This window comes from Suncus etruscus, chromosome 5, assembly GCF_024139225.1.
Source record: "Suncus etruscus isolate mSunEtr1 chromosome 5, mSunEtr1.pri.cur, whole genome shotgun sequence".
In the NCBI taxonomy this organism is placed as follows: Eukaryota; Metazoa; Chordata; class Mammalia; order Eulipotyphla; family Soricidae; genus Suncus; species Suncus etruscus.
Genome location: NC_064852.1, coordinates 149,174,950 through 149,231,331, shown reverse-complemented (window position 1 = coordinate 149,231,331; position 56,382 = coordinate 149,174,950). Strand labels below are relative to the sequence as shown.

The 56,382-nt window shown below is 42.7% G+C and overlaps 1 protein-coding gene and 2 non-coding genes across 3 annotated transcripts; 1 reads left to right on the top strand and 2 right to left on the bottom strand.

Annotated features, from left to right (window-relative positions):
• Positions 1-27,940: 27,940 nt before the first annotated feature.
• Positions 27,941-55,043, top strand: FZD6 (frizzled class receptor 6). Its single transcript, XM_049773879.1, has 6 exons — positions 27,941-28,112; positions 42,184-42,380; positions 45,234-46,254; positions 50,639-50,787; positions 51,930-52,364; positions 54,474-55,043. The coding sequence occupies exons 1-6, from the start codon at positions 28,032-28,034 to the stop codon at positions 54,628-54,630; spliced, it is 2,040 nt and encodes a 679-aa protein (XP_049629836.1). The 5' UTR covers positions 27,941-28,031; the 3' UTR covers positions 54,631-55,043.
• Positions 37,088-37,194, bottom strand: LOC126010489 (U6 spliceosomal RNA). The gene has a single exon (XR_007496516.1). It is a non-coding gene; the product is annotated as a U6 spliceosomal RNA (small nuclear RNA).
• On the bottom strand, positions 49,985-50,091 carry LOC126009697 (U6 spliceosomal RNA). Its single transcript, XR_007495915.1, has one exon. It is a non-coding gene; the product is annotated as a U6 spliceosomal RNA (small nuclear RNA).
• Positions 55,044-56,382: the final 1,339 nt, after the last annotated feature.

Here is a 56,382-nt window from a genome sequence, read left to right as displayed (position 1 = left end):
GAAGGAAAACCAGAAATTTCCTGTGAGTACAATGGCCTGTGTAGGCAAGATGTCCCAACTTTGGTGAAACACTTTTTGAGTGAAACACATTAAGGGACCAGCTGTTGAAAAGCATGACAGGGGCCTGCGACATGGTACTAGAGGTAAGGTGTCTGCTTGCAAGCGCTAGCCAAGGAAGGACCTCGGTTCGATCCCCCCGGCGTCCCGTATGGTCCCCCCAAGCCAGGGGCAATTTCTGAGCACATAGCCAGGAGTAACCCCTGAGCATCAAATGGAAGGAAGGGAGGGAGGGAGGGAGGGAGGGAGGGAGGGAGGGAGGGAGGAAGGAAGGAGAGATGGATCTGGAGCCGGAAATATTCCACACATAGTTAAGAGTATAAAACAGGTTCAGGGGCCTGAGCGGTGGCACAAGTGGTAGAGCATTTGCCTTGCATACACTAACCTAGGACGAGCCACAGTTAGATCCCCTGGTGTCCCATATGGTCCCCCAAGCCAGGAGCGATTTCTGAGCATATAACCAGGAGTAACCCCTGAGCGTCACTGGGTGTGGCACCCCCCCCCCCAAAAAAAAATAGCTCAGTGATGGAAAACCGAAACTATAAGCTGTTTTTCCCTAAGACCTGGGATCTTTATTAGAAAGAGCTTTATAGGGCTTTCTTAAACTTTATTAGGACTCTTGCTTGGCACATGGCTGCCTCAAGTTCAATCTTCAGCATTTCATATGTTCCCCTGGAAACTTCCAGGGTTAATTCCTGAGCTCAGAACCAGGAGCAAAGCATGAGCACCAACAACTGTGGCACACCAAAACATATAAAAGATAATAATCATTAAAAAGCTTTTATGAATTGTGAAATGAGTGATAAAATGTTTTAGAGTTAGTGGTGGTGTTTGTGCAATAGTCTACTAAAACTCCTCCCTCCACCTCATCTGTATTTGAGACAGGCATTCTACTTCTCTCACTCTTTGTGATGTCTCAGACCTTAGTGTGAATGAATTTTCAGACACTCGAGAAAGGGCAAGAAATCAAACACCGGGCTGGAGAGATAGCATGGAGGTATGGCGTTTGCCTTTCATGCAAGAGGTCATCGGTTTGAATCCCAGCGTCCCATATGGTCCCCCGTGCCTGCCAGGAGCAATTTCTGAGCATGGAGCCAGGAGTAACCCCTGAGCACTGCCGGGTGTGACCCAAAAACCACAAAAAAAAAAAAAAAAAAAAAAAAAGAAATCAAACACCAGCTTTTCTTAGCTCATAACACTGTTTAGCTGAGGGTGAGGGAGGCATTTCCAATCTGGAACTCTCTGTTCAAGTAACTGTGTGCTTCTAAATAAGCATCTATATTTATAAATAATTTCTTGTCATTTTCTAAGCGAGGCTAATAGTCATTGTCATTTACATGCACGGGTGTCTTGTTATGATTTATGAAACTGGATGCCTGAGTCGGTCAAATGAAAAAAAAACAAAAAACAGCCCAGAGGTCCAGGAGGCAGGGGGTGAGGGAGTAAAGGAGAATGAGGATGTCTTCAGTTATGAAATAAAACTTGTCTGGTCCACATCATCACTGCCAGGATCAAAGGAGGCTGCATCTCTTTAAGTGCTATGTAGCTGCTCTGCAACCATATAAATGAAAGGAATCATTCCTGTTCGATGAGTCCAAAAACCAAATCCTTTGTGATGAGTTGACCGTTGAGACTGTTCAGTTCTCAAATGCAGAGTCACGCCCACATTTCCCATAGAAATGTCTGGGTTTTGATAGATTTTCATATTTACATAGATATAATTCAATTGTTCAAGCAATAACTGTCACAGAGGATTTTCTGATTCAGACTAAATGGCAAAGCACCAAAACTCCAAAGGAGAGCGTAAAACCTCAACACACAGACAGAGCTTGAGAAGAAACTGAAAGTTAAGACGGGGCTAGAAAAGCATTTTGTTCATGGGGAAAATGCCAACTCACTGCCAGCTCTTGTTATCAACTGAGCCTAGGAAATTTGATTCATTTGTATTTTGTCATATTAAAATGTCTGTGAGAAAATATCCACCAGTTTCTAGTTAAGTCTTGGGACAGAATTTATTGGTGCCATCTGCTGGAAGTTTCTGAAAAATTGATGCCCATAAGATGAACATGATGACAACAGAGTGTTGTCTGTAGTGTATTTGAAGCACATATATTCTTCCTTGTTAAAATTAACATTGGATGATTGAAACTCAGTAACAAAAAAGAAATTAAAAATAATAAACCTGGCGGGGATAGTTTTTTGTTGATTGGTTTGGTTTTGGGGGGAGGGCATACTCTATGGTAGCTCAAGGCTCAGGGCTTACTCTTGGCTCTATGCCCAAAGATCACAGCAGGGCTGGGACCAGAGGAGTCTGTTTTGCTGGGGATTGAACCAGGTTAGCTGCCTGCAAGGCAAGTGCTCTACTCACTGTGCTATGACTCTGGCCCTCTGGATACAGTTAATGACATGCATTTTTTATACAAAAATTTACTATGGAAAACACTGGAGGGCCAGGAACATAGTCAAGTGAGATGCAAGTCAAGCACATGCCTTACATATGCAAGACCCTGAGCTTGATTCCTGGTTCTGCACACCACTGGCTGGGCACTACAAAGTGTAGACTCATAGTATTAAAAATGGTGGGGGGGGGGTCAGAGAGATAGAACAGAGGGTAAATGCTTTCCTTGCACACCCCTAACTCTATCTCCATCCTTGACAACACGGATGATTATTCAAGCATCTCCAGGAAAAATCCCCGAGTACCAAGTCAGAAGTAAGTCCTGAGGATCTCTGTATGTGACTCCCACACAATACATAAATGGGGGTGGCATTCCAAGAGGGCAGTCTCCTGCAGTCTCAAGCAGGCTGGACTATTCAAAGCCTGGGTCTGAGGATGTGATGCTGTTCAGCCTGTAGGTGGTGACAAGGATCATAAGGGCCCCTCTGGTGGTATTCAGGGGTCTCCAAGTCTATAGATAGTAGTGGCTAGGGACGGTCAGGGCATCTGGTGGTGCTTGGGGGCAGGTGTCATGCTTTCCTAAGGCTCAGATGCAGGTTGCCTGCACCCCTAACTATTAATCTACCTCCTGTGCCTTTGATTGCTACCAGTTATGTGAATTTATTTAATTAAGTACAGTGTTCATTTATTCCTTCATTCACTAGTGAGAGATGAGCAACTATAGGAACATCATCTTCTCTGACTAGAGAAAGAGTAAAGAACAGAAGGAAGTGACAGCACCAGCCTACCAGGCCCCACCCCACACAGCCTGTCTATTCAATGTGGAGACCAACAGAGCTTTTTGCAGTGCTGAAAATATTCTCCAATTGTACAGTCAGATATGAGAGCCACAGAAATATGGGGGTTCCCAAGCCCTTGAAATATGGCTACTCTGACCAGACAAAAAATATCATCTTCTACAATATTTTAAATATATTCAACTTAAAAATCATGCAAGGCTAGAGGTTTCCATTGTAGACAGCAGAGACCTTCCTTGTACTCATGATCTAAAGCAGATCATGAATGGGCTAGAGGGGAACAGAGGGCAAATTGACTCATGACTGACCAGCAGCAAGGCACGCTCTGTTCTCATCTTGGACTAGTACTCACTGGATGTGGGACCCTGGACAAATCACCCCATCTCTAGACACCATCAATAAAAGCGACCATGCTAGTAACTCCTTCCTTCTAGGACCATAGAGCTAATGGCAGAACAAACAGGATGATGCAAGCTTCCAACAAAGTCTGAGTCATGGTAGCACCCAATAACATGCATTATAGTTATCACCCAAAACAAGTATTTCCAAACCATCTATTGTGGGAAAAGAATGAAATGCAAGAAGCTTGTGGAGAGATTGATGAGCCCAACTTATCTCCAAAGCAGCTGTGCGCTGCACTCTATGGACTCTCTGTCTTTCTCTTTCTTTCTCCCTCTCTATCTCTCCCCATAGCACAATCATGTTAATTTATATGATTGAGCTATTCAGTGATGAAATTCACCTGTTCTGCTGTGTCCAGAGTGACATCTCTTTTAAAATTTTTTTTAATTTTAGACACGTGGGGATAGGATTTTATGCATCAATCTCTTTCCCCTCTCTCCACCACTGCCCCAGTGTTCCTCCTTTCCTAATCCCCTTACCCACCCATACACATGGGGAGTTTCCTACTGAAGACCAGTTCTCAGTTCCTGTCACCTCTGAGAATTCATTATTCCCCTACTATGTTTCTATATATCCCATGTAAGAGAGAGATCATTCTATATTTGTCGCTCTATTTCTGACTAAATTCATTCAGCAAAATACTGCTCAGTTTCATCCACAAAGTAGCAAATTGCATGATTACATCTTTTCTCTTTTTTTCTCCCCCAAACCCATGACTTCATCTTTTCTTATAGCTGCATACTATTCTATTGTGTAGATAAACCATAGTTTCTTTAGCTATTCATCTGCTCTTAGACACTTGGGTTGTTTCACGATTAGGGCTATAGTGAATAGTGCTGCGTTGAACACGGCAGTGCAAATGTCTTTTCTGAATAGATTTTAGGGGCCCTTGGGCAAAAGGGACATTTCTGGTAGCACTCTGACATGCTAAAAGCTTTAAGCCATAACATACTGTCCTGTGTGTGGATGTCTGACTTTACCTTCTCATGCTCTTAGAGATAAAATTTTAGTTGTTAGAGGGCCAGAGAAAGAACAGCAGTAGGGTGTTTGCCTTGCACCGAGAAGGACCAGGATTTGATTTCCAGCATCTAATTTGGTCCTCCGAGCCTGTCAGGAGTAATTTCTGAGCACAGAACAAAGAGTAACCCCTAAACGCTGCCAGGTGTGGCCCCAAAACATAAATAAATAAATAAATAAATAAATGTTTAAAAAAATTAGCTGTGGGCCCGGAGAGATAGCACAACGGTGTTTGCCTTGTAAGCAGCCAATCCAGGACCTAAGGTGGTTGGTTCAAATCCCGGTGTCCCATATGGTCCCCCGTGCCTGCCAGGAGCTATTTCTGAGCAGACGGCCAAGAGTAACCCCTGAGCATCACTGGGTGTGGCCCAAAAACCAAAAATAAATAAATAAATAAAAATTTAGCCGTTAGAAAAAAATGAAGTAATAAAATTTCCTTCTATATGGATGGACATGGAGATTATGCTGAATGATATGAGTCAGAAGGAGAGGAATAGAAATAGAATAATCTCATCTATTTGTGAATATATATATATAAAGAAAACATGATAATAGTATCCAAAGACAATAGAGATGAAGGTCAGGAGGATCAGTTCATGGTAGGAATCTTGCTACAAAAAGCATGAGTGCAGTTAGGGAAGAGAAAGGACTACCTTGACAATGATTACTCTGGACAAGAACTAGGTGCTAAAAGGAGTTAAAGTGATATGCATGATACCTCTTCATTAATAATAATGCAAAACACAGTGTAAAAAAAATGAGGAGTCACAGTGATAGTACACTAGGTAGAGCATTTGCATTGTACACTACCAACCCAGGTTTAATCCCTGGCATTCTATATAGCCTTCGAGGAGTAATTTCTGAGTCAGAGCCAGGAATAATCCCTGAACTGCCAGATGTGGCCAAAACCCCAGAAACCAAAAAATGGAAAAGAAAAAAAGAAAAAGGTGGGGGGTGGAGAGAGAGAGAGAGAGAGAGAGAGAGAGAGAGAGAGAGAGAGAGAGAGAGAGAGAGAGAGAGAGAGAGAGAGAGAGAGAGAAGAAAAAGATCTTCCTCGGAGGCAGGCAGAGGGGTAGAAGGGGAAAGAAACTGGGGACACTGGTGGCATGAAATGTGTATTGGTGAAGGACATTGTATGACTGAAACTCAACTATGAACAGTTTTGTAACTGCAGTGTTTAAATTAATTATAAAATGAACCCAAAAATTTAAAATGTTTGTGTCTTATAATGGTTTTCATGTAGGTCTTCCTGTATTTCCTTTGGACTTACACAGTTTCTTTTGCTCCCTAAATATCTGTTCATTCAGGGACTTAGGAGAACTGATTAGTATGTGGAAATTAAGTTTTTCACGGAATCACTTTGTGTGAGAATGTCTATATAGCCTTTATATTGCTGCTGTTTCAGGGACCACATTCTAGTCACAAATCACAGGTCTGACCATCCTAGTAATGTCATCTTGTAATGATATCAAGGAATGTCTTGGGTGAGAGAGAGAGAGAGAGAGAGAGAGAGAGAGAGAGAGAGAGAGAGAGTATGAGAGAGAGAGTTAAGGTGCTTGTCATGCATGTGGCAAAACTCATTTCCATCCATAACACCGAGTCTCCAAGCACCATCAAGAGCGATTCCTGAGCACAGCTTGGTGTGGTCCCCAAACTAAATCGGTGAACAACCATTTTATCTTGGTTCAAGTTAGAAACAGCAGTAGGAAGATATGCTTGGGAGTGAAAGGATGCTATTGAAAATAGAAGTTTTGCTGGTGGTGATTTCAAATAGCCATAGTACATGCTTTGCATGTGGGAGCCCCAGGTTCAGTCCCTCACATGGCATGGCTCCCCTGAGCCCTGAGAGAAGTGACCTCCCCTTATTAAAAAGAAAAAAAAAAAGAGGCTGGTGAGGTGGCGCTAGAGGTAAGGTGTCTGCCTTGCAAGCGCTAGCCAAGGACTGTGGTTCGATCCCCCGGCGTCCCGTATGGTTCCCCCAAGCCAGGGGCGATTTCTGAGCACTTAGCCAGGAGTAACCCCTGAGCATCAAACGGGTGTGCCCCCCCAAAAAAAAAGAGGGGCCAGAGAGATAGCATGTAGGTAGGGCGTTTGCCTTGCATACAGAAGGATGGTGGTTCGAATCCTGGCATCCCATATGGTCTCCCGAGCCTGCCAGGAGCGATTTTTGAGTGTAGAACCAGGAGTAACCCTTGAGCACTGCTGGATGTGATCCAAAAGCAAACAAACAAAAAAATCATATTTTTTCGTGGCTCAACCACATTGCTAAACATGAAGAATATACATGAACTCATGAACATAGAGACATATAGAAGCATGTAGAATATCTATTAATGCATATTTCTTTTTTTTTTTTTTTTTTTTTTTTTTGGTTTTTGGGCCACACCCGGCGGTGCTCAGAGGTTTCTCCTGGCTGTCTGCTCAGAAATAGCTCCTGGCAGGCACGGGGGACCATATGGGACACCGGGATTTGAACCAACCACCTTTGGTCCTGGATCGGCTGCTTGCAAGGCAAACGCCGCTGTGCTATCTCTCCGGGCCCTAATGCATATTTCTTAGGTAGCTTTTGAGGGAACTTACTGAGGAAAGGGTGAACATGTAAGAAATGATGACTCTCAGCCATCATTAAAGCATTAGCCTGCAGGCAAGGCAGCAGTTGCTGAGAAGAATCCATGCCAGGGTGTTCAAAGGTTTCTATTAACTAGCCAAAGTGGAGCTCTATGGTAGGGGAAAACTGACAATAGGTAAGAAGTACCTTGAGACTACACAAGGAACCATGCTAAAGTAGCGCAAAACCTGACCATGCCTTGTGGGTGAAGACTGCAGTCCTGCAGACCCAATCATCATTAATCCCCTATATAAACTCTCTGAAATGTAGAAATGCTTAAGATGTTCAATGAATTCAGAGAAACAATGACACATGCTGCCAATAAAATACAGAAGGATATGAGAGCAGAAATGAGAAAACTATGAACAGAAATGCCAGTACTGAAAAACTTGGTAGGCAAAATGAAAAATTTACTGAAAGGCCTCAGCAGCAAAGTAGCAGCTGTTGAAGATAGAATAAGTGAGCTTAAAGATCAAATGTAGAAAACCTCCAGACAATAATAGAAAATTTTATTATTTATTTATTTATTTATTGCTGGGGGTTGGGCCACACCTGGCGACACTCAGAGGTTACTGCTGGCTCTGCACTTAGAAATTGCCCCTGGAAGGTTCAGGGGACCATATGGAATACTGGGATCAAACCCAGGTTTATCCCAGATTGAGTGCATGTAAGGCAAACACACTGCTCTTGTGTTATTGCTCTGGCCCCAACAACAGAAGATTTTAAAAAATTTAAAAATAAATGAATAGAAAACGAGAAAGTCCTCAAAATAAATAAACAGATGGCAATAGAACTTGGGCACTGATTCAACAGAAAAACAAACAAACACAACCAAAACAAACAAACACAAAAAATAATGGGGGTCCCCTAGAGCCAGGAAAAAAATCCCTATGAAGAAGCAACAGTCAAAGACATCATTGCTGAGAAGTTCCCAGAGCTGAAGAGCTCATGCTTCCACATACTGGATGCCAGAAGAGTACCTGTGAATATGCTGGTTACACTAATGGGAGTTCTTTACATTAAGTTAAAAAATTTCCCCAGCCCCCAGTTGTTCTGCTGAGCTCCTCCTGACCCAGACACTGGGTCAGCTTGTCTGGGACAGATCCCTGAAAGCCATCAGCAGTCGAGGCTTTGGCACATGTTCCTTTCTCAGCATTTGAAGTTATGGAACTTGGAAGGAAATCATCAGCTCCTATCTTCCTGTATACCTCTGAACCACACAGAAGGCAGTGACTGGAAATTAACTTCTGATCATGAACTCAAGCTGTCTTCACTTTAAGTTACTTCTGCAATGGAAGCATCTACGAGGTTGTAACTTGGGTGGAGATGGAATCACAAGAAAGTACATGAGACCTGAGCCTAAAAGGACAATCTGTTCTCTCAGCTTGCTTCCTGGACAAAATTTGTTTTCTTAAAAATTATTTAAAGAACTGTGATTTACAAAGTTGTTTTTAAATCTTTAAACTCCGTGATTACAAACATGACTGTAGATGGGTTTTAGTCACAAAAAGAACACCCCCCTTCACCACTGCAACATTCCCACCACCAATGTTTCCCATACCTTCCACCCACAACCCCTGCCTGTATTCAAGACAGGCATTCTACTTCTCTCACTCATTAGCATTGTCATTGTAGTTGTTAGTGTTCTAACTGCATTCTCCTCTCCTTGAAGTGAGCGTCATTCATATCGTGAGCTGGTCCTTCCAGCCTTTTCTTAAAACCCATAGATAAGTGAGACTATTTTGTGTCTCTCTCTCTCACTCTGACTTATTTCACTCAGCATAATAGTTTCCAGGTCCATCCATGGATAGGAAAATTTCATGACTTCATCTCTCCTGATGGCTGCATAATATTCCATTGTGTATATGTACCATAGTTTCTTTAGCCATTCATCTGTTGAAGGGCATCTTTGTTGTTTCCAGTACAATGTTCTGTTTTTGGGTCTCCCCCAGCAGTGCTCAGAAATCGCTCCTGGCAGGCTCGGGGGACCATATGAGATGCCTGGATTTGAAACACCATTCTTCTGCATGCAGGCAAATGCCTTACTTCTATGCTATCTCTCCGGTCCCTGGTACAAAGTTCTTAATAGTTGAGTTTTAGGCATATGCTATTTCAACATCAAGCCCACCATCAGTGTCAACTCCCATCACCAGTGCTCCTATACTCACTCCATCATTCCCCACCCCCCGAACCACCTACTCCCTGTCTGACACCTTGACAAGCACATTACAAAGTTTGTGGTGCAGCTTAGGTCTCATGTATAAATGTTGTTGAGTCTGAGCTTTGCATGTACATCTATACCACTCTCCCACATCACCAATATAACTAAAGTCTGGACACCTGTTCCCCCATGACTTCCCTTTCTCATTTTCTTCCTTTCCATCTTGATTTCTCCCTTTTTCTGTCCCCCTCACTTACCAGACAAGGCTGCTTTTCTATCAAGAAGGAATACAACCTGGTGTAGCCTGGATGTTCCTGATAATTACAGAACTAAGCACAGTTCCACCACTCTGAGAAAACCATCCAGTCACATCAAAAATTCCATCTGCTGGGCAGCAGGTGGTGGACTCCATGCTTAGGACTGTTTGTGCTTTTTCCAAGCCTCTGTCTACTACTATTTGTCATTTTTGTTGTTGCATTGCTGATTTTTATTTATTTCGTTTTGAAAATTTACAGGCTTTGAGAATTTAAGTTATTGAATGAATAAAGGGCTAAGCCAGATTTCAACCCTAGCCATGCAAAGCCATTTGTTCTGTTATAATACTGCACTCTAGCCTATGCAAAGTATTACTCAACCTAAATAAGATGTATTTCCTAGACAAATGGAGAAACTGAAGATTCCAGGAGTCCAGAAAGAGTATCCAGGATAGGAATTACCCTTTAATAATAGTAATTATAATTACTATAAGTAGATGACAATTTAACTGACTGCTGCCAGTCAGGCACATACTTTAATTTGTCATTTTACTTTATGCAATCAACACTTTGAGTTATGCCCAGTTTTCACACTAGAAAATGGAGAATTCTAAAAATTCATTAATGCTCCCAAGTCACACAGTTCAGAAAAAGTAAAGGGAGACAGAATTAAAGTAAACAGACTTGAAACACTCTGCATTTACTCATCTAAATATAAGAGCCTGACCCAAGGAATGTATTTAGTAGATCCTTTTTTCAAATTATTATTATTATTATTATTATTATTATTATTATTATTATTATTTTGTTTTTTAGGTCACACCTGGCAGCACTCAGGGGTTACTCCTGGCTCTCTGCTCAGAAACCTCCCCTGGGCACACCAGCGTTTGCCTTGCAAGTAGCCGATCCAGGACCAAAGGTGGTTGGTTTGAATCCCGGTGTCCCATATGGTCCCCCGTGCCTGCCAGGAGCTATTTCTGAGCAGAGAGCCAGGAGTAACCCCTGAGCACCGCCGGGTTTGACCCAAAAAACAAAAAAAACAAAACAAAAAAAAAAAACAAAACAAAAAAGAAAAGAAATCTCCCCTGGCAGGCACAGGGGACCATATGGGATGCCGGGATTCGAACCACCAACTTTCTGCATGAAAGGCAAACGCCTTACCTCCATGCTATCTCTCTGGCCCCTATTTTATTATTTTTAATAATAATAAGCACCTTGATTACAGACATGATTGTAGTTGGGTTTCAGTCATATAAAGAACACCCCCCCCTTCACCAGTGTAACATTCCCATCACCAGTGCCTCCAATTTTCCTCCTGTCCCCCCCCCCCCCCGTCCCCCCCCCCCCCCGGCTGTATTCAAGACGGGCATTCTACTTCACTCACTCATATTTAGTAGATCTTGAGTGCATGAATAAATGGTGAAAGGAACAGGGATCTGTGGATATATTCCCTATTTTTATGTAATACCTACATAAGCCTTGATTAGTTGCCCTTAAAGTCAAATGAGCAATAAAACCCAAAGGTTTTGCTTTGCTCCCAAAGGTAAAACTAGGACAAGCCAGTGAAAACTGCAGGCTTCCTGTGGCTTCCTGTATAGGAACCTGGGTCCAAAAAGTTTCCTGCTGGGAAGATTGTCAGTTCTAGGATTCAAAGATTCTCTGAGAGTCAGTATCTCTATGGAAGCATAAAAGTAAAGAGTACTTACTCTCAACAGTGAGAGAGTAACCTTTAAATCCATAAATTGCCCATCGTTGAAACCATTCCAGTTTCAAAAGCATCTGTCATAAATACTGCCAAAAAATTACTAACTTGGCTGGAATAGGAAAAGATCTTTGCAAAAATGGCTATAGCTATTTCCTTTCTCCACTCTCAATTCCACCCATCACCCATTTAAAAACACTCGGGGCCCCACCCAACAGTGCTCAGAAGTTATTCTTGGCTCTGCACTCAGGAATCACTCTTGGTGGGCCCAGGGAACCATATGGAATGCCAGAGATTGAACTTCAGTTGGCCAAATGCTGTACTATGACTCCAGCCCAGCTCTCTCTGTTCCCATTGTGAGATAACTTTGATGTTTCTTCCATGATGAGATAGCATTTTCCTCACCACCTGAATCTGGGCTGGTCTGTGACTCACTTTACCCAAGAGAATGTGACAGAAGCAGTACTAATCCATTTCTAGTTGAAGCCTCTAAAAAAGTTTTGCATAGTCTAATTCTCTTTCTGGAAACCTCAAGGCCTCTGTGAGCAGACCCTGGCTGAGTAGCCTACTTAGATGTTAAACTAAATGGGGCAAAGAAGTGTCAGAGTTGAGAGCCAACTAACCTGTAGAAATACTTCCCCTTAGCTGACTTGAAGCTGACAGTTGAGACCAGAAGACACACCCAGGAAACCCATAAATTGATGAGCAACAGTGAACAGCTTCCCACATGCCCGCTGAGATGAAGGGAATGATGGGAAAGCCTGAAGCTCCAATCGCAACAGGTCATGCCACCACTTTTTCACCTGTAATAGTCAGCTTTACTTAAGCAGTTGCCAGGCAATAGTTAGAAAACTTTATTTAAATACTCTTTGTTTGTTTGAGACTCATACCCTGTCGTGGTGCTCAAGGCCTCCCCTACCTTGGTTTTCAGAAGTGGAGGGGGGCAGGAAGTCAGGGACCACAGGGTGCTGAATCTAGCCCAGCCCCCTGAATGTAATACCTGCACACCAATCATTTAGCCTCTCTCTAGCCCTGTAAATTAATGTTCATGCTTCACAACAACCAATAAGAAATACCTTGTCATTATTATCAAACTGACTTGACAGTTTTAGAAGCAAAAGCAAAGAGCTAAAGGAACTTACACAGAGATAGTAAATAATCAGCAGGTTTCAAACCAGGAAGCTTAACACCACTATCTGAACCAAGGGAAAGACAATTTGTAGGACTCCAGCTCAGAAATCCTGCTTGGCATAAGAACCCCCCAAATACCTTTGACCAGGTCCTTTGTCTTGCTTTGTTGCCACACCCAGTGGTATTCAGGGATTACTTCTGGCTCTGTACTCAGAAATTATTCTTGTTAGGCTCAGGGGACCATATGGGCTGTCAGGGATCGAACTTTGGTCAGCCACATGCAAGGCAAACACCTATCTATCCTCTTTACTATGACTCCAGCCCCTCACCAGGTTCTTTGAAAGAGCCCCTGGTATGTCACCAAATGCAAAGTAACCCTCACTTTCTTGAAGTGTGTGTCATGTCACTTGCTTTTATGGAAGACAGTTGGTGCTTAACTCTGCTAACAGAAAGAAATCTGTAGATGTGCGCTTTGACAGCAATAACAAAAAATAAAAAGAGCATTAGGCACCTTGGTTTTTTCCTTACTGAGCCTGGGGGCAAGAAGAGTAGCCCCACCAAACTACTCCTTTAGGGAATGACTTGAATATGCCACTTATCATATCGCATGTTTATGATAGCATCACCATCATTTATCTTTTTTTTTTTTTTTTTTTTTTTTTGGTTTTTTGGGCCACACCCAGCAGTGCTCAGGGGTTACTCCTGGCTGTCTGCTCAGAAATAGCTCCTGGCAGGCACGGGGGACCATATGGGACACCGGGATTCGAACCAACCACCTTTGGTCATGGATCGGCTGCTTGCAAGGCAAACACCGCTGTGCTATCTCTCCGGGCCCACCATCATTTATCTTATTGTTTCTGCATTTACTCTGTCTTAAGGGAATTTTGTGCTTTACATACTCTTTAGAATGATTTAGTCAGTTATTTTTGGATCTGGGGATGCAAGACTATGTCCAATCTAAGGGACAGCAAATGACTTCTCTGCTTTCTGTCATTTCAGAGCAGAGAAGACTTCCTGGTAGCATTTTTCAGACATTCAAGGGAATGTGTCCCACGCTCATTTTCTGGCTTTTCAAACTCACTTCTTTTGCTTCCTGTTTCTGAGGCACTTCACTCACACTTGAATTTTAGAACTCATTATCAGGATAAATGTTTTAAAAGACTCTCATTGCCAACAACATAGAAACAATAAGAACACCACGGCTGTTTCCAAAAGGAATCCATTTTCCTGTATGAAGAATTTTTATGCTACTCATAAATGGAAACTCTACTGGAAAAGACATAATAGAAAAGTTAGGTTTAGAAAAGCATATATAACTTTTTAAACATAAGTGGAAACTTGATGTTTAAAAAGTTTATTTATTGGGAAAATAAATACTTAAAAGATAAAAGTATTTTATGCAACACCTCTAATCTCCAAGCAGGTCCTTTATTGGGGGAGGGGTCCCTGGTGTAGGTTTTTTTTGTTTTGTTTTGTCTTGGTTTGGTTTTGGGGTCACACCTGGTGATGCTCAGGGGTTACTCCTGGCTATGTGCTTAGAAATCTTTCCTGGCTTGGGGGATTATATGGGACGCCGGGGAATCAAACCGCAGTTCCTCCTGGGCTAGCTCTGGCAAGGCAGACGCCTTACCGCTTGTGCCACCACTCCGGCCACTAATGAAGTATTTTTGTTGTTGTTGTTATTTGCTATAGCTACAAAATATCTCAAACTGCAGCTTTTCTTATTGAATATAATACATGCAAATATTTGACCCATAGTTAAGACAATTCAGTGGTTGGAAGCCAAGGAATGTGTTCATTCCCACATTCTCTGCAGTATCCTCGTTATGTATGAGATCTCTTACATTCCTTTTCAACTTTATTTGCCAAACTGCATGAGCCATAAGTGATTCAGAAATGTTCCCTGCCTTATCTAATTTATCCAGTAGCGTAGGAAACATCACTCATTTTCCCATCGTCATGGGGTGCCCCTTTCTCTCCAAATGTTTCACTTATACCCTTTGTGCTTGAATGGATATCACATAATTTTGTATTTCCCCTCACAACACTTTTAAGAAGGTAATAAAAGTTCATTAAGGATACATTCCCTTTCACATCAATTCCTGCCTTAATCTCTACTTACTTCAGCCCCCCACAAAAGGTCTATGTATGTTAACAGTCCCCCCCCCCGGAAATCAATCTATCTCTCCTCTGTCTCTGTCCCTCTCTTTATATCCTGGCCTCACCCAGCTCAAGCCTAGACCTGCCTACTATGCTTTTATTTGCAAATGCTGAGAATTTATTTCAGAAAACATTCTGTAATTTTCATATCTATCTTAGGACTTTGGAAGCCATGAGCTTCTCTTTCAGTTGAATTATTATTTTACTTCTCTTATGATCATTTAGCTTATAATGGATTTTTTCCCCCTTGAATTTGAATACAGCCTTCCTTTTATTTGGGGCTTTTATTAAGATAGAAATTCTCCTCTCTAAGATTTCTCTTTAAAAATTACTAATTTTAGGGGCCGGGCGGTGGCGCTAAAGGTAAGGTGCCTGCCTTGCCTGCGTTAGCCTTGAACGGACCGCGGTTCGATCCCCCGGTGTCCCATATGGTCCCCCAAGCCAGGAGCAACTTCTGAGCACATAGCCAGGAGTAGCCCCTGAGCATTACTGGGTGTGGCCCAAAAATCCAAAAAAAAAAAAAAAATTACTAATTTTAGGGGGCTAGAGAGATAGCATGGAAGTAGGGCGTTTGCCTTGCATGCAGAAGGATAGTGGTTCAAATCCCGGCATCCCATATGGACCCCCAAACCTGTCAGGAGCAATTTCTGAGCATAGAGCCAGGAGTAACCCCTGAGCGCTGACCCAAAAACCAAAAGAAAAAAAGGTACTGCTTTTGGATAAAATGTAGTCCTTAACATTAAACCCATTCAATAGGAGCAAAATTACAGTCACTTAAATAAAAGATGTGCCCTAAAATTCAAAATGAAGGCAATCACCCCAAATTATATTTTCAAAGAAGACCAACTAACCCATTATTACAGTTATGATCTTTTTCCTTCAATTCCTCTGGAGGCTGAAATTGCCTTAGAGGATTTTTACCTTCATGAGGGATGTGTATGGCTTGGGAGTGGTGTGAACTGGCCTCTGGAAGAGGAGAAAGAAGAATCCCTTCACTATTTTAAGCAATTCTCCACCTTGAAGGAATAGTGGACCAGGCAGGAGTGTAGGCGAATTTTCCCTTCCCCTATACTCTTCTTGAAGCAGCTAAAGCCCTTGTTTGGAGGGTTGGTGAGAGGGAGACATGCAAACAGGAACAGAGAAACAAATAAGTAAAATGAATAAATAAAGAGCTTAGGAACCTTGTGTGTGCAGTCCCGGCTCCATCCCCAGGACCACATGAGCCTCCCCCCTAAACCCTATACCCACAAACATCACCAAGGTATGCTCCTGAGAGCTGTGGGCACAATGAGACCAAGCACTGACCTTGTTGGCTGAATATTGCCAGGGGTGCCTCCAAGGCCACCTGGGCACTGTTTAGCCCCACACCAATAAAAGAATGAGTGAGGGGCTGGGATATAGCTCAGCAGTAGAAAACACTTACTTGCCTTGTGTGTGTAAGACCCTGGGTTCAATCGCCTACATTAGTACCCACCCTCCCTGAATACACACTAGTAAGAATGAATGAATGAGTGAATGCTTACCTTTGTTTTGTTTTCTTTCATTGGTTTTAGAATGAAGAAAAGTTTATTGGCAAGTAAAGGAGAAGAAAAAAAGAACTCCCAGAGGGATAAGGAACTCAGTATGGGACTAAGTTCTAAGTGTTTAAGTTTTTTAAGTTAACATAAGATAGGCTAGTTCTACAAGGTTGGTTATTTGTAAGAGCACGGGCCCACATTGCGCCTCCCCTATTCCCTCTTTCCTGGGAAAAAATCAAGTCAACTCTTTCCATTGTTGAGAAAGACCGTGCATTCTATTTCCCTAATTTACACTATATTCGTTTTCCTCCTTTCAAGATGAGTGATTTCTGATGGTAAGATGCTTAAAACTTCCACAATTTTAGCGACTCTATTTTTTCCAGTAGTGGGGCCTTAGGGACTATATCTAGTTCACTGTTTTGGTTTCATTATTCTCTGTAGTGCTCAGGGATAATGTAGTGTTAGGGATCACATGGGCCTCCTGCATGTAAAGTATGTCTATGACCCAGCTTTTCTCTGGTTAAGAGAAATATAAAACTTCAAATGCCAAGTGAGATGTAGCTTTGGAAAGGCCCCGGAAACTATGATTGATGGTACTTCTGCCTCTGTCTTTAAGCACAAACGTTTGGGTCTTTTTCAGTAACATCCATGACACAATGTTGAAATTGTTTTTGGATCCACAGAGTTGGGAATGCCAAATTCCTCAATGCCTTTATATTCCACTAACTGCAAAGCTCACCTGCTCTATAAAATCTTTTCTGCTAAACTGAAAAAAAAAATCACATTCTTTTAATGCCATTTTCTCAAAATCCTCAATTTTGTGTTTCCTTCACTTATTATCAGGATACTTTAACGTTTGTGTTAAACCGTTTGATTTCAGGGTGATTGGTTTAAACATCACTCACCTTCCAAATTGAGGTAAAAATGTACTTTTATTTATGTAAATGGAAATTATTGAAATAACTAAATTGAAGGAAAGAAGCTCTTAAATAGAAGCAAAATGCTTTAGGGAAAATGCAATTTCTAACATTTAACTTATTATTTTGGGGCTGGAGAGATAGCATGGAGGTAGAGTATTTGCTTTGCATGCAGAAGGACGGAGGTTCGAATCCAGGCATTCCATTTGGTCTCCCGAGCCTGCCAGGAGCGATTTCTGAGCATAGAGCCAAGAGTAACCTCTGAACTCTGCCAGCTGTGATCCAACCCCCCCCCCCAAATAAAACTTATTGTGGCTACCAAACTAGGTAGGAGAAAGCGAAAAACATTAAATATTAAAGATGACCAGATGGGAATTATTGAATTCACTACAAGCCAAACCAAGCAGAGCAAAAAAACACCCTAACCCAAAACATTAGTGGAGCTGATGCTGTTTTCCTGAGCACCCAAATCCTCTGGATTTGCAGATGACAATTGCAGACCTTCAAAGTGCAACCGACCATATCCATCAAGCTGTCGTGAAAGAATGTGGCTCTTTCCTGCAGTCTCCTCTTACTGCCTGATGGCAATTTTTCTTTTCCAGGAATCTTGGATGTGATTGTTAGAAGCTGTATTATTTCTGGCCAACCATCATGGATACAACCATAGCAAACAGGCAATTACTGTGCTATGAACACAGCAGCAATTAGCTTGCAGAGCAGGGAGTGACCTTTAAGTAGAAGTAGAGTTAGTAAAGGCTCTTCTTTAGGTTCTGCTCACAGACTTCCCTAAACAACGTCAACAGTCAGTCATTAAGAGCATGCTAGAAAAGAAAAACCAGGGACAGGGCTTTTGAGGGGAGGGTTAGGCGAATCGCCCAAGAGCTCTCTTTCCTTCTGTTTTCTTCCACAAGTGGATCAACCCAGTCTCTCCAGCTGAGGGCTCCCAAGGGCTGTTGGTTCTCCAAGTCCTTCCTTCAGGTCTTGGCCCCACCCAAGGATCACAGCAGTCCCCTATAGCCCTCTCATTGAATATGCAAGCCCCTGGCAAGAGGACACATGTAGCTAATGTGTTCTATATCTACACAGTGAAATGTCATAAGTCAAGTTAAGGAGTTGTTCAGTTAAGTCTGATCTCTCCTTTTATCTTTATCCTAAGAAAAAAAGTTCTTTTTAATGGAAGTCAGAGCGAAATATAGAGAGAAGGGTGCTTGTTTAGCACATGGCCATTCTGGATTTGATCCCCGGAATCCCATTTGGTCTCCTGAGCACTGCCAGATATGGTTCGAAACAAAACCAAAACCAAAGTTCTTTTAATACCTATGTAGGTATATTTTGATGAGTATGGGCACAGTATCAAAGAGAAATAAACTATATATATGTGCAACATCTGGAGAAAGGGTGAAGGTTTTGGATACAAAATTAAACTGACACCATTCATAAAGCACAAATTTACACAGTCAGACCCTCAAATTCAATCCTTCCCTTAGTTTCAGCAAAAGCACTTAATGTAGGCTGTTATCATTGATCACATCACCCGTGTTTTATTTATAGTAATGCCAGACTGGAGCTAGAGAGATGTAGAGAGATAGCACATGCCTTGCACAAGGCCAACTTGCATTTGAACTTGGGCACTACACAATCACCTGAGCACCAGCAGGATTATCCTGAGCTCAGAGGAAGGTATAGCCCCTGAGTGATCACCAGGTGTGACCCCCAAGCCCTCAAACAAATCAAGAGAGATAGAAAATGTCTGCCAATTTGAAGACATTGGTGGTGGGAAATGTGCATTGGTGAAGGGATGCGTGTTAGCCATAGTATGATTAAAACTCAATCATGAACAACTTTGTAACTGTGTATCTCAAGGTGATTAAATAAAAAAATTGATATAAAAAGGAAAAAAAAAGAAAAATATCCTGAGCACAAAATAATGGAGTGAAGAAAAGAAAAATAAATAAAGTTCTTCTGATAAAAGGAAAATTATATAGGTCAGAAACTGATCTAAATAAAGAAGAAAAATAAGGGAAAGACAAAGAATTAATTTTTTTTAATTTTAATGAAGCAACAGACAAGTTTATTCAGAACAATAGTAGCAAACATACATTCAATGGTTATAATTTATGTATAGGTAAAATGAATGACAGCAATGCTCAAGGGGTGGATGAGAAGAGAGAATATTTTATTAACACAGAGCATGGGTCCTACTTATGGAGCAGAAGATAGTCACTTAAAAGGGGATTTGAATTAGTTGTAAATATAAGTTGCAAGCTCGAGGGCAACCACTAAATAAAGTAAAATTGAGATGCTAAGAAAAGAAATTAGAATCATAATGCTAGTAAAGTCAGAAAGAAGAATCAGTTAACACACAAAGGGGAATAAAGGAAGAAAAATATAAAACAAAGACACAGAGAGATGAATAAAAAAAAACTCGCAACTGTGGTAGATAGTAGATATCACTCAACCACAGCAGATTGCACCTTTTTTTGTTTGTTTGTTTAATTTTATTGAAACCATTGTGATTCACAAAGTCCTTTATAGTTGGGTTTCAGATATACAACGAATCAGGGCCAATCCCATCACCAGTGTTGACCTCCTTATAACAATGTTCACAAAATGCATCCCAGACCACCCCCCACCCTGCCTCCCAGCCTGTCAGGAGAACAGGCCCATTTTAAGTTTTGATTGTTAGAGTTTGGTTTTCTTGATTCCAAAAATGCACCTTTTGGGGGTATCTGGACCACACCCAGAGGTGCTCAGGGGTTACTCCTGGCTCTGCACTCAGAAGTCACTCCTGGCAGGCTTGGGAAACCATATGGAATGTCAGGAACCAAACCCAGGTTCTGGGTCAGCCATGTGCAAGGCAAACACTCTACTGCTGTACTATTGTTCTGGCCCCAAGAATGCACTTTTTGTTTTTGTTTTTGTTTTTGGGCCACACCCGGCGGTGCTCAGGGGTTACTCCTGGCTCTCTGCTCAGAAATAGCTCCTGGCAGGCACGGGGGACCATATGGGACACCGGGATTCGAACCAACCACCTTTGATCCTGGATCGGCTGCTTGCAAGGCAAATGCCGCTGTGCTATCTCTCTGGGCCCACTTTTTTTTTTTTTTTTTTTAAAAGAAAAAACACCATTTTGTTTAGAATATTTGAAAGAGAAAGGAGAGAGAAAAGACTCATGAAGACATAAAACAACTAGGAGTCAGGGATTAGTGTAGCCAAAGAGCATTTGCTTCATTGGATTTATTCTCTTTCTTCTGTCTCTCTCTCTCTCTGTCTCTGTCTCTGTCTCTCTCTCTCTCTTTCACACACACACACACACACACACACACACACACACACACACACACACACACACACACACACAGTTCCAGAACATTACATATCAAGGCAATTGTTCTATAGCTGAGCTGCATCTCCAAGCTTAATAATGAATGCACTTTCTTCTCAAGTTCACTGGGACCATTCACTGAGATAGACTTTATTCTAGCCTATGGAACACATTTTAACAAATCTACAAGAACAGAAACCATGCAATAGCTGATCTTAGTCCACCATGAAATCAAATTACAACTCAAAAAGCAAAGAGAACATAGTAATACCAAAATATTTACAACTGACAATTAAATAATATGAATCAAGGAATAAATCTCAAGAGAAATTTGAAAAGAGGAGTCAGAGTGATAGTAAACCAGGTAGGGCACCTGTCTTGCATGTGGTTGACCTGCGTTTGAAGCCCAGAACCCCATCTGATCCTTGAACTCTTCTAGGAGCAAGTCCTGAGCACAAAGTAAGCCACTACCAGGTGTGGCCCCCAAACTAAACAAACAACAAAAAAGGAGATTTGTAAAAACTTAAATTCAAAATGAAAACAGGAAACCAATTTGGGGAATACAGTGAAACAGTGCTTAGAAGAAAAATATAGCACTGAATATATATAATATGCATATATATTATATATAGAAGAAAAGTTTAAAGCACCAAAGTTTCTACCTTAGAAAATGAGGAAAAGAAGAACAAATTAAATCCAATGTAAGCAGAAAAAAGGGAAAGAATAAAAAATTTTAACAGAACTCAATAAAATTAAAAATAGAAAATTAATTAAGCCAATTCTTGTATCTTTAAAAAGATGAAAATCAATAATATTTTGGACAGGTTAAATAAGAAAAGATATAAGTCAGCAATACCAGTAATCAAAAGGGAATATTGCTACATATTCCACAAACACTAAAAGATAATAAAGGAGGGCTGGAACATTGTTTATAGGGCCAGACCACATGCTCTATGGGTTTGATCCTGGGTTTGATACCTAGCACCACATGATACTTGAATGCTACCAGGAGTGACCCCAAGGATCACTAGGGCTCCTCCCCACAAACAGTCGATTGATTCCTTATATACCCACAAAGAATAAATGAAATGTGGAGCTTGAAAAACAATGACATTTATATAGTACCCCTCAGCCCTTAGGAATAAGTCTAACAAAATGCACACAAGGTATCTGAGGGAAAACAAATCCACAAAAGTTGAGGAAAGATCAAATAAATGGAGAGATGTTTGATGGTCATAAGCAGAAAAACCTTTTGGATTCCAAAGGCAAGATGTTGATGTCTCCCAACTTGATCTAGACTCACTGTAACCTCAAGTACTTTTAGCTAGTTATTTAAGGGTTTTGATAAAATAATTCTAAAGTTTCCATGTAGAGAAAAAACACCCCAAATAGACAAATACTGAGAAAAAAGAACACTCAAGACTACCAACCTCAGGATTCAAACAAATCAATACAATAAATACAATGTGGTATTGTTGTTGTTGTTTTAATTTTTGGGCCACACCCAGTGATGCTCAGGAGTTACTCCCAGCTCTGCACTCAAAAATTACTCCTGGGGGCCGGGTGGTGGCGCTGAAGGTAAGGTGCCTGCCTTGCCTGCGCTAGCCTTGGACGGACCGCGGTTCGATCCCCCGGTGTCCCATATGGTCCCCCAAGCCAGGAGCAACTTCTGAGCACATAGCCAGGAGTAACCCCTGAGCGTTACCGGGTGTGGCCCAAAAACAAAAACAAAAACAAACAAAAAAAATTACTCCTGGCTTGGGGGACCATATGGGAAGCTGGGGGATAGAACAGCAGTCGGTACTGGGTTCGCCATGTGCAAGGCAAACACCCTACCACTGCCCCATCACTCTGGGCTGTCAATGTGGTATTGCTAAAGAATAAACAAATTGGTGAATGGACTAGAGGAGAAAGACCAGAAATTGAACCATATAATCTAACTTCTCTTTGACAAAGAAACAAAGGCAGTGTTATAGAATAAATACTATCTTTATTTTTTTGCGGTGCCTCCCCAGTGGTACCTGGGGCTAAGGGGTCACTCCCAACAATAATTGGCCTACAAGTGTGAGACTAGTTGGTGCTAGTACCATTGTCACACTTAGAGTTGCTGAAGGGAAAAGGTGGTGTTCAGTGCTAGGGACTGGATTTTGGGGTCTGGCACATGCCAGACATGCAGCCTACATCTTTATGTCATATATCTAGTCCCTCAATTCCATCTTTTCCCAAAAAGCAGTACTAGGATAACTAGACATCTACATGTAAAGGAACTAGAGGAGGGGGGAGGCAGAAGGTGAAGAAAAGGAAGGAAAAGGAGAAGAGGAAGAGAAGGAAGAAGGAGAAGAAAGAGAAGAAGGGGAGAAAAAAAAACCAAAAACCAAAAAAAGAAAAAAGAAAAAAAAAGAAAAGAAAGAGAAGAAAGGGGAGAAAGAAGGCAAGGAAGAGGAGAGGGGGGGAAGAAAAAAGGAGAAAGAAGAGGGGGAGGAGGAGGGAAGAAGGAGAGGAAGAAAGGAAAGGAGAGAGAAGAATAAGGGGAGGAGAGGAAAGAGGAAGAGGATGAGAAGAAAGAGAAGTAGTGGGAGAGGAGGAGGGAAGAAGAGGAAAAGGGAGAGGGGAGAGGGAGGAGGATAATGGAGTGGAGGAAGGGAAGGAGGAAGAAGAGAAGGAAGAGGAGGAGGAAGAAATATTTTTTTTAAACATCTGAACACTTCTCTTAGATGATAACAGCATCTAGATAGCCTTGGTTGGGAAGCCTTTTTAGCTACAACACCAAAAAACACAATTCATGAAAGAAATAACAAGTGTTGTGGAATTTGTTTAAATTAAAACCGTCTGTTCTGAAAAAAAGATCATGTTAAGAGAATAGGAGACAAACCAGAGCCTAGGAGAAAATATTTGCATAAGATACACTTGATAAAGAATTGTTACCCAAAATATACAAAAGACTCTTCCAACTTAACCCTAAGAAAACAACCTGCAGAGAGACTAAGGAGATGGATCAAAGGCTGGAGGATGTGAGAAGCCAGGTTGGTCCCAGCACCCACAAGGCATGAGTTCTTATACATTGCTGTTGGGTATAAAAAAAGGTACAGCCATTTAAAAAGGGTTTGACCATTTTTTTTCTTTGAAAAAAATTTTGGTTTGGACAGAATAGAATGATCACACTCATTTGTGAGATATATTAAACATAGTATGAGAATAATATCCAAAGAAAATTGAAATGGGAGGTGAATGTAATTAAGACAAAGCAAGGACCACTATGACTATAATAGTTGGAAATGGTCACTCTGGAAAAGAACTGGATGCTGAGAGGAGGTAAATTAATATGCATCATACCCTTTCAGTCACATTATTGCAAACTGCAGTACCTACCTAAAAGGAACAAAAGAGAGAGAGAGAGAGAGAGAGAGAGAGAGAGAGAGAGAGAGAGAGAGAGAGAGAGAGAGAGAGAGAGAAATGATGATGATGGGAAACTCTGTTGTTACTAAAAACAAAGGTGTCATCATGATTTGACTCCAGAGGGAAAGACAACAAAAGTTAAAACATACAAATGAGACTGTCAAACTAAAATAGTTTTGTATGGCAAAAGAAACTCAGGCTAAAATATAAACAAAATAGGGGCTGGAGTAATAGCGCAGTTGGTAGAATAATTGCTTTGCATGCCAGCCCTGGTTCAATCTGGGCATCCAATATGGTCCCTGGAGCCTTCCAGGAGTAATTTCTAAGCACAGAGACCTGAGTAACCCCTGGTTCCCCAAATAAAAAGCAAGCAACCAAACAAAAACAAAAGTATATTCTGTATGGCTAGATAGTACAAAGGTTTAATTGCTTGCCTTATATTCTGTCCATCTGAGTTTGATCCCAGGCACCACTAAAGGAGAACACTGTCACAAATAATCCAAGTGGGGCCAGAGCAATAGCGTAGTCTTAGGGCGATTGCCTTGCACAGGGCTGACCCAGGACGGATCTCAGTTCAATCCCAGTGTCCCATATGGTCCCCCAAGCCAGGAGTGATTTCTGAGCGCAGATCCAGGAGAGTAGTCACCCCTGAACATCACTGGGTGTGGCCCAAAACCAACTAACTAAACAAACAAAAAAGAAATTGGGGCACAGAGCCTGGAATAAGCCAAAAACATCACATAGTGTGTGGCCCCCTCCCCAGTACAATAAAACTAAGAGAAACTCAAGCTAATATAAAAAAAGACACCTGAAGGCTGTATGCAGGGACAGCGTTTGCCTTGCATGAAGCTGACCTGGATTTGACCCCCAGCATCCCATATGGTTCCTCAAGTCTTCCAGGAGTGATTTCTGAACGCAGAGCCAGGAGTAACCCCATGTGCATCGCCAGGTATAGCCCCAAAACCAAACCAAACCAAACAAACGAATTGCAGTATATAGACACACATGGAATACTATGCAGCTGTAGGAAAGTTGAAATTTTGCAATTCACTGGGATGTGGATGGAATTGGAGGGTATCATGCTAGTGAAGGATAACTTCATTCAGCTGTCAATATAGAGAAATAAAATAAGGGATTACCAGTAACCCCTGAGTTTGTATTTCAATGCCAATTAACAAACCCTAAGGGGAAGCAATATGAGGTGGGACAATTGGTGGTGATGCAACAACACCAACATACATACAACACCAGATACTTTGGCACTAACATAAGCATTAAACCCAACTATAATTTTTGGTTCGTATGTTTGTTTGGGGCCACAACCAGCGGTGCTCAGGGGTTATTTCTGGCAGTGCTTGGTGGAGACCAAATGGAATGCCAAGGATGGAGCCCTCACACAAGGCAAGAGACCTACTCCCTGTATTATAAGGCTCCCGCCCCAAAACTATACATTTTTCAAGAATTAAAAAAAAAATCATGGGTCTGAGAGATAGCACAGCGGTAGGGCGTTTGCCTTGCATGCAGCTCTTCCAGGACAGAAAGTGGTTCGAATCCCGGCATCCCATATGGTCTTCCATGCTTGCCAGGAGCGATATCTGAGCACAGATCCAGGAGTAACCCCTGAGCGCCGCCAGATATGACCCCAAAATAAAAACAAAACAAAAACAAATAAAAATCAAACCATAGGATCTTCCAGGGCAAGAATAGCTGAGCGTTAAATAGGTGGCAGGACTCGCCAAATAAATTATAAAAATGTTAGCCCAGAAGTCATGAACTTTCCAACTCAGCAGCCCTGGAACTCCGAAATTCGAAATGCTTTGCTCTTCTGGTGTGTGTGTGTGTGTGTGTGTGTGTGTGTGTGTGTGTGTGTGTGTATGATATGGGTGTAGGTAGGGGTTCTGGCTTGTCCCCCAATGTGTGTGTGTGTGTGTGTGTTTTGGGTGTAGGTAGGAGTTCTGGCTTGTCCTCCTATGTGTGTGTGTGTGTGTGTGTGTGTGTGTGTGTGTGTGTGTTCTGGGTGCTGGTAGGGGGTTCTGGCTTGACGTGTGTGTGTGTGTGTGAAATGGGTGTAGGTAGGGGTTCTGGCGTGTCCTCCTATGTGTGTGTGTGTGTGTTCTGGGTGCAGGTAGGGGGTTCTGGCTTGACGTGTGTGTGTGTGTGTATGATATGGGTGTAGGTAGGGGTTCTGGCTTGTCCCCCAATATGTGTGTGTGTGTGTGTTCTGGGTGTAGGTAGGAGTTCTGGCTTGTTCCCCTATGTGTGTGTGTGTGTGTGTGTGTGTGTTCTGGGTGCTGGTAGGGGGTTCTGGCTTGACGTGTGTGTGTGTGTGTGTGTGTGTGTGTGTGTGTGTGTGAAATGGGTGTAGGTAGGGGTTCTGGCGTGTCCTCCTATGTGTGTGTGTGTGTGTGTGTGTGTGTGTGTGTGTTCTGGGTGCAGGTAGGGGGTTCTGGCTTGACATGTGTGTGTGTGTGTGTGTGTGTGTGTGTGTGTGTGTGTGTGTGTGTGTGAAATGGGTGTAGGTAGGGGTTCTGGCTTGTCCCCCATGTGTGTGTGTTCTGGGTGCAGGTGGGGGGTTCTGGCTTGACGTGTGTATGTGTGTGTGTGTGTGTGTGTGTGTGTGTGTGTGTGTGTGTGTGCGTGCGTGTGTGTGTGTGTTCGACCGAACCCCGGGATGGGATCTGTGCAGCAGAGGAAGAGAGGAAGGAGCCGGCGCGCCCCGGGGGGTTCGCGGCTCCGCCCCGCGCGCAGGCGGCAGAGCCGGGCCGGGCCGGGCAGACGGGCGGGCGTGCGTCCCGGGAAGGGCCGGGCGTGGAGGCTGCCGCCGCCGCCCCGCGAGCCCGGACCTGCCCGCCCAACCTGGCGGCGGATCTCGCGGGATCCCCAGCTCTCGAGGCGCCCGAGCCCCGTCCCAGGAGCGAGCCCCGTCCGGGCGGGCCGGGCCGTGAGCGGTGGCAGGACCGAGCCAGGACGCACCGGGCCGGGCGGGGCGCGCGGTGCCAGGTGAGGCTCGTGGGGTGCGGGCGCGGGCCGGGCGGGGCCGGTGCGACTTGCTGCACCCGCACTTTCTCCTTCGCTTGGGACCGAGGCCGGGAAGGGGGATCCCGGGTTCGGAGCGGCCCCAGGCCCGCCTGGAGCAGGTGTCCCGGGATGCGGAGAGCGGCCCGGAGAAGCTCGAGGGGAGCGGGGCCAGGGGTGCCTCTGAGCCCCCAGATTCCCGGGGACCCTCCGGAGCTGCTTGGCCCCGCATCCCAACTCCAACCCTGGACAAAAACAGCCCCGCGCCGCAGGTGCAATCCTGGAATCTCCGAGTCGGCCTTTTAAAACTTTTGTCAACATTTTGGGGCCCCCGAACGGGCCCCTTGGAAGCCTGGTGGAGTGGAAGAACTCACTGGGTCCCAGATATTGTGGGGGGACCCCGCGATCTCCTGCTCCGACGCCCCCCAACCCACCCCCGTCTAGGCTGCTATGCGTTTTTTCATCCCCGTAAATTCCTTCCCGGAGGCCTGCGCGAGGGCACAGCGAGGAGGGCGAGCATGCGGCCTACAGGGGTTCAGTCCCTCCCTGTCTCCCCAATATGGTCCCTGAGCCTTGCAAGGAATAATTTTGAGTGTGGATAAGTCTGGAGTAACACCTGACCACCAGCGAATGTGGTTCGATTCCTCCCCCGAATAAAAAAATTCTTCCCAATTTTACCCCCTTTCATTTATCCCAATACTTGCCCCCCACTCAAAGGTGAACCCCCTCAGCAAACATCACGATTGTGTGAGTGATGGCTGGGCAGGTGGGCAGGGCAGAGCTTTCTTCTCTGGTTAGGGACCCCCAGGTCTTTGCCCTGCTTGGGACATCCACCTTTGAAGCCTTCCAAAGCACCTGTGGCTTATCCCCATCTTGGCTGATTTGTTTGATGGTTTGTTTGTTTGTTTGAACAGTTGTTGACCCCCACTCTCAGGAAAAGGCGCTGCCTGCGACATGTTAAAATAAGGCAAAGGAAGAAAGGACCCGGAGCCTTTTCCTCCCAGGGCTGGAAGCCTGAGCCTGCTGGTTCAAAGCAACTGGAACAGCCATGTTGTGAATGAAGCTTGGTGCTGGGAGAATGGAAAGGTGTGTGGTCCTGTGGGCCTGTGCTCTGTTCCCCCTCGTGCAAGGGCATAGCCTGTTTACCTGTGAGCCCATCATTGTGCCCCGATGCATGAAGATGACCTACAACATGACCTTTTTCCCCAACCTCATGGGCCATTATGACCAGAATACGGCGGCGGTGGAAATGAAGGTGAGTTTGCAGGAACTTTCAAAAGAAGCATTGATCGTTTCCGCTCAGATCAAATAGTCAAATCGTGCCTACCTGACACCTTTTCAAATAAAAGCAAAAGTAGGCATTTTAGCAAGTTGTGCACCAGTCCTATTTTCAATGCATCCTTAAAAATAAGTTAGCTTCACTAAACACCCAGCTGCAGATAATACAAACTCTAACCTTGGCACCTACTCAGCAAAGATAGTTTTCTGTGTGCTTAGATCCCTTTTAGTAGTGAATTTTTTTTTTCCCCAGGGAGTTGGGTGGATGTCACTTTCCATGGTGTTCAGGGCTTGTTCCTGATTTTGTGCTCAAAGATCACTCCTGGAGGGGCTCAGGATTTGAACCCAGGTCCACCAAGTACTTTAGCCCTATACTCTCTCTGGTCCCTGGTGAATTTTCTTCAGCTAGGAGTTTCTTTGTATATAGATGATTCTTGAAAGGGCTTGCTCCTGGCAAATATTCTGCTTTCCTTAATCAGTTATTCTTCTGGAAATACAAATTCTGAATATTTCCTACTTCATTCCCTGAACCATGCAGTCTGTAATACCTGGCCCACTTGTATTTTCCTTAGGGGGGCCTCCTAAGGGCACTCGACACTATTTTCTGAACAAATCTACTTTTAGAAAGCTTGGGGACTGTGGCTACCCTGTTAACCAGTGACTTTTTAAAAAAAGAACAAGTAACACTTAAGTTTTCCTTGTCAGATACTTGAACCTCAGGGGGAGGAGGAGTCTCAAGTACCTGCGTGGGCTGAGGCCTTAGGCCAATTGGTCAGGAGTGTGGGAAAAAGCCCCGACCTGTGGTTATGGAGCCGCCTGCCCGCCTGCCCAGATCTGACCTGACAATCCCAGGAAGGAGAGACAAATTCCTTTGCAGCTCTTCCCCCAGAAAAATAAAACAAAACTAAGCACTTGAAGGTGGCTTGTGTTGTTTTTCCTTCAGATATTGCTGAGGGGAAACCTCTCCAATTGTAATAAAGACACTAGAAATCCACCAGCTTGATCTGGCAACTTTCAAAGTCTTTCATTGTTTCCCTGAATAGTTGTCTGGCCACTTCATTGGAGATGCCAGTCTAAAATGGGAGGACCTGATTACTAAGTTCAGGTACTTACTTAGTACTTACTAATTACTAAGTCAAGGTACTATTAAAGAATACAAATACCGCGGTAAACTTTTGTGGATTTTCCACCTGGGCTAAGATGTTTTTGGGCCCCATCTGGTGGTGTTCAGGGGTTAGTCCTGGCAGATCTGAGAGGACCTTATGGAATGCCAGGGTTTGAACCTAGATCTGCATGTGCAAGGCCAGCCCTCTCCCCACTCTACTCAGGCCCCTAAAATGGCATTTTGAAGATTGAGCCATAATGCAGTGAGAATTTTCATTGACTCATAGGAACCATCGCAATGGATAGATGTGTCTACTGAAAGCAAAGTATACAGTGCGAGTATCTTCAAGGGCTCATTTTATTCATTCGGTCAGACTTTTCCTGATAATGTTTTATAGCCCATGACTTCTAAATCATTCTTCGAATGTTTTCCTTTCTGTGTAGTAGCTGTATAATTTTAAGCTTGACTGCTAACACTGAACTGATTCATTCAGCTCATTGAGCCAGGAATTCCTTATCAGAGATATTTCTTGCTATAGTTTATTTGGACTGATTTGAATTTGCAGTGTTTTTTTTTTTTTTTTTTGGTAACACTTCAGCCCTCTGTGCTCTCTTCCTTTTCACCATCCCCCACCAGAATTCCTGTAACTTTAAGAACTAACTAAGATAAGAACTAGTTTTGGTTCTTCATTGTCTTTTTAAAAAACAATTGTTTCTGGCTGAAAACTAAGAAGTGATTTCTTTTTTTTTTTTGTCTTTATCTCCCTTCTTTCCCATGTAGTTTTGTTGCGTGTTTGGACATTATCAGGAAGGCCTTTTTGTTCTTGACTTGGATGCTGACATTTCTAGTCTCTTCATTCATTATGTAATTAGCTTTTAGCTAAACTTTCTCATAGCTGTTACTGAATAATCACTTCTCTTATAAATGATACTTTGGCAGATTTAAGACTATAAGAGAAAGCCATCAAGTAGTTGTTTGATGCTACCATTAACCTGAGTTTACTGAAGAAAAATAAGGGCTGGATGGTAGGTTGAGGAGGTCGGGATAAGTTAAAAGCAGAATAATTTTGAGTCACTTTTTAGTTCCCTTGTGTTTCTACTAATTTGTTTTGTTTTGGGTGCATAGTATTATATTATTGTCCCTTCCTTATACCTTCTCAACTGTGCCCTCTTTTCATTCCTGTGTTGAATACCACAATCCTGTCATTTGAGGGGTTGCAAGTAACCTTACGTATCCTGGGAAAGGGGCTATGAAGCAATAATATATTCTTGTATATATATCCTACCTGGGTGTATTTCCTGACACCCATGTGGTCTCCTGAACCCCAGCAGTGAGTCTAAGCAAATTGGGTGTGGGTAGCAAAAAGAAATAGACAAAAAGTACCACAGCAGTCTTTTTATGTTATTGACTATGTCTCAAGAAGTGTTTTGAAATGTGAGAAAGGGTAGGTGGGGTTATAGAGGAAATGAAACTAATTAGATTGAAATACTTATTTATAACGTAGATTAAGGGCTCCTGACTGAGCTATTCATTATATTGATGAAGAAACAAACCTAGAGAAGTGATGATTCAATGATTCAATCAAGATGTGAGCATTCTTTTTTTTGGGGGGGTGTGGGGTCACACCTGGCAGCATTCAGGGATTGCTTCTGGCTCTACGCTCAGAAATCGCTACTGGCAGGCTCAGGAGACCATGTGGGATGCCGGGATTCGAACCACCAACCTTCTGCATGGAAGGCAAATGCCCTACCTCCATGCTATCTCTCCAGCCCTGGTGTGAGCATTCTAAGAGACTGTGGTCTCTCTCTTTCCATATGGACCACAATGGCCATGTTTAAGGACATGATTTGGATTTTTTAAATCCTGGATCTTAAGGACTACTTCTAAGGTATTTCCTAAGATTCAAAATATATTGTGTTAATTTGTCTGTGCTGCTACTTTGCAATTTTCATGTTCATGCTAACTCAAGAGAAATTTCCCTTCCATTCAGCATTTCCTTTCTTGTTTTGATGCTGACGAGTCTGTTTTAAAAATGTCAACATCTTCATATCACAAATAAAATTCCTAACCACCCCTCTCACCCCTTGGGGAGATGCCAAGTGGTTTTATTAAGATGCAAATTGAACATTTGCTTTAGGGTTAAGTTTTACCTCTGGGATTGGGGTTGGGATACTGCTGTAGCAGTATAACATGTGCCTGGCTGGCAGGAGTGCTCAGGAGTTACTCTTGGTGTAATGCTCAGGACTCACTCCTATGGGCTGGGGGGACCATATAGGACAGGGATGGTGAACAAGTTCGACACAAAGAGCCAAAATTTTAAACTGTGAGAGTCAAAGAGCCACACCACACAGTGACCTGCCAAAACAGACAAACACTCACACAAAAGCATCTAATTTTAACAATAATATATTAAACACATAATGCATTTTGCCATTTTGAGTGAGGGTAAAAATCCTGCAGTGATGGTGAGGGTGTGCTGCGTCCTCCACACTAAGAACTAACGGCCAGATGTGACCCAACATGTGACACACGGGTCCCCCGCAGACTGGCCCATGCAGTTGTTTCCGAGGGATGGGAGACGGGATGACGCAGCCTGGTGGCAGGACTACGCGTTCGGAGATCTCTCTTCAGAGGTCCCTCCTCAGAAACAGCAGAACAAAATCCAAACTTGGCAAAGAGCCACAGTATACAAAATCATGACAAGAGGCAAAGAGCCACATTCATTTTGGCCGGGAGCTGCATGCGGCCCACCCCTGATATAGGATGCTAGAAATCGAGCCTGGTCAGTTTCCTGCAAGGCAAACATCCTCCCCATTGTGCTTTCTCTTCAGGCCTCCAGGACAGTTCTTAATCTCGTGGCCTTGCAGTTGCTTCATGGATACCCAACTTTTCGGGATAAGCCTCCTCCTTATTCCTTCTCTGGTTACACACTTTGCTACTGTCAAAGCTGCCTATTAGTAGCACCTAAGTCCCCATTCCTTTTTCCTTCTGCTCCCCCTCTGCACACAGCCTCCTCCTAAGGGCTTTTTCTTCCCTGCTTCCCTACTCCAAGCTCTCACTTTTTGTCCCTGGCTGTGTAATCAGTTCACTCGACACTCCAAAAGTACTGAAGGTATTCAGGGACTAGTGTGATAGCATAGCAGACAGGGCATGTGTTTTGCACATGGCCAACTCATGTTCAATCCCCAGCACCCCAAGTGTTCTCCAGAGATCATCAGGAGTGATCCTTGAGCACAGAGCCAGGAGTATATTGCCAAGCGTGGCAGTGTTCAGGAAACATTTCTGGTGGGGCTCTAGGAACCAGATGGGGAAAGCTCCCTGTGCTCTCTCTCTCTCTCTCTCTCTCTCTCTCTGGCCCTCATGGTGCTTCTTTTTTTGAGGGGGGGAGGGCATATCTGGCTGTACTCAGTGGTTACTTCTGGCTCTGCACTCAGAAATCACTCCTGGCAGGCTCAGGAGGCTATATTAAGATGCCGGGGATTGAAACCGGGTCCATTTTGGATCAGTAGCATGCAAGGCAAACACCCTACCTCTGTGTTATCACTCCAGCCCCAGATTCTTATTCAATGATTAGCATGTTGTCTTATTTTGCATGTAAAATTTCTTTAGTTCAATTTATTTCCAAGCCGAGAGTCTGGCCAGTGCCCTGGTTCTCCGTTTCAGAGATTGCTAAAAATGCTTCCACTTTTTTTTCCCTCCAGTTGCTCCTCAATTTAAAGTCTCCTGTGTTGCCAAGGGTTAATCATTCACAGTTCTGAAGAGTGGCCAGGCGCTGTAGTGGGAAGGCAGGACTCTGCGGGTGCAAAAACAAATGACCACTGCTTTTCCATTGTGTGGCCTTTTTGTTTCCTCCCTAGAATGTTATTTCTCGCATGGTGAGACTGGTGTCCCTCGAGAGAGTGATTTCATCCTCCAAGCTCTGAGATTGATCTAGGGAAAAAGGAAACAGGAATGTTGTATTTTCTAAGTGAATCACCTCCACTGGGGTTGAGGCAAAAGCGGGTCATTATTGTGCTGAGAACAGTCCGAGGCCCTACTGCTTTTGAACTCTCTCAAGGGCCGTGAGCCAAAGAAAACCACCCTTTCCTTTCCACCTGTTACTGGGCACTTCTTTAAAGGTCTCGAGTCTATTGAAAATAAAAGGATGGAGGAGACTGTATAAATAAACTTCTAAGGAAAAATGTGTTTCTATTGGGCAAAATTTTCTTTTTGGGGGGGGAGGCAAATTTCTCTCTCTCTCTCTCTCTCTCTCTCTTTTAGCAAAAAAAAAAGATAGTTATTATTGAACAAACTTGCTTAGAAAGATGGGGAAATAAGTGTTTGAGAGAGTGGAAATAAGCAACCACAGAAACAGAGACAAGCTAGCGAGATACATGTTCAGGGGAGAACATGGAATTAAAGAGCAGCCAATATTGGGCGGTATTTTAAAATCGCATTCACAGACATACTTTTCTGTGTCATCCATTCCTTCCTCCCCACCATTTCCCTCTACTCTTTTATTCCCAGGTGTTAGGAAAGAAAGCTTGGCATGACTGATCTTATTTCTCAGGGAAAGCTTTCTGAAGTCACTGCAACTATTTTGAAAGTGAGCCACTGTGTCCCACAGACAAGAAAAATAATGAGTGTCCTGGCATGTGGTTGTTCCAGCTGTGTTTTAACCGCAGAAACCCTGAGCACCTGCATTTGGGATTTTGTAAAAGGAAAAGTTCTTTGTCTGCTCCTGAGTCAGTGAATCGGGGTCAGCTGAGTGGCTCTGTGCTGGGCACAAGGCCAATTTAATAGAATGGATCTAGGATGTTCTTTGTTTTGGTTTGGTGTGGTTTTTGGCATGGGGGCCCCACTTGGCAGTGTTCAGGGGGCTATTTCTGGCTCTGAGCTCAGGAGTTACCCCTGGTGGTAGTCAGGGGACAAGATGTGGATGGTGCCAGGCCAGGGGTCTGCAAGGTAAACTCCCTCCTTAATCTCTGGACCATCCCTACAGTTTGATTTTTTTTAATTTTTAAAATTATTTCAATACTGTGATTTACAAGGTTGTTCATGATCCAGTTGTTTTATTTTTCTTTCCACAGTTACCAAGTGGTTCATGATTGAGTTTCAGTCATAGAGTGTACAATACCTTTCACCAGTGAACATTTCCTGCCACCATGTTCCCATTTCCATCCTGTCTTTCCCCTGCCTACCTTTGTAACAAATCTCTCTCTCTCTCTCTCTCTCTCTCTCTCTCTCTCTCTCTCTCTCTCTCTCTCTCTCTCTCTCTCTCTCTCTCTCTCTTTCTCTCTCTTTCCCTTTTTTTCTTTTAGACACTGGTTTGCATATGGTTACCAAAGGTGTATTATGCATATTACTTTCCTTTTCTTGAGCACCCAGTTCTTGTCCAGAGTGATTATTTCCAACTCTCTTTGCCATAGTGTCCTTTTCTCTACCTAACTATACTCCCCACAATTTGATTTGTAAAAAGAGTCAGGGAGGAAAAATCCAAGGATTGGATCTTGCACTTTTTTCCACCATGGTTGTCCCTGCATCCTTTGAGCAAATACTAGTATAATCATGGGTAAGACTGGTTGACATCCGTTCACTGGATTACATGATCTGTATTTATGTGGACAGCCTGGCTTCATTACCCCACACCTATCATTGGAGATTTGGATTTGCGTTTATAAGTCACCTTTTTTTTTCACATCAGGTACTTATTTTGGAGAAGTTTGTTCACAAACTGCTTTTCTTCTCTCCTGATCATATCTCTTCAGCCCTGGTTATCTCTTCCCTCACACTGTCTCTCTATCCGCCACAGAGATGAGCTAGTTGAGTCCTGTGACCGTGTTGACTCAGTGTGAAAGTCAGAGCAGAGCTTCTTCTGGGTGAGGTGGCTGGAGGGCAGCATTCTGAAGCCATAGGTGTGTGTGTGTGTGTGTGTGTGTTGTAATAAAAAGGTGAGAGTGTAGCAGAGGGTAGCATTTAGAGTATGAGTTGTCCACATATTTGCTGCTTTCCCCTTCTTTACAGTCTGCCATTTGGACTACTTAAAACTAGAATGCTGTGGGTGCATCTGACATGAGTCTGTGAGTGGGCTGACACCTAGCTCATTACTATGTGGGTTAGTTGTCTCCAGATGTCCTACAGATGTGCCCAGTATCTATTAGGGCCAAAGCAACATGGAAGGGGCTGGAGCGATAGCACAGTGGGTAGTGGAATACCCAGATTTGATCTCTTGCATCCTATATGGTCCCACGAGCCTGCCAAGAGTGATTCCCGAGAGCTACCTGATATGACCCAAAAACCAGAAAAACAAATACAAAAAAGGAACCCCAAACATGGAAGGTTCTCCATTTATTTAAAAAAAATGTTGTGTATAGCTAATCTCATATGGCCTTACATTGGCCTCTTGGGGGAAGGATGAGCAATACCTGGTGGTAATCAGGGGCTACTCAAAGAGTAGAGTAGAGTGGGCAAAGCATGTGTCATAGCTCTTTGAGCTATCTTCTTGACCCTGGCTTTTTCAAAGAATAGATTTAATTTCACGAGATTTTGCTTACTGTTTAATTTTATTTTATGTTTTATGTATATGTGGTGTTACAGCTTAAACCCTGAGCTTCATTCATGTGAAACCTGCCCTATCTAACACAGGCCTCGCCATTACATGATTGTGATGTCATGGTCAACCGAGGCCACCAGACTTACTTGGCTTTTTCAGGAAAAAAAAAAATTAGGGGCTGCAGTGATTGTATATCAGGTAGCACATTTGCCTTGTTTATAGCTGACCTGGGTTTGATCCCTGGCGTCCCATGTGATTCTTGAGTTCAGAGCTAGAAATAATTCCTGAGCACAGCCAGGTATGACCCCCCCCCAAAAAAAAAAACATACAAAATTTATTTAGTGATCCCCTGGAAATCTGCCTTCTTTTAAGTGAACAAACTAGAAAGCACCACATCATGCGTGAGGCTGCTACCAAGCCTCCAACAGTTCTAACCACCCCAAGAGGAAGGCAAAAACCCCCCACCCCCCACTTAAGAAAATACTGCATTAGAATTTCTGACAATGAAATAAAGTCACAGAAACTGAAGGGCTAAGAGTTAATTTTGGTGCACACCAGAAAGATCGAAAGAACCTGTTAAAATGCACGTCAGGGAACTTCCCCTTCCCAAATTGCCAAATTGGTGAATCTGATTGAAGATTTTTGCAATTGGAGGAAGATTTGGTTTCTTGCTAGTGCTCAGAGACTCAGGCTGTGAGGCTGGGATGTGCTGAAAGGCTCTGCCCAGAGAAAAGCCTGTGGCCCTAGTCAGGGGAGAGGGGCCGGGCCAGAGCTGGAGATGAGGTGGCATAATTCTGTAGAGACCACATTTGGAGAAGTGCCTTCCCTGTTTTTTTGTTTGTTTGTTTGTTTTTGTTTTTTTAGATCACACCTGGTGGTGCTCAGGGATTACTCCTGGCTCTATGCTCAGAAATTGCTCCTGGCAGGCTCGGGAACTATATGGGATGCCGGGATTCAAACCACCAACCTTCTGCATGAAAGGCAAATGCCTTACCTCCATGGTATCCATGCTATCTCTCTGGCCTTCCCTGTTAATGAAAGCTGCTTAAGACATTCTTATTCTGGAGAGGTGCTGTTAACCAAATGGTTTCATTGGTATCACTATTCTCTAAAAATCCCAAGTATTGTCTACCAGAAGAAGACTTGGTGATTGTTGTATTACTACATCAGAGTATTGAAATATATATACTAAGCTTTGCAAAATTAAAATGAATTAGATTTAGATAGATCCTCTATCAAAAGTCTACCTAGTTATTAAACTTCATCATATCAAGACTCATTAGTATTTCTTTGCCCCTTTTTTTTTTTTTTAGGGAAAAATATGGAACGCTTCACGAATTTGCGTGTCATCCTTGCGCAAGGGCCATGTTAATCTTCTCTGTATCGTTCCAATTTTAGTATATGTGCTGCCGAAGCGAGCACATTCTTTGCCCTTTTTTAAAATAGTCGTCTTTCCACCTTAATCTAGCACCCTTTTTTTAATTTCGTTTGGTTTTGGTTTTTGGCCATAGCTGATGTTGCTCAGGGATTACTCCTGGCTTCGCACTCAGGATCATTCAGGCTGTGCTGGGTGTGTGTGTGTGTTTGTGGGTGGGGTGGGGGGGGTTGCCAAGGAGAAAGTGGCCTTGTTGGAGCTTCAGTTGTTTTGAAACATGTCTCACACCCCTCCCGCTCATGTTTTTCCTACCTTCTCCATAAACATTCAATGCTGTGAGTGATCTTAGAGCTTATCAGCGCTGTGCTTTTCCCACCAATGAGTGTTCTAAGGTTCTTCAGGTGGAAAATGATTTACCACAGGGACAGGTAGTTGACTGCAGGGCCAGGATCACAGCAATGTCACACTCCCAACCAGGAAGATAAAACGTACTCCCACGCATTTGGCTATTCATTGTCTGTTTCTCTTGGCTGTTTGGCTCTGGTTGGTTTTCCAGAATGATGATGTGAGTTGTACCTTTTTCGGGGAAGGGCCACACCTTACCATGCTTGCTCACATTAGTGAGGTGGGGCTGGCTGGTGCCAGTGATACGTGGGAGCACAAGAGCTATGCCTGGTGCCACTCAGGGGTCCAGGTGGTACTGGGGATTAAACTCGGGGAAGTCCTACAGGCTTTTTCTTTGCTTCCGAGCCGCCATCTTAATTGTCATCTTCCTCCTTCCTGCCAGTACTAATAGGAGCTACTCTGAGATTTCTGCCTGGTGATTCCTGTTGAATTAATTAATAAAGAAGGTCCTTTGGATGGGCTTGGATGGATGGAGGTGCCTTTCTGTGCCGTTCCAGGCCACGTGGCTCCAACTTCTCCAACCGGCGGGTATCTGGGTTCAGGAGAGTGGCGGGTAGAAAACTCATCCACAGAAAGGCTTCAGGAGAGATACATCTTTATTTGCCCTGGCCAACATGTGTGGCCTATATCATAAACCTATTTAAGCACATGCCATCCTTAGCTTGCCCTGCGTCTTAACTTCTTTCAGCCATCTCTTCTCCTGCTCCTCTCTCCAACCTTATCCAGGCAAAATCTCTTATAATCTCCCCAAGACCCCTCCCAGAAATGGGAGGGTCTTTCTTGTAGGTAAGATTTCACAAAGAATAGCTGTAGGGTTACAATTTCTATGAATGGACCTCCCTTTCATTCCTCTCAGCATCAAAACTCTAATCAGGTGATATTACAGCAGGTAGGGCATTTGCCTAGCATGTGGCAAAACTGAGTTTGATTCCATGTCATCCCATATGGTCCCCTGAGCTCACTGGGAGTGACTCCTGAGTGCAGAATGAAGAGTAATCCCTGAGCAGAGTGTGGGCCCCAAACCAAAAAACAATAATAATCAACAGTATGATTGTAGTCATTGTTGAGTGCTCAGTTCTTTATTTGTTTTTGTTTTTGGGTCACACAGGCAGGGCTCGGGTTTCTCCTGGCTCTATGCTCAGAAATCGCTCCTGGCAGGCTCGGGACCATATGGGATGCTGGGATTTGAACCACCATCCTTCTGCATGCGAGGCAGATACCCTATCTCCATGCTATCTCTCCGGCCCGAGTAGTCAGTTCTTAAAAGCACTTGTCCTATTTGATTTTGTGACCTGTAGTTGAATATGCTTAGTTAGGCCTTCTTAAAGAATGCCATTGGAAAAGGAGAAACTGGTGCAGAAGACCATGGAGAAGGTCATGGATGATTGAGAGAGTGAAACAAGTGTCACTAAGGAAGAAGAAAAGCAGCAGCTGCAGAGACAAGGAGCAGAGCTCTACTCATAGCTCTCCAGAGCATTCACTGAATGATAGATTGATATTGATATTATCAACCCTAGGTTGATAATAGGGTGAGATTTTGAGTCTTCCCCAAATAAACAATTAGGGAAGCAAGATCTTTCTGTTTATTGTTTTGAACTGACTGGATGCACTCAATAAGAGATCATCTACTTACTAGTTAAAGAGCCATTACTTGTTCTAAAATAATTTGTTCCCAAATCACTGACTTCAGAGATCAATAGCAACATTGGTCTGGATGGTGACAGTTTGAGTTTTTTAATGTTTGAATTATGTGTTGTGAGAACATTCTGGGTTTGGATTTTGTATCATGTGAGAGCCCCTGAGCCTCCTTTGATATCTTCTTCCCTTCTCCCTGTCTGATATCTATCTCCTTGTGTTCTGCAGATGGGTAGTGTTTGAGGAGAAGCAAGGGCATGGGAATGAAAAATACCTGGGACACTTCAGACCTAGATCAGAGCTCAGTCCCCCACATCACTGCTCAGGGTGCCTCCCCTGGGTCCTCACCTTCGTCCTCCAGTGGCTGGAAGGGGGCTGAGAAAGCACCAAGCCTGTGGCCATGCCTATTAAGTACAGAGCAGACCTAGGCTCTGGTTTCTGAGAAGTCGCTGACATTATCACAATAATTGCCTGAGAGCAGAGATAAGGACACTTTAATTCTAGTCAGAGAACATTTAGGGGATTCAGTTACAGTTTTAGTAAGAAAGGGGATCCTTTTTCTCTTCTTTAATCTGAGGTTTGGATGAGTCCAGTGGCCTACAAACTAGTCTCTGGAAGAGGTCTCAGGCAGGAAAACAGGGGTGCAGTGAGAAGAGAGAGGGAGTGGGGAGTGAGAGAGAGAGAGTGGGGAGTGAGAGAGAGAGAGAGAGAGAGAGAGAGAGAGAGAGAGAGAGAGAGAGAGAGAGAGAGAAGTGCAGAGAGGGGAAAGCTTTCAGTCAGAGCAGCTGTGCTTCTGCTACTTCATTTACTAGTCTTTAATCTCTCTCTTTTATTTTTATTTTTTTGGTTTTTGGGCCACACCCGGCAGTGCTCAGGGGTCACTCCTGGCTGTCTGCTCAGAAATAGCTCCTGGCAGGCATGGGGGACCATATGGGACACCGGGATTCGAACCAACCACCTTTGGTCCTGGATCGGCTGCTTGCAAGGCAAACACCGCTGTGCTATCTCTCTTTAATCTCTTAAAGAAGTCAACACAGTCCAAGTATGGGGTCAGCAGTGTGGAATCTTACATATGCCTGGTAATGTGAACACTGAGGAAGTTTTGAACCAAAAATTGTGCTACATGGAACAAGAGAAAGAAATACTTCAATAATTCTTGGCAACACACACACACACACACACACACACACACACACACACACACACACACATACAAAAATGGTCTGGTACCTCTCGCTCACTGGATCTGACTCCATGATGTGTTCATAGCATTTTTTTTTTTATTTTTTACTGCTTGTGGTAAAGGCTAAACTTCAAGTTTTGGGAGTGATTTCTGTAATGCACCAGTCTGTTTGCTTGTGAAAAGTTGTGCCTATCCACCAACCAACAGTAGCTGCCTTCCCTGGTTCCCTGCTCACTGCCCTGCCCTGTATACCTATCTCTCCACCTCGGAAGATCTCTGAGTTCTTCACTCTGATTACCTTCTGCCGATGCCATTCCCATCTGTGTTGTTCCATCAGCCTATATTGGTTTTCTGGGGAAATTAAACAAAGATGGCAACTCTCTGTTTGTTCTGAAAGAAAATTGCTTTCCTGTAGCAATCCATGTGACAGTTTCATCCATTCAGCCCTTGTAGTTCTCAATGCTGACTAACAGCCACCATAACTATAGAAGATCAGTTTCTGTAGTAACTGTGGGTCTGGGTTGTCAAGCAGGAGCTAGTCCAGCAGGAAGGGCATTTGCCTTGTCCAGGTTTAGTCCCTAGCACCACATATAGTTCCCTAAACCTGCCAGGAGTGATCTCTGAGCATAGAGCCAGGAGCAAGCCCTGAGCATCACCAAAACAACAAAAGTGTTGGGCCATCCTTTCTACCCCAGAATCAGATGTGGAGACACTTGAACTCTATAGGCACCAGACTTATTGGGATAGTTAGTGCTGCCACCCCAGTCCCACAGGAGGTTGCTCACAGCTTCAGCACGTGTGCAATTAGTATTTCAAATTGGAGTTCTGGATTCTTCCCACTTCCAACTCTGCAATGCTATCTTGTCCCTTGAAAATCTCAGGGCCTGGGAGATAGCATATTCGGGTTCTAGTGCTGTGGCCCTGGTACCAAGAGCTGGTTACTGGAGAATTGCTAGGAGGGCTCCTGGCCCTAGAATGAATAAATCAAACCCGAATAGCGAGGCTTGTCAATTTTGTTCTTCATGATCAGATCCAGTGATCTACCCTCTCATCTCCTCTTTGTTGTTGATGGAATCTTGGACCTCAGATTCCAGCCACATTGAGCTTCTTGCCCTGAGTGCACCATGTTCTCAGGACCCTTGTTCTGTCTTTAGGCTGTTCTTGAAGGAAATGTTCTGAGCATTTCCTTCATTCTCCAGACTGCTTAGTACAGCGATGGGGTATTTCAGGGTCTGCTTCAGACCATTTGAACCATGAGGGTGAACTTACACAGATCTTAGAAACAATCAATGGTTCTATACTCACAGTACAGGATCAGAGACAAATACAGCATGTAAGGTGTTCACCTTGCACACCACTGATCCAGATTTGATCCCCAGCATTCCATATTGTCCCCTGAGCACAGAACTAGGAGTATCCCTTGAGCATTACTGGGTGTGACCCCAAATCTAAAAAAATAGCTAACAATAAGCACAAAACAGTCCTATGAATATATTTTCTTGTAAGATTTTCTTCATGTTTACTTTAGTGTAGCTTTATTGTTAGAATAAAGAATATTATGACTAAAACAGATAAAATGCCAACAGCCTCAGTTATTGATAAGATTTCCAATCAGCAACAGGCAACTAGTAATTGAATTTTGGAGCGAGTCGGGAAGTGAAGTGTGAATTTTCATGGTGCAGTGGGGGGAGGACAAGGCTGCAGGCGCCCTGTTCAAGAGTTTTCTCTATTTCCTTCCAACAGTCAATCAGTTCATTTAAGCTCTTTGTCATGAAAATGTTTATTCACTTTATCTTGCTGCTTTCCCCTATAGCATTTTCTTCCTCTTGCAAATCTGGAATGTTCACCAAACGTCGAAACTTTCCTCTGCAAAGCTTTTGTACCAACCTGCACTGAACAAATTCAAGTGGCTCCACTCTGTCGTAAATTTTGCGAGAAAGTATATTCTGATTGCAAAAAACTAATCGACACTTTCGGGATCCGATGGCCTAAGGAACTTCAGTGTGATCAGTAAGTTATGCTTTTGGATAGAAAAACTACTAATGTTTTTTTTTTTTTTTTTTAAACAGTAGGTTAGTTTTCTGGAATATAACTGATCAACTTTATTTTATTTTTTTTTCCAAATGAAAACAACAATTTTAATAGAAAACCTCTAACAAATGGTGCTGAGAAAACTGCCACATTCTTAAAAATGAAGAATTAGTACTATTTAACACTATATACAAATTTTAAATCAAATTTGATTGATGCCAGACTTAGATGTTAAACCCAAAACAAACAAAAATACTATAATAAAACAAAAATGACACATTTCAAAACCTCAATATTAAAGATATATTCAGAAATTCAATTCTAAGGACAAATGAAACAAAGATAAATTAATTTGACTCTGTCAAATTAAAATGTTTTACACAGCAAAATAAATTACCTCAAGAAAAAGGCAGCCTAGGAATTGATAATAAAAAAAAATATGTGCACAGTATCTATCAACTAAGGTTAACATACAAAGAATATAAAGAATTCACAACGCAACAACACCAAAAAACACGCAATGAAAACAATAATCAAAGGACATGAATAAAGAATAGTGACTGACAAGTAGATGAAAAAAATGTTCAACATAAATTATTATCATGGAAATACAAATCAAAACTACAAAAGAATATCCCTTGATGCCTATAATAAGAATGACCTAAATCAGGGGGCCGGAGAGATAGCATGGAGGTAAGGCGTTTGCCTTTCATGCAGGAGGTCATTGGTTCGAATCCCGGAGCCCCATATGGTCCCCTGTGCCTGCCAGGAGCAATTTCTGAGCCTGGAGCCAGAAATAACCCCTGAGCACTGCCGGGTGTGACCCAAAAAAAACCACCAAAAAAAAAAAAAAAAAAAAAAAGAATGACCTAAATCAAATATATTGGGGCCAGAGTGACGGTACAGCAGGGAGATCTTGCCTGCCAACCCAAGTTTCATCCCTAAAGCCACATATGGTCCCATGAGTCCCCTACGAGTGATTTGTACATTAGGTAATATGCTTGACATGCTCAATGGTGAGCAAGACCAAACTTGGTTCTTGGGCTCAGGAGACAGGGAACAACCAAATCATTCACATTGTAAAAAAAATTGCAACCATACAAGAGAGTAGTGCAGGATCCTGCGTGTGATAGTGCCTTTGACCTAAACTGGGAGGAAACTAACCTTATTATCAACTCACTGAACCTTTTGTAACTTAATCATTGTTGTTGTTGTTTTTTAATACCTCCTCCCATTCATTAGTCTTGGTTATTTTTACTTCTTTTTCCTCTAGATATGGAGTGCTTATAACTGAAGAGTTCTACTGATGTAATGAATATAGTGGAATAAATCCAGGAAGGAAGCGGGCTTCTTTTCTGTTTTCTTATCACTAAATGGAAGGAAGTGTAGAGTCTTTGAGGGCACTGCTGGCAAATGTAGGATTATTTTTAAAAAACAATAGTATAGAGTGAAGATGAGGATGTTTATATCCCACATCCAAGGAAGTCCCTTCTCTAGAAACTTTTTGAACTAAGAATCATGCATCATAATATTGATTGTAAAAATTACTTCTAACTTGAGGGTAAAAGTAAGAAAAGGGCTAAAATCTCTCTAGAAAAATGAGTAATTCTGCTGGAAGGTGCTTATCTACTAGAGAAATGACAGCAGTTGTCCTACAATATCAGCATAAATAAATTCAAGAGATATGGTGTTCAATAAAGGAATATATATATATATATATATATATATATATATATATATATATATATATATATACCAGGTAGTATATACAGTAGGGTATCATTTATATAATGTTCTGAATGCGAGTTCACATTATAGCTATAAAAAAAACACATTCTTAGGGGCTGGAGTGATAGCACAGTTTTAGGGTGTTTGCCTTGTACGTGGCTTATCCAGAATGGACCTGGGTTCAATCCCCGGTGTCCCATATGGTCCCACAAGCCAGGAGTGATTTCTGAGCGCATAGCCAGGAGTATCTCCTGAGCATCACCAGGTGTGGTCCAAAAATCAAAAAAGAAAACACCAAGACAAAACAAAACAAAGCCGGGCGGTGGCGCTCGAGGTAAGGTGCCTGCCTTACCTGCGCTAGCCTAGGAGACGGACCGCGGTTCGATCCCCCGGCGTCCCATATGGTCCCCCAAGCCAGGAGCGACTTCTGAGCGCATAGCCAGGAGTAACCCCTGAGCGTCACCGGGTGTGGCCCAAAAATCAAAAAAGAAAACACCAAGACAAAACAAAACAAAAAAACCCGCTCTTATGAATATATTTTAAACTGAATGGTGAGAATAAAACCTTATCATATAATATTTCTGGGGAGGCAGAAAAGGGAGTAGAGCCAGAAAGCGTTCTCAACTATATCGGTAATGTTGTTTTGCTTTACTCAATTATATACAGAGCATTGTGTAACACAAGTGCTTTACCCTCTGTACTGTCTTTCTGGCACTATTTCCAAAGTCTTATATTTTGTTTGCTAGAAGCACAAAACCCCATGCTTTTTTGTTTGGAAACCGTAATCAAGTAAATTCTTCTTTAATTACAAATGAATTGTTTGCCAGGGAAGGGATTTTTTAGATTCATTTGTATTTAATCTCAAGTAGTGCACTGGGGCCTCATGGACAATCTCAAATTTTCTTGGCAATTTCGTAATCTCCAACCAAACTCAAAACTAGCATCCATATGTTTTGATTTGTATGTCCTGCTGCCCATTACGGTTGCATATGGGACTATTTTATAGTTAGAAACCAGAGCATTAAAATCACAGCTATTCAGTGTTGACATCATCCATTTTATTCTATTTTATTTTATTTTATTTTTTATTTTTCGCCTCAATAGATTGCAGTACTGCGACGAGACTGCTCCCATAACTTCGGATCCGCACAACCTGTTTCCTGGTCCTCAGAAGAAGACAGACCATGTCCCAAGAGACATTGGCATTTGGTGTCCCAGACATCTTAAAACGTCTGGAGAGCATGGCTACAAATTTCTGGGGGTCGACCAGTGTGCACCTCCGTGCCCCAATATGTATTTCACAAGCGACGAGCTCGAGTTTGCAAAAAGTTTTATCGGGATCGTTTCCATATTTTGCCTCTGTGCAACACTCTTCACGGTCCTCACATTTCTCATCAACGTTCAAAGATTCCGCTACCCAGAGAGGCCAATTATTTATTACTCGGTCTGCTACAGCATCGTGTCCCTCATGTACTTTATCGGATTCCTGCTTGGCAACAGCACAGCCTGTAATAATAAGACCGATGACAAGCTGGAAACCGGGGACACAGTTGTTCTGGGCTCCCAGAATAAGGCCTGCACCATTCTGTTCATGTTCCTGTATTTCTTCACCATGGCCGGCACTGTCTGGTGGGTGATTCTGACCATCACTTGGTTTTTAGCTGCAGGAAGAAAGTGGAGTTGTGAAGCCATTGAGCAGAAAGCCGTGTGGTTCCATGCCGTGGCCTGGGGTGCACCAGGCTTCCTCACCATCCTGCTGCTGGCCATGAACAAAGTGGAAGGTGACAACATCAGTGGAGTGTGCTTTGTCGGCCTCTACGACCTGGATGCGTCCCGGTACTTCGTTCTCCTGCCACTTTGCCTGTGTGTGTTTGTGGGGCTCTCTCTGCTGCTGGCTGGCATCGTCTCCTTGAACCATGTCCGGCAAGTGATACAGAACGATGGCCGGAACCAAGAGAAGCTGAAGAAATTCATGATCCGCATTGGTGTCTTCAGCGGCCTGTACCTCGTGCCCTTGGTGACACTTCTGGGATGTTACGTCTATGAGCAGATGAACCGGGTCACCTGGGAGCTCACGTGGGTGTCAGACCATTGTCGCCAGTACCACATCCCGTGTCCTCATCAGGTGAGCGTCATTTGATCCTGTCATTCTTTTTTATTGGGGGGGGTTCACACCCAGCAGTGCTCAGGGGTTACTTCTGGCTCTACACTCAGAAATCAATCCTGGCAGGTTCGGGGGACCATATGGGATGCTGGGATTTGAACCACCATCCTTCTGCATGTAAGGCAAATGCTATACCACCATCCTATCTCTCCTGCCCCCACTCTGGTTTTAATGGAGGCAGTGCACCCTGGAAATATACTTGGCATTCATGTATAAACTAGATTTCAAAGGAGAATATCCAAATGGACATAAAGAATGATTTCCCTGGTCCTTAGTTGAAACTGCAGGAGTTTTTTTTTTCCCCTTGGGGCCTGAGCGATAAAATCGCACTTGCCTTGTTTATTGGCCAACCTAGGTTTGATCCCCAGCACCACCTGAAGTGACCTCTGAGCACAAAACCAGAAGTAAATACTGAAGACTGCCAGGTGTGGGCCCCCTTCCCGCCAAAATGCTATTTCTTCAGCTTTGAGCTTCAGTTTATAATAATAAAGTGCAGTTTATAATAATAAAGTGCTTCATTTAATTGTTCTTTCAAAAATCACTGTATGGATTATAAAGACAGTTTAAGAGCTATGAGCGACAGAATCAGAGGAAACAAGGTTTTGTCTGCTGAATTGGGAGCAGTGCTTGGTTTTCAGCCAACAGGGGAACTTTTATTTGATTCTATCCACTGTTTTCTACTTTTTTTTTTTTGCTTTGCTTTTTTGGACCACATTGGTGATGCTCAGGGGTTATTCTTGGCTATGCGCTCAGAAATTACTCTTAGCTTGGGGGACCATATAGGATGCCAGGGGATCCTGACATCCTAGGTCAGCCACGTGCAAGGCAAATACCCTACCACTTGTGCCACCGCTCTGGCCCCTGTTTTCTACATTTTTTGCATAGTAAGAAACTACAAAAGCTAAGCCTGATTTTGTGGGAATAGGAATGGCCCCAGGTAGTAGTATGCAGAGGATTCAGGGGTTACTTCTATAGGTATTTGGCTAAAAAGACAGTAAACTTGGTTTTTATCTAATCCATCCCATAAATATTATTTTATAGGGCACCCAAACAGTGCTCATAAGCCCTGAGGCTGAGCAGAATGGTTCCAGGACAATAGTCCAGGGCTCGGGCTTGGTGAGACACTGAACCTGGGTCCTGATATGTCCAAGGGTCTCTCCTCACCTCAGTGCTATCTTCCATTCAACTGAATCAGCTATCAACTGAAAACAACACACTCCTGAAACAAACTATATTTTTGTGCTTTATAATTAATATAAAGTTGGACCTCTTAAGAGGAAAAAAGTAAACTTCTTGAAACATTCCTCAAAGCATTTCAGTTGAGTTTTTAGTAGAAATCTACTTTTTTTCTTTACTAGATTGAATCCTTTTTTTTTTTGAATATTTGTGGTTATTAACTATAATGAGGGTGAGTTAATAACCATATATTCAGTGTATCAAATGAAGCAGTGTCTGGGTTAGAATAATTCATATTTTAGAAAGTTACTAATTTTTAACCTCGTGGAAAAATTTTTATATACTGTAATGGTTGGGAATAATGCTCTTTTTCACTTCAGTACGCATTTGTGTAATGTTATCCATCATTTGTTTTAACTCTATATTTAAAAGGGAGCTATACTTTAAAATGACCCTGCTATATTCAATAGCTTCTAGAATCCTCAGTGTTTATTTGTTTTTGTTTTTGAAAACTAAAAGGAAGGAGAAACTACTACTACTACATATAGCTAGATCTATTGAAGACTATAATTTTCTTAATGTTTTACATAGCCTTCCCAGTACCATGGGGTGTGATCCAAAATAAAAATGAACCCAGGAAAATATATTCTCATTTCAAGTATAATTTCTTTAATTAAAAAAATAGTTTCTGTGGGTGTACCTATTTTAAACCCTGAGACCCACCCATTTCTGGGAGGGGTCTTGGGAACTGGATAGTAGGTGTAACCTTACCTGCTAGACCCTCCCATTCCTGGGAGGGGTCATGGAAATGTTAGATAAGGCTTGAACCAAGGGAATTCGGCCCTTTTGGCTTTCACGCGCTTTTTGCGCCTTTTGGCTCTTTGCCCTTTCTGCGCTGCTGTGCGCTCTGGCTTCTGGGTTTCTTTGTTCTGGTCTTTGACCAGCATGGAGCCCAAAGGGAAGATGGCTAACAGGAAATAAGATGCAGGGCTAGCAAAATATTGCTGTGCTTGAAAGGTTAGGAAATAGGCCACACACACGTGGTGGCTAGGGCTTGAATAAAATTGTTGCTTCCTGACGCCTGACTGTGAGTGAGTGATTTCACCTGGGCCTGGGACTCGCCGACTGCATGGAGGTTGCAGAGCCATGTGAACTGGGATGGCACGGAAAGAAATCCACCGCCATCCAGCCCCATCGTTAATTATTTAACACAACAGTTTCTAGAAATCAATAAGAAAAATTAGCCATTTAAGGGACTGATAATCCCTGAGCACTTACAGGTGTGGCCCCAAAACAAAACCACCCAAAACTTTAAATTAAAAATAATGGGGCGGCCCGGATAGATAGCACAGCGGCATTTGCCTTGCAAGCAGCCGATCCAGAACCAAAGGTGGTTGGTTCAAATCCCAGTGTCCCATATGGTCCCCCGTGCCTGCCAGGAGCTATTTCTGAGCAGACAGCCAGGAGTAACTCCTGAGCACCACCGGGTGTGGCCCAAAAACCAAAAATAAATAAATAAATAAAATAAAATAAAATAAAATAAAAATAATGGGGCTAGAGTGATAGCACAGTGAGTAGGGTGTTTGCCTTGCATGTGGCCAACTGGGATTCGGTCCCTAGCATCCTATATGGTCCCCCGAATCTGCTAGGAGTAATGAATCCCTGAGCGCTGCTGGGTATGGCTCAAAAACCAAAAAAAAAAAAAAGTGTTTTCTTTTTCTTTTTTTTGGTTTTTGGGTCACACCCAGTAGCACTCAAGGGTTACTCCTGGCTCTACTCTCAGAAATCACTCCTGGAAGGCTCAGAGGACCATATGGGATGCCGGGATTTGAACCATTGTCCTTCTGCATGCAAAGCAAAAGCCTTACCTCCTTGCTATCTCTCCAGCCCAAAGTGTTCTATTTCTACTGTTTAGAAAAGCCTTCAAGGAATATTAAGAATCATAAGGGCAAACTGCAAGAAATTATCTCAAATATGTAGTCCTTTGATACTTGTGTAATTTAAAACTCTGTCTTAAAATTGTCTTAAAATTATGGAGGGTACCAAGACCAAACAGTCATATGAATATCAAGTAGAAATAAAAAATGATCAGACTTAAACACCAAATCCAAAGCCAACGACAACAGAATCGATACCCAATCTACAACAAGTTAGACACAGAGGGGACCACTTATACTAGCAGCCCAGGGGGCAAAAGAGAGAGATATGGGATGTATGCTGGGAATAAGGGTGGAGGGAGGACAACATGGGTGGTGGGAATACCCTTGATTCAATGTCACTATGTACCTAAAATATTATTGTGAAAGATTTGTAATCCACTGTGGTAAAAATAAAAATAAAAATTTCTCAAAAAAAAAAAAAAAGAAAGGTATGATTTAACTTTCAGGAATTGTTGATATTTTATCATATTACTGATATTCCTTCTACTCCAGACAACTGAACTTTTCTAACACAAGTATCAGTAGAGCATAAAGACTAAATTAATTTTTTCTATAATAAATCAAAATGTATAATTTTTAATATGGAACGCTTCACCAATTTGCATGTCATCCTTGCATAGGAGCCACGCTAATCTTCTCTGTATTGTTCCAATTTTAGTATATGTGCTGCTGAAGCGAGCACAAAATGTATAATTTTTATAGTCAAGGAATATGTGTACTTAGAAGTGCATATCTTTTTTTTTTTGGTTGTTGGTCCACACCTGGTGACGTTCAGGAGTTACTCCTGGCTATGCACTTAGAAATCGCTCCTGGCTTGGGGGACCATATGGGATGCCAGGGGATCGAACCGCAGTCCGTCCTAGGCTAGCATGTGCAAGGCAGACGCCTTACCACTTGAGTCAATGCTCCGGCCCCAGAAGTGCATATCTTGACATATAAGACTGCTATCCCCATCAGGGAAAATATGTCAAGGCATCAAACTCAAATGTGGGTCATCCTTCCTAAATATATTTTGGTGTTTTCATAGGTCTGAGTTTCGCTGCATGCTTAAAAATTCTTTGCTTAGCATTTTGGAAAGATTGCGTTAGATTTCAAGTACTGATCATTGTTATGTCAAGCATAGTAAAACCAACTGAAGATGTCTACTTTCTGTTCAAGTTTTACATTGATCCAACATTTTCTCTCCACTTTATCAGGCAAATTTTGATTCTTGATTTCTTTTTTTGTAGAAAAAAACAGAAAGCCGACCGGATTTGGCATTATTCATGATAAAGTATTTGATGACATTGATCGTTGGCATCTCTGCTATCTTCTGGGTCGGAAGCAAAAAGACTTGCACGGAGTGGGCTGGCTTTTTTAAGCAAAATCGCAAAAGAGAGTAAGATCCTATTGCAATTGTTTGCGAACATCTGGTATTGTATAGGTGCAAGACCAAATTCCTGAAACCATCATTACGTTGACTTGATTCTATCAATTATTGTTTTGAATTTGAAAATCACTTTCTTGAAAGACTAGGTTTATTGTGGCATTTCTTATAACAGCCTGACATTTTGTTGAAATATGATAGATAAGATGTCTATTTTCTCCCTAACATATATCATGTCTGATATCATTACTTCATTATTTGATTATTTTGGACAAAGCATTGTAACAGAGATAGCCTTTATAATCAAGAATAAGTGTTTAAAGGGGCTCAGGGTATAAGACAACTTATAGAATATGATTATAAATGTGCTATTATGATTCTTATTTCCAGTTTTTAATTTCATACAATGCTGACCTAAATGTCACTGATTTGCCTTGCCTAAGATGATAAAACTTTAAACCTAAAGTCTCATAGCAAGGTAAATATTTGCATGTAAGAGTCAATAATTTATTTTAGTGATTTACTTGCATTGTGTCCAATGTACTGTATCGATAGTGTACTACAGAGATTGTAACTGTTGTCCATTGTTTGCTCAAAGACCATTTTAAAAGACTTTTTCAGCACTCAAGGCCTCACAGAGGTGTTTTTAAAGTCTGAAGAATTACATTTAGTTGGACTTCCATTTCAAGGCCATTAGTTATAATATGTGTTTCTTTTTTTTTAACTTACCTCTGCATTTGTTATATTTGGTATGGTATTATATTTGGTTTGAGTTTCTGAGCCTTCATTTTTTTCTGTCTATTTAATGTCCTACTAGCTTACTACATGTATCGACAAAAGCAGTGAACAGTATTTGCACAGAAAATTTCACTGATAGCTTTCTTATATCTCCTACATTAAACATGTATATGTATGTCCGATATTTGGGCTGCTCCAGTAGTGCTCAGGGGCTACTCTGGCACCTTGTTTGGGGTCACTCTTGGTGAGGTTCAGGCCACAAATTGAACCTAGACCTTCTGCATACAAAGCATACCAAGAACTTTTTCCCCTGGCCCTGGCTGTATGTACACACCTGGGTTTTAGCAAGAATAAATCACATAGAGCTTGACTTCTCTGACTCTTATCATTAATCCAGTCTTTGCATTTCCTTCCAGCCCGATCAGTGAAAGTCGCAGAGTCCTACAGGAGTCGTGTGAGTTTTTCTTGAAGCACAATTCTAAAGTCAAACCCCAGAAGAAGCACGGCAAGCCAAGCTCGCACAAGCTAAAGGTGATTTCCAAGTCCATGGGAACCAGCACTGGGGCCACAGCCAGTCACAGCACTTCTGCCATGGCCATCACCAACCACGATTACCTGGGACAGGAAACCACCACCGAAATCCAAACCTCGCCAGAAACATCAGTGAGAGACATGAGGCCTGATGGCGTGGCCACCCCAAGATTAAGGGACCAGAATGGCAGCGGGGAGCCTGCCTCTCCCGGCGCCTCCAGCTCCAGACTGTGTGCGGAGCAGGTGGACAAGACAGGCCGGGTCAGCACTGCTGGGAACGACAAGATCAGCGTGTCTGGGAGTACCCGGAGTGAAGGGAGGTGAGCCTGGCTCTGGGTTCCGTCAGTGCTAGTCCTGCTGAATGCAGCAACATGCTGCAATACTTGTTCAGGACAGACATATCTGCAAGGGCAGTCCTATAAGGTGCTGTTTCTGAACCCACAATCCGCCCTCAAATGCAATATCTCCTTACTTGCATTCATAGCTTAGAGAAAAGCCTTTGTGCATTTTGTTCAAGTTTGGTACATATATTAAGGCCATCTGAAATATGGGCTATGATACTTTTTAAATTTTTAGTTGTATTTATTTTGTTTTGTTTTGTTTTTGTTTTTGGGCCACACCCGGCGGTGCTCAGGGGCTACTCCTGGCTATCTGCTCAGAAATCGCCCCTGGCAGGCACGTGGGACCATATGGGACATCGGGATTCGAACCAACCACCTTAGGTCCTGGATCAGCTGCTTGCAAGGCAAACGCCACTGTGCTATCTCTCCGGCCCCTGATTTTAGTTGTATTTAGTTTTGTTTGGGGAGATCACACCCAGTGGTGTCCTGCTTTTGCTTGGGAGACCCTATGGGATGCTGGATTCAAACCCAGGTCGTCTGCGTGCAATACAGTTGCTCTCCCTGCCACACCCAGCAGTGCTCAGAAATCACTCCTGGGGAGACCCATGGACACCAGGTATTGAACTTTGGTCAGTCATGTGCAAGGAAGCACCACCTGCTGTACTATTGCTCTGGTCCCCACGCTGTTATACTTGAATTCGTACTAAATTAGAACAGAGCCTACAAGGTATTTGTCCTTTTATACGCAGAAACTTCGAGAGTGTGGTTTTGGTTTTTTTTTCTTCTGAATATGAAATAATAATGATATTTCCAAGTGGTCCTTAGGTGATCCGCACAAGGGTAAAATTTGAACAGCCATGATGCTAATGAACTACTTTGTGATTTCAAGATTGTCTCTCTTTGCCCTCACAAACTAATGTTCTCTAGTAGCTTGGAATTGAGGCTGTAATTAGACGCACAGCTTTGTCCCGTCACCAGATTTGTAAATGGCTCCAAGGTAGAACCAAATCCAATCTATTTGTGTCCCCCATCTCCCAGATTCTGTCTGAGCTGGACTAGGAAATCCATCCAGTATTTGCTGACCAGAGGGCAGGAGTCTTGGATTTCCCCTATTGGATTTCTCCCATGAAACATCATGCACGATTTCAACAAATTGGAAAACATGAAATCTGAAAAGAAATTCTTTGTATTTGGAGCTGTCAGGATAAACAAAGACCTCTTTTTAATATTTTATTTTTAAATTTTATATTAAATAAAATTTTATTAGTTCTCTAATAGAATAATTGTGAAATACATAATTAAAAAGTCGTTCATGATTGGGTGTTAGTCATACAATGTCCAACACACATCCATTCACCAATTTCACATTTCCTGCCTCAAATGTCCCCATTTCCTTCTCATCCTCTCCCCTGCACTCTCTCCTGCCTACCTCTATGAAAGACTTTTTTCTCTCTTTTCATTTTTTCTAGAAACTGTGGTTTGCATTATTGTTACTGAAGGGTTTTTGTGCATATCACGTTTTTTTTTTTTTTCGGTGCCCAGTTCTTGTCCAGAATGATCATTTCCAACTATCATTTTCATTGTGGCCCCTTCTCTGCCCTACTGCACTCCCTGCTCTTTCTGGCAAGCTGCCTATCATGGACTGATCTTCCTGGTCTTGTGTCTGTTGTCTTTGGGAATTACTGCTATATTATCTTGTTATTTTATATCTTAAAAATGAGTGCAATCATTCTTTGTCTATCGCTCTCCCTCTGACTCATTTCATTCAGCATAATACTCTCCATATCCATCCATGTATAAGCAAATTCATGACTTTATTTTTCCTAATTGCTGTGTAGTATTCCATTGTGCAGATGTACCAGAGTTTCTTTATTTACTCGTCTCTTTTTGGAACTTGGATTCTTTTCAAACCTGGGCAATTATGATTAGTGCTGCAATGAACAGACAAGTGCAGAGTTTATGATCTTTCAGTAAAGGTGACAGGGTTTGGAGCAAGGCAAGAAACTTTTGTTGTCAGGATAAAAGGCATCATGTTTGTGCTTTGTGCTTTGCCTGATTGTCAACCACTGCTTTTTTTCTCTTACCCAGGACAACCCCCAGAAGTGAAGTGATTGAAACAGGTCCAGCACTGGGCAACAACTTACAGGTACCCAGTTCTTCTAAGCCAAGTAGTCTCAAAGGCTCAGCATCGCTGCTCCCACAGTTGGTTCCAGAAGCTCGAGAAGAGCAAGGTGTAGGCACCTGAATTGAAGCCCTATTTCTCCCAGCAGTCCACTTACACTGGAGGTGACCAGCAACTGTCATGTGCTCCTTTTGCACTTCAAGCCATGTTGCCTACTGTTACACTGGAGGCCAGATTTCAGGGCTCACTCGCTGCATTCCTGAGCTGCTAGTGACAGTGATGCATCTAGAAAATGTCTCAGCCCATCTTTTTTTTTTTCCAGTCACGTGGGAGTAAGAAGTAAGGGACTCACTTGTTTCTGTTTCAAATTATTCTACTCTGGTTAAAAATATTTTAAGATACAATAGATTTGTCCACTTTCATGGTATAAAATCAAGTTTTTCATGGCAGAAATATTTAAAATTTTCTCTTTTTTTTTTTTATAAATTTTTGCAAAGAAGTTTATATGGTTTAGAAATTTTTTAGAAGATCTGGGAAGAACTATTCAGAGATTTTTATTATGTTATTCAGATTTTATTTTAGCATTGTTAAGGACTTTTACATTCTATTTCTTCTGTAGCATCAAAAGATATCGAAGCACCATTATGATATAAAGGGAGTTCGTCTTTAAAAATTCACTCTTGGGCCCGGAGAGATAGCCCAGCAGTGTTTGCCTTGCAAGCAGCCGATCCAGGACCAAAGGTGGTTGGTTCGAATCCCGGTGTCCCATATGGTCCCCCGTGCCTGCCAGGAGCTATTTCTGAGCAGACAGCCAGGAGTAACCCCTGAGCAATGCCAGGTGTGGCCCAAAAACCAAAAAAAAAAAAAAAAAAAAAAAAAAAATCACTCTTGTACCTGCTTAGGTGTGCGAATCTTGTGCTTTTAGGAAGTTCACAGATCTGTTATTTTACTGAAATAAGGTGCTTGTGATTTCTAAATCTTGTTGATTGTATTTTGCTATTACTTGACCTTCTACATTAAGTCAAATGGGAGGTGGGGTTAGGCCAGGCCTGGCGATGCTCCAGGCTTCCCCCTGGCTCTGTGCTCAGGGATCACTCGTGGTGATGCTCAGGGATGACATGTGGTGCTGGGTATTGAACTGGGGCCAGCTACGTGCAAGACAAGTGCCTCATAACCCCTTTACTGTCTCTCTAGCCCTGACCTTTTGACATTTTTCTAAAGTAAAACTGTCCTGAAAGATTCACTGATGCATTGCTACTTTTTGATAAATTAAACTAAGTGCAATTGATTGCACTTTTCAAATGTTTCATAATATTGACAATCCACTTATAATTTCTTTTTATTTTGGTGGTTGACTCTCTTTGATTATGGGGGGAGTGGACTCAGGCCACTCACATCTTTCAATGTTCAGGGTCACTCCCAGGAGTGCCTGAAGAATTTGTGGTGCCAGAGATCAAACCATGACACACTGTATTCAAAGCAAGTAGCCTAACTCCTGTCCTAGTCCTCTGACCCCATAATTTTGTTTTAACGTTTTTTAAATATTTAAAATGCTATGGAGGGGCCGGAGTGGTGGCGCAGCAGTAGGGAGTTTGCCTTGCATGTGGCTGACCTAGAATGGACCGCGGTTTGATCCCCTGGCGTCCCATATGGTCCCCCAAGCCAGGAGCATTTCTGAGCGCATAGCCAGGAGTAACCCTTAAGCATCACTGGGTGTAGCCCCCAACCACCCACCCAGAAGTAAAATGCTATTGAATTTTTTTGAGCACTGTTCTTTTTTTCAGCTAAGAGAGATCCACTTATGCAGCTAAATAGGATTTTGCTGAAGATTCGAAAGCATGTTTGCAATATTAGTGACAATTTAAAATGGGAGGA

Bases quoted from the DNA above. Each gene is read 5' to 3' on its own strand.
- FZD6 (XM_049773879.1), top strand. From the start codon at position 28,032: ATGAAGATGACCTACAACATGACCTTTTTCCCCAACCTCATGGGCCAT. The intron at 46,255-50,638 runs GTGAGCGTCATT...CTTTTTTTGTAG, and splicing joins ACATCCCGTGTCCTCATCAG to AAAAAAACAGAAAGCCGACC. The intron at 50,788-51,929 runs GTAAGATCCTAT...ATTTCCTTCCAG, and splicing joins AAGCAAAATCGCAAAAGAGA to CCCGATCAGTGAAAGTCGCA.